The sequence below is a fragment of the Acartia tonsa genome, chromosome 7 (genome assembly GCF_053477335.1).
Source record: "Acartia tonsa isolate MP-2025a chromosome 7, ASM5347733v1, whole genome shotgun sequence".
Lineage (NCBI taxonomy): Eukaryota > Metazoa > Arthropoda > Copepoda > Calanoida > Acartiidae > Acartia > Acartia tonsa.
Genome location: NC_137266.1, coordinates 16,679,844 through 16,740,791, shown reverse-complemented (window position 1 = coordinate 16,740,791; position 60,948 = coordinate 16,679,844). Strand labels below are relative to the sequence as shown.

The window sequence follows — 60,948 nt, the reverse complement described above, 5'->3', positions numbered from 1 at the left end:
AGGAGCTTTGTTATATAAATAAAGGTAAGGGGCTATTAGGGGCGATGGAGAGGCTATGTAGGGGCTTTGTTATATAAATTAAGGTAAGGGGCTATTAAGGGGCGATTGAGAGGCTGTGTAGGGGCTATGTTATATAAATTAAGGTAAGGAGCTATTAAGGGGCGATGGAGAGGCTATGTAGGGGCTTTTTTATATAAATTAAGGTAAGGGGCCATTAAGGGGCGATGGGGCGATGGAGGAGCGATGGAGGAGAGATGTAGAGGCCATCAAAGTACAATGTAATATAAATTTGTGGAAGGAGCGATGAAGGGGCGATGTAGGAGCGATGGAGGAGCGATGTAGCAGCAATGTAGGGGCCATCAAGTTGCAATGTTATATAAATTTGGAGAAGGAGCGATGAAGGGGCAATGGAGGAGCGATGTAGGAGCGATGTAGGGGCCATCAAGTTGCAATGTAATATAAATTTGGAAAAGGAGCGATGAAGGGGCGATGGAGGAGCGATGTAGGAGCGATGTAGGAGCGATGTAGGGGCCATCAAGTTGCAATGTAATATAAATTTGGAGAAGGAGCGATGAAGGGGCGATGTAGGAGCGATGAAGGAGCGATGTAGGAGCGATGTAGGGGCCGTCACAGTACAATGTAATATAAATTTGGAGAAGGAGCGATGAAGGGGCGATGTAGGAGCGATGAAGGAGCGATGTAGGAGCGATGTAGGGGCCATCACAGTACAATGTAATATAAATTTGAAGAAGGAGCGATGAAGGGGCGATGTAGGAGCGATGGAGGGGCGATGTAGGAGCGATGGAGGGGCGATGTAGGGGCCATCAAAGTACAATGTAATATAAATTTGAAGAAGGAGCGATGAAGGGGCGATGTAGGAGCGATGGAGGGGCGATGTAGGAGCGATGGAGGGGCGATGTAGGGGCCATCAAAGTACAATGTAATATAAATTTGGAGAAGGAGCAATGGAGGAGCGATGAAGGGGCGATGTAGGAGTGATGTAGGGGCCATCAAGGGACTAAGATATATATAATAGTGAAGGGGCCATGAAGAGGTGATATTTAATTAAATAGCCCCTTGGGATAAGAGGACATATCATCTCCTCTTTAGAAGGGGCGATAAAGGAGCGATAAAGGATCATTTAATCGCCTCTTAGGGCAAGGGGCTATTAAATCGCTCCTTTCAAGGAGTCATAACATCGCCTCTTGTTATATGGGGCTATTAAATCGCCCCTTTCAAGGAGCCATTACATCGCCCCATGTCATAAGAGGCGATCAATTAAAATCATCGCTCCATATGGAGGGATGTCGTGAAAAGGAGTATACCCAAAACTTTTTCTCTTAAAACTAAACTGAAGAAGGGACAGTCCTTTAGGTGTCCCTAGAGGCCTTTAGTGGCGTTGCCGCTAGTCTAACATATCGCAGTTACTTCGCTACTTTTCGTACACCAACTTTTGTCCATTGAACAACGTGCACCCATTTTGCGAGGGTACGACGACGCGGCCTGTAGAAAATCAAGGACAATTATATTCATAAGTAGCGCAGCAATACCTAACTGAGTGATTTTCAAAACAGTAGGATGTTTATCAGGGACTACTAATGCGAATTATGACAATAAAAGACAAAAAAAATTAATATTTTCCTAGTAGTTGTCAGTAAATCACTGAATAGTCCATGACACACTTTTTGATAATGTTGAAGATGTCAATTTACAAACACAAGGACGTACAGACTAAATGGATAAAACCTTATTTTAAAGTAGCTGCGCTACAAAAAAATATATATATCTATATATGTATAATATGGTATATAGCAATATTCAACCACTAAACTCTGACCCCTTCATAACCTCTATACAGCCGTTCAGGGATCTTAAAGCACAACAAAATCCTCAATTTTCACCGATGTCAATAAATTATCAAAAATATGCTACAAATTTTTTATTTTTTGTAAAATTACTGAGGGTATATTTAGCCCTGAAAAACGGGGGTAAATTGGTGTATTTACTATGTAAAATGTTGTGTGGTTTGTATAAAGAGTTTACACGATCTGACCCCTAAAATTATGGCTCTATCTCTCTCAATGGATGCCCTACTCTACAACAAGGTTGTTTAGACAGGTGGGCAACGTGAAGAATTAATTAATGGTTAAAAAGTTTGGATACTTTTAGTTTGGTACTAACCAATCAAAATTTGATAAAAGTACCCAAAATGTTTGAGCCAACGTAATAGCAAAACTTTGGGAACCAGTTTAATTAACAGACCAAAGCCTCATTCCTCCCAGGTAAAATGTGATTTAATCAGAAAATGAACATATCAAATGTCTTTCTTTCATTTTGGCTGTTATTGGTATTTTAATGAGAAGCCTTTTCTCTAGATGTCATACTCTCTCAGGGAGAGATGAGACATTGGGCTTTTTATTAAACTAGTCCCCAAAGTTTTAAAATAACATTTTCTTGTTAGATAACAATTTTGGGGACTTTTATTGAATTTTGATTGGTTGCATCATAAAGTAGAGTGTCCAATCGTTTCAACCTATAATTGTAATCTATGAAAGGGATAATTTTGTGTATCATCATCGGGGGTGAAAATTAATGTTCGCCCATTGGCTTTTCCCTTTAGACCCCTGCCTTCTGAACAACATTAACTGTTTGCGCATAAAAATATTGTCGAGCCCCAACATATAGCCTTGAACCTGCCCTGCCTTGCTCTGTATACAGATTTACAGAAAAAAATGTGCTCGCTGTTTGCAAATAGAATTTAGGCTTCTATATAGTAGCAAAACCTTTGTTTTTTATATTTTTTTAAATATGTGAAGCTGCTCTATAAATCAGCATCAGTGGATAGATAGAAAAGTTGTCAAATTCTTTGTCTTTTTATTGGTCTTGAAAAGCTACTCTATAAGTCAGTAGCTGTGTTTAGTGCCCTTTTGGAAAATGGGGAGAGATGTCACAGCTTTTGGCCAGCCTATTCTATTGACGTCATAGTAGAGGGAGAGAAAGGGAAGGAGGAAATAAACCCCCTAAAAAGAGATGGGGTGTAGGTATAGGTATATCCAGACGTCAATAGAATAGGTAGGTCAAAAACAGTGACATCTATCTCCATTTTGATAGGGCACTATAGACAGCTACTTTAAGTCATACAATATGTCAAAAATTAGTCATCTAAATGGAAGCAATACTTACTGTTTTTTGTTTTTAACACCGTAAGATGCTGAATTAGAAAATAAAAGCATTATTATACATACAGTAAAACAAAAGGGCTTTTTTGGTCCTATTTGACGGTATTTTCCTTTTATTACATATGGACCACAGCGAACGTTATGGAAAAACGTAATTTGATGCTTATTTTAGTTTAAGGTAGATAAAGTTTAGGTTCAAAATGCCCCGCAGGGATTGTACCACGTATTGGATATTGTCCGCAGGGTTATAGCCCCCTGCAAGCGATATAGATACTTTTCGGGTATAGTCCCTTTAGTAACATCGCACCTTATGGGGCGATTCTTCGTATTTTTCAAAGTAACTTTTCTCCTATTTCTAGCCCCTGCTGGTTCAAGTACCTAACCTTGTGGAACAATCACCTAACCCAACATAACCTAACCTAACCTAACCTAAAATAACCTATAAAAAGCCATTTTAAAAATACGACGAATCGCCCCTTATGTTGTTATGATGTTACGAAAAGGACTATTCCCTACTTTTCTTTAATTTAATGAAAAAGAAAGTTTTTAAAATGTTATATTCGTTTTGGATATTAGCTTTCTTGTTTGCAGTTTAGCTACTTTTTGTGTTGTTCTATAATTTAAGGACTATATTTTGTTTATTTTTATTCTTTATTTTCCAATCAATCAAAAAGTGTTCAAGAGATAGGTTTCAAATTTTTTCTCTACTAATAACTCTATTCAATACAAATTTATGTAAAGTAATCACGAAACCTCTTATAGATAAGATTATTATTAAACTTTTACGTATTTTAGATTTCAGAATATTTATAATGAATACCTAAAAAGAGTATTGAGGCGATGAACTTAAAAAACAATGAATTTAAAATAAAATACTTGATCAATTATAATGAGATTAAAACAAATCTTTAAATAAAAGACAGGAATAGTTATTTATCGCATCGTATTATAGACAGCTTTTCATGATAATGCCAAAATGAAAAATTATAAGATTAAAACCAGTTTTGTAACTTTGTTAGACCCGATGGGACGAAGGCCCTGGCTAACAAAGCTGCTATTAATATTTTATTTTATTTTGATATTCTTGTAAAATTGTCTGTAATACGTTGCTACACATGTTTATTCAGTATGTCTGATAACCGGTTATAAACCAGCGGATATTAATCAGCTTCGAAGCCATACTGGAAAAGTTTTCCCAGAGTTTGAAAATTATGATGTAATAATATTTGAAAAAAAAAATTTTCGGCGGAAAATATGGAAAAAAAATTGTCCCAATACAACCTTGTGATTTAAATATTCAAAGAGCGTTCTGCTCGCTTTTGGTTAAATTTTGAGAATATATGCAAACCACGCAGTTTTCCGACTTGAGCAAAAATATGCAAATATTTCAGAAAAGCCAGTTGGATACGTACATAGATTTCTGTAAATAGGTGATCTAATAAACTTCAGATAGGGGTTTTTGTACATGATTCATCTGCGCTATTGCTGATATCATAAAGAAAAGAACTTTGGGTAGAGGGCCCCTAGTTTTAGTAGGAAAGCTATACTTTATCTTACTTTGTCTGCCCATCCGTTCTTTAGCTTTTATTGCTATAAGGGTAATGTAATAATCGATTGCTATTTAAGAAAGTAAGCTAATTTTTTTTTTGAAGATTCCCCATACTAATTAGCATACAACTAACTTTTATTTCTTAGTTTTAAAGATAGAAGAAAAATATTTTGGTAACAAACATGCATTTACTCTATAACTTTCTTGGCCCATTGGTCTGTATGTAATGCAGCTCTTTAGGAAATGAAGATCCTACTGATCAATAAACATCTACTCTAGAATTCTCTTTGTTCATCTGTCTGTCATTTGTATTGATATTTTAGTAGAAAGTTTGTCGATGTAAAACAAATTCAAAGAAAATGAAAAATTTGACAGCATATATCTTTATACTAAAGTAACAGGATGTCTGTTTGTGTGTCTGTACCGAAGGATCTCGCTAACCGCTGAACTGATTGGGTTCTCCTTAACAGGGTAGCTTCTCATAGGTTCCGAGAAGGTTTATAACTATTTTGGGGGAGGGTATCACCCCCTTTCCAAGAGAAATAAAAAAGTCGAAAAAAAAATTTAAATATTTGAGAGACTTGATCGAAACATATAAGGAGGTGTCGTAGAATTTGAAAGCAATAAAAAAAAACTAGAGGCCTCTATGGGCGTTGCCGCTAGTTACTAATATCGCAGCTATGTACTTTTATTAAATGTCATTTCTTGTCATTAGCTATCAACGTTTTTGGATTTGAAACACAGTAACTCCTTCGTGTACCTAACCGTAAGTTTAAAGAAAAATAGTCATATTCGTTTTACATGGAATATTTGAAATTATTGGCGGCGCACTCTCTCTCATTTAAAGTTTGAATATATGTCATATTCTAGCTCTGTTTTAAAATAAGATTTTTAATATTAAAGAAAAATACTTAAATCTTATTCTTTATACATCAGTATCCGGATCACCTGCATTTCATGGTAAATATTCCTGGTAACGAATATTTCCAAAAATCTATAAATTTTAAACGCTGCTAGCTGCCTAACGGCTGAACATACAGATCATACCCGCACACCGTTTTAAGCAGCATAAGAAGGCCTACAAATAATCTGGAATAGCTATAAATTAATAATGCCCAATTATCTCGCAGTGCACATAAATGCGCGAAAAAGTCATATTTTACGCATTTTTTCTTCAGTGAAGCTTTCCCTGTGCATCCTTGGATCTTGGCTATTCCAGATTATTTGTAGGCCTTCTTATGCCGCTTAAAATGGTGTGCGGGCATGATCTCTGTACGTTCTAACTACTTATTTTTGAATTTATTACTTTATAATTCCGAAAGTAAAGGACCCCCTTAAAACTTAAATCCCTTGCTTTACCCCCCCCCCCCCCCAATTAAAATCTTGGACGTCCCTAACAACGAGTAATTATCAAAATTATTTCTCTTAAAAGCATACTAGGGGAAATATAATACTAACAAGGATGACAACACACATAATAGTATTGCTTTATAAGTCTACCTTATATTATAATTGCTTAATTTTATGTTCTATTGCTTTGCTATATTTATCTTTAGAACATTTTATATCCAAAAATATACATAGTTTTATGGTAAAAATTTATTGCCAAAAAGGAAAAGAATATACATTTTTAAGCTTCAGTCTATGTAGTAGAGTTGCTGCGCTTTTATACCAAATAATCATTAAAATTTTCATTTCAGACTTGAAAGCGATCTGACGATTCTTTCAAGCGGACAAACGGAAATAGAAAGAGCTGTGCTTAAAACCTACAAGTGCATTGCTAATTTATATTTTTGGAAGCTGAAACATATATTTTGAAAACGAACCCTATCTATGTATAGATAGTTTCTGTAAGTCTATCTACCATCTGGGCATCCGTAATGATTATGAGAGAGGCATGCTGTTAATTTGATATCTAAAATGAGGATTCCTTGGACAACGAGGCACAATGTTATAAGCCCTGCATCTTTATAACTACGTTTAAAGGAAAGTACGCCCATTCTAAACATCTTTTTTCTACAGAATATACTAGTCATCCTTTTAATTTAAACATTTAAACTGGTGATTCCTGGGACAAAGATACATAATAAAGCAAAGAATCTAATTAATCATTTCAATGGAAAGTATGCCCATATTAAGCAGGGATAAGGGATAGGAAACCTGGCCATAAATTAGGTCTCGGCCTGGTTTTGAAAGGGATCATGCAACTTTTACCATTTGCCTAATTTAATGACCTTACTGGCGGACGGCTCATATTGGCTACCGCTCTAAACCAATAGTGTTCTGTGATTTGGGCTTGTTTTGTATCAACCAATCACTAATTGATACAAAACAAGCCCAAATCACAGATGGCGGAAATTTAAATAGCAGACAATTCTAGAAAAAATAATGATTTCGTCTGCTACGAAAAAATAAATATAAATGGTGTTAGATCACATTAGTTTAATTATTAAATCTGCTTAGAGTTAAACATTAAAAAAGGGCCATATAGAAAAACAAAAATAACGGGATTATTTTTTTGGAAAGAAGGTAGCTACGAATTTTCATTTGGTAGTTTATAAATTAGATGTTGTATTTTGAATTTTAAAAATTTAGTACGGAATTGTATCAACACCTTAACCCTAATTTTTGATAGCCTCCGAATTAGTTGCCGAATGTGTACGCAGTTTCCTGAGTGTTTCCTCATCCTAGCTCAATATTTACTACTAGCTAAAAAAGCTTCAAACTTAAAAAAAAATATCAAAATTTGAAAAATTCAAATTTATAATGTATAAATCGTTTATACATTCAAATTTAGATTTTTTGAGGGAAGTTTGAAGATTTTTAGCTAGTAGTAAATATTGAGCTAGGATGAGGAAACACTCAGGAAACTGCATACACATTCGGCAACTAATTCGGAGGTCATCTAATTTTTGTACAATACAACACAGTACAGATATATCATTACTTTATAGTATCCAAAGAACTTGATAGAATGTTACCCAAGTGCATATTTATTTATTTATTTTGAATTTTAATTAGCAATGAAATTTTCAAATAAAATTTTTACTCATTGATAAAAATGCAAATAATACAAACTAAAATCTGTCTGAGGGAAACCCAACGATAGCTTTCTGACAGTTCAAATTACCAAAGTAAAAGATAAAAAATTTTGGGAGAGAAAAAACTTCATTTTAACAAAAGCCATTAATATATAGGTTTATAAAAAGTTATGTTTTTTACTTTAAACTAGCTACCTGAATTTGATTCTATACTTTATCTACACACACACACACACAGACAGCTTTTTCATTAGCATTTTATACGAACCACTGCGCTATCCCAAAACTGGTTTATTAGGCTAGAAATAGGCCTAGGCTTGAAATAGGCCTGAAATAATATTTTCCTACGTTTCCCATCCCTTATCCCTGATATTAAGAATCATTTAGAATAGTCAAATTTAAAAGGTTTAGTTAGACTAGGGTAATTTTTTCATCTTTAACATTAGAGCTTTTTTATTTGTTTAAAAGTTGTCAACCTATGCTTTCAGAGGCTTTATTTTGCCTTTAAAATTGACGTCATACTGGCCTACCATTGGTCAATTAAAATGTATACTGGCCTACTATAGGTGAATTAAAATGTATACTGGCCTACCATTGCATGGTAATTTAGTCTGTGTATTGGCCTATCATTGCTCATTTGTATTGCATGTCGTCATTTTTTACAGGCACTATAAAGGACTGCATGCTTTCATGGATGTTGTTATCCTTGTTAAAACAAACGTTATCTTCCCTGAATATGCAAACTCGATCTAATTACAAAACTACCTAAAATTTGAATTTCAAACAACATGAAATATATTTTTACAAATGTAAATTTATTCAAAAGTAGCGCAGTAATAATTTCAATAGTTTTAATACATAAAAAAAACAAGTAATCCTATTACTTTTGGTTTGTTACCAACCACTGAACCGATTAAATTCTCCATTTGAGGACAGCTCAACATAGGTCCAAACATAATTTTGGGATAACATATTTACATTATAAATTTATGTCATTTAGTTGTTTTTAGTAATTTAACGGCATTTTCTTCCAAAATATTCTAGGGGCGCAGAAATCAAAGAAAATCATATTTAGTGAAAATAACATTGTAAGTAATAGCACATTTTGTATATAGTGATATGAAAATGAACGATAGATTAATCTTCTCTATAATATTATTGGGTAAAATTCTGTATTTTGTATTTTAGATAAAAAATAGGGGTGCTGATTTATTAATTAAGATTAATCCCCTACTCTAGAGTGAGAATAAGATAAGGACGTACGCATGAAGGTACTCTAGTTTTGAATTAGCTTCGCTTATATATGTATCATTTAGTTATCTATCTTCAAATATCTTTATATTTGAGCTTTAATTTTAATATATTCATATACAATACCTTTCCCAGAACAATAAGCCACAAGCTGCGACCAATCAGAGCGCAGCGTTGCAATACTCATCTCCTATTGGATGAGAGCACCGGAAACGGGGGGAGCCAGCCAGAGGACGTGGGTGAAGAAGATTTGGAGCTCTATGGAAATGTAAGTGCTCACTGGTGCGCTATGCCTGCCTTGTGTATGTAGAAATATGTGCGCTATGGACGCGGGGAATGACAGGAGAATAAATTATTGTCCTGTTCAAATTTTGAGAACTGTCATTGGCTAAACGGACTTCCTGGACAACGATAACAAAGCCCATTCAAAAACCAATGGAAATATTTTTTTTGGTTAAATCATTTTTAAGCCTATGCTTTGATATTTTCTTCAATTGTATAATACTGTAAAGTTTTCTTACAATTGAAAGTCTACACTAATATTAATAATTTTAGGTTTAAGTAACTTTAGTGAATTAAAGAAAAAACTTAAGGAGGTAGGGGATATTGAACTGTTTACTACACTAGTCCTCAAAGTTTTATATTAACATTTCTTATTCGTTGGCTTAAAAACCTTGAGGACTTTGATTGAATTTTAATTGGTTAGTAAATTTAGTTGAGTGTACAAACAATTCAACTACAAATTGTAATCAACAGAAGGGGTAATTTTGTGTATCATCATTAGGGATGTACATAACTTTTTTCGGCCATTTTCTAATCCATTCAGATCCTTGGAAAAAACTCCATATTTTAAAAGAAAAATATTACCTACCATAAATTGATTTCTTTTACGTTATAAACAAAAAAAAACTTTAAGAAATGTTCCAAATTTATACTATCAACACCAACAAAGAAATTGTAGAGTGGATTTCCATAATAACAAGGATGACAACATCCATAAAAGCGAAGCACTGAAACGGTAGGACAAACGGACATTAACACTTGTATAGTGTTAGAACTGAGTATAAATGTACAATCGGATGATTAGATCACATATAAATTAGTTGTTAAAAAAGTAAAAAATAAAATGGACGTCCGGACATTCTTGTAATGATTATAGAGTTGCTACGCTTTCTAAATCGTACCTATCTGCTAAAGGAATCCCCATGCAAAATTTGAAATCGATAGGACAATTCTAACTTGCCTAAATAAACGAAAAAAGCTATCCGTCACGGGCGTACGGACGGACCGACCCTAATTATAGAAAAGCTTCGCTTTTAAAAAGTAAAAAAAATAAAATTAATTGGTAAGATACTAAAATTTATTGGTATAGGTTAGTTTTTGATACAGTGAGATCACATTGAAAAATCACAAAGCTTCAATTTCTTACAGAAAAAAATTAAAAGCATTTAACAAAAATATACATAGAGTAAAGTTGTTTTATATCAAATATTTATTGTTTTATTTCTTTTGGCTTACTTTTAAAATAAAATAGTCACAAATCTTAACCTTCCTGTTTTGGAAGGTTTTTCTTTTTTGACTTATCGGTCATTTATTGCTTTGTATTATAGACAACTTTCCACGGATATTAAAATGAAAAACTGTAAGATTAAAACCAGTTTTGTTAGACCAGAGGGTCCAAAGGCCCGGGATAACAAAACTGATATTAATCTTATGATTTTTCATTTTGATATTAGTTGAAAATTGTCTGTAATATTATGCTAGGCATGATTTTTCAGTATGGCTGAAAACCGGTTTTAATCCAGCGGATATTGATCTCTTTCAAAGCCATACTGGAAAAAACTATTTAGCAGATGAAATAAAACAGATTTAAAAAACAACAACTTTAAATACAACATTAAAAACAATGAAAAATTTTAAAAATTTGTATATTTACATGATACTAAACTGATTATTAGCATGGATTTTCATATGATTTCTTAAATCTCCAGGGGTGGAAAAAGATTTGGGACAGCATTTACATTGGTGGGGTTTCTCCTGAAACAAAAGATAATAATATTAGTCGTTTAATATTATTTGTTAGATGTTTATGGCAGTTTTATCCTATTATATTTATGTAGTTGCAAGGTTTTTTTTTGTCTGTAGCTTAAGATTTTGATAACTTCTGAATTTTCGATTTTATGGAAACTTTTTATAGGTCCTAGATGGTTGTTTTAGGCTATTCAATTCTTTTATCTAATTTTGGTTTAAGGCTATTTTCCTTTCTTTCCTTAATCCTTTGAATACAGAGCTCCTAGATGCTGGGATCGCAGCTGCAAGTTTATTTAAAATTCTTACTTTAAAAATACGATACTGTTCTATTTTTGATCAAGTTACTATTTCACTTGGAAAAAATGACACTTTTTTATTATGTTTTAAGAAAACTTAAATAAAAATCAAAGTTAGGTACATTTATGATTTCAACTTTAATAAATATAAAAAGTAATCTTTTAAAATTATTTTGAATGAAATTACCTTCAAATGTGTCATTCTGTGGTAGTAAAGATTCGAGGATGCGGTAAAACACTTGCCACAGAGCTTACAAATATGCGGCTTCTCGCCCGTGTGAATGCGGCGGTGGGTATTCAAGCTGCTGGACGTGCTGAAGCCCTTCTGACAGAAATCACAGACGTACGGCCGTTCGCCGGTGTGTATTCTCACGTGCCGTTCCAACAAGCTCGGCCGGTCGAAAACTTTGCCGCATGTGTCGCACGGCAACATGCGCTTAGACTTTGTTCGCAGCAGGTTTTGGATGGTGTGTGAGTGATGGGCAGCTGCAGCTGAACCGTGTGGCGGGTTGGCGGTAACGGCAGAGTGTGTGGATAACGGGGTCGGCGAGCTCTTAAGACTGGAAAAGCTGGTGTTAAACGTTGACTCTTCATCGCTGTATCTGAAAAATAAATTTAAATTATTTTGAATCTCTTTACAGTATATTTGTTTGGACACAAAGTAATTAACTGTCAAATTTGAATAAAAAAATTAAAGAAAGGAAAAAAAACTTTAAATTTTGTTTTGTTCTTATCACAAGGTCTACAAAAACTTCTTTTAATTTTTCTTCATCTGATTTTTCTTTCTTTACTTGCAAAATAATATCATTAATGACATCAATAGCTTTTTTATTCTAACATAATAGGTTGTATGATTTAATATTCAGGAAATCCTTTAAATTTATTTTAAAAATCCTCTAATTTTTTACCTAAAACAATCAGGTGAAGAATCTCTATCATCTTCAGAAATTTTATCAAACCCATCACTCCTTGGGGACTCGCTCCCCAAACTTCCTCCCAACAGCATTTTTCCACCACCAGCCAAACCTTGGCTGTTGGTCAAATCAACGGGCAAATTTTCCACCGCCTTTTCCACATATTTGTTAAATAAAGCACAGCGCAAAATTAGCAGGGCGGGAAACATTAGGGCTTGGTGCAGTTCTTGATAAACGGCCAGGATTTTATCCCCCGCTAGGATAGGTTTAATAGCTGTAAAAATAGGCTCCCCTGTGGGGCCTGTGCTTACAAGAATATTAGTCTGAAAGCCTGCCGGGGTAGCCCCGGCGGTTAGCGGCGAGTGTGGCAGGAAAAGAACCCAGTTGCAGAGGTCAGCATTGTCCACAAGGCCGGAATACAGACGCGGATCTCCTTGCAGCACTGGGTCAGCTGGCAGTTCTGTGCAGGTCGTTAGAATTCCATCCCAGGGGAGGAATTGTGCCCCAACATTAATATCTTCTTTGGCATACAGCTCTCCTTTGACAACCTTCAGCTGTCGGGGTATTAATAATCTTTTAACCATTGTTTTATTTATTTTAATAATATTATATATAAGTCTGTTTAGATGGTTTAAAAAACCATAAATCTCACTGATAAGATAAATCACGGACAATTAAGGATATCTGATGATTACCACTTGAATGTTAAAGGCGTACTGACCATAGTTAGCTACTGATCATAGTATGGTTCCTTTAAACTTTTAGTAGTAGTTCTCTGCCATTCAAATATATCAAGAAGGAGGGTGAGGGAGACGCGAGAGAGAGAGAGAGAGAGAGAGATAGCGTGGGATATGTACACAACTACTTCTTCTTTAAGTAGCTCAGCTACTCTATCTTTCTCCCCCCCCCCCCCGCCTCTTACTCGCTCATACAATCATATAGCATCCATCCATAATGCCCACTCCCCTCCCCCTCATTTTTATCTCCTTCTTCAGGTGGCAAGATGCTGCCTGTGTGTGTGTGTGTGTGTGTGTGAGTGTGTGTGTGTGTGTGTGTGTGTGACTCGCACACCACTCTATGCCATAAACCATCTCATCATGCAATCCTACTCTCTCTCTCACACACACACACTCTCTCCAATACTCTGTAATGTTATATTTCTCTTTGGGTAGCTCTAAATGACGGCTTATTAACTTTCTTGGGGTTAAATTTTCCAAAACTCATTTTAAACAGGGAGGGAGAGGACAACTGTTATTAAATTTAATAGCAACTCGTTTTATTCTTCAATGCTGTACAACCAAATGAATTATTAATGCATGAAGATGAAATGAAAATTGATTAATTGTCCATTGTCTTATCCCTGTATCCCTTACCTTTAAATGTGTGCAAGAGTTATTGAGATGGATATTAGGATAGATAGATAATAGGATAAATAGATAGATGGATAGATTGATAATAGGATAGATAGATAGATGAATGATAGACTAGATATATGGATAATAGGATAGATAGATAATGGATAATAGGATAGATAGTTAGATGGATAATAGACTAGATATATGGATAATAGGATAGATAGATAATGGATAATAGGATAGATAGTTAGATGGATAATAGACTAGATATATGGATAATAGGATAGATAGTTAGATGGATAATAGACTAGATATATGGATAATAGGATAGATAGATAATGGATAATAGGATAGATAGTTAGATGGATAATAGACTAGATATATGGATAATAGGATAGATAGTTAGATGGATAATAGACTAGATATATGGATAATAGGATAGATACATAATGAATAATATGATAAGTAGATAATAGGATAGATAGATAATGGATAATAGGATATATAGATGGATAATAGGATAGATAATGAATAATAGGATAGATAGATATAAAAATAGGATAGATAGATAATGTATAATGCGATAGATAGATGGATGGATAATGGGATAGATAGATAAATGGATAATAGGATAGATAGATAGATGGATAATAGGATAGGTAGATAAGAGGATAGAGAGATAATGGATAATGGGATAGATAGATAATGGATCATAAGATAGATAGATGGATAATAAGATGGATTATAGGATAGATGGATGAATTATAGATAGATAATATTAGATTGATGTATAATAGGATAGATAGATAGTGGATAAATTGGTGGATATTGAAATAGAATGATAATGAATAGACTTTATTATGAATTATAGTATAGATAGATAGATAATTGATTGATCGTTGGATAAATGGATAAATAGATAATGGATAGATTAATGGATAGTTGGATAGATAGATAATGGATAGATTAATTGATAATAGGATAGATAGATAATGGATAGATTGATGGATAGTAGAATACATAGATAATGGATAGATTGATAATGGATAAATTAATGGATAATAGGATAGATTTATAAATGGATAGATGAAAGGTTAGACAAAAAATAGAATAAATAGAAAATTGATAGAGATTGATGTATAATAGGGGAGAAAGATGATAAATATATAGATTGATGTAGATAGATAGATAGATGTAGATAGATAGATAGAGACAGAAGCTAGTAAAAATGCCAGAAATAGATAGAAGAATAGAAGTGGGAAATTACATAATTCTAATGAAGAATTATATGCTAAAGAGTACTTCAATAAAAAATCTTTGCAAATCCTGAAATTCATCTGTAAGTAATCTTTGATCTCTGACCAATTTTTATACTGACCAATTATTGACAAAGTTTTAAGTAGAAAAATTATATTGACAAGTAGTGGATAAATAACAAGCTTTAAAAAACATTAACAAGATTTTGACATCTATGAAAAGAATGCAATTTATGTATAGCAATCTGAAAATGTTGCAATAAACTAAATTTTTATAAGTTCTTATTATATTTTGACACTATTGAAAGTGGAACGGCGGCCGTATATTAAAAGAAAATTTTGAGTAAGAAAAAGTTGAGTAAGTTCCAGTAGAGCTTAGAACCCCCCCCCCTCCCCCCATTAGGGAGACTGCACAAAGTTCTGACCGACAATAGCCGCCATGCACAGCTGCAACTTGAGCACCTAAAGATAGGCGGCTGACAACCTCTGTTAAGTATATAGACAAATAAATCAAAGGTAGAATCGTGCTGAAATGCTCCCTATAATTTAAACAAATTACAAATAATCTAAAATTTCGCCATATGGAGTTTAAATGGTTGTGTCATCAATTCCGTTGCCATCACAATTTACATATGCCCATTAAAGCGCTAAAAATACACATTGTAAAGGTTAATTGTAACTATTGTAATTTGTAATAGAACTGTCATCTAAAGATACTGAAAAGTTTAAAACAGCTTTCTTAATCAAATGTATTTTAAACGTTTATATAAAAGTTATTTGTATTATTATTATAAATATATAAATAAAGGTTTCTATAATAAATACATTAGAGTAAAACACTAGAGGGAGATCAGGTTAAATAACTGTATCTGTTTAATAACTGTATCTCCCCATCACAATGTCACTGATCCGACTCTCAATTGGGTTATTGAAAATCAACCAATGGTGTCGGGGATATTAACAAAGCCAAGTAGCAGGAAACAATCTGCTATTAGACGAAAAAGGTAATTAGAAAAGGGAGGTAGTTATAAGTACGGCTACACCCTAAGGTGCACTTATAGGTAGGGGGGAAGTGGATAATTTTGAATTTTAGAAGAGTTTTTTATTCTTACAGGCATGCTTTTTACGTACGTGATTGGACTTGGGGGGAAGTCATAAATATGAAATAAGTGCTTATCAAGTAAAACATCACTTCCGCACCAAATATTTTTTCTTCGTATTGTCAAAAAGTTACATGTTCCGAAGTTTGGTAGTGGTAATATATTTATTTCAAATCTATTATCTAATTACTAACTTACAAATATTTAAATAAAAGTTTATTTTTGCATTACAAATGGTTTCATGTAATTGTACAGATACTAGAACCCCAAAATGCTTATAATTAACTTCTATTATATAAAGTAGTAAGGTTTTTTTTCGGTTGCTAAAGATTTCAATTATTACTGTCCGATTGAGTTATTCATTTCAGAAAAGCTTCATATTGGTCATTTATTATCAAATTTTAGTCTTGGGATTGGTTTTAGGGTTATCTTTTGCTTTCCTTACCCCATTATGCAGAGTTGCTGTGCGTAGTCGCTAGTCACTAGTATTAATAAAACCACTCTTGTTTCACGTGTATATTTTGAATTTTAGATAATAATTTAAAATCATGATATTATGGAAGTCAATGCACACCGCTTATCAACATTTCACGATTTTAAAAATGATTTTCTTTAATCAACAACATAAAAACATAGACACCAAAATTATTCCATATTTTTTAATTAATGATTAAGCTATAAACGAGAATTATCCATTCAGAAACCAACATTTACGTTCAAAATCAAACATTTATGAAAAAGTCTTGGACAATTATACTTTTATTTTATTTTATACCCATCCCCCTTTCTTCCCCTCTTGATGCTAGGGGCATAGCTGCTATTCCTAGTATGATAAGTAATAAAGTCTATTGTTCTACTTTTAATCTACTTATGCTTTCGCCCCAAGACGAGAATTAGGGTAACCACCCTCCCCTTCCCCATCCTTATTTGTTCTAAAAAGATTTTATTGCAATTGTAGGACGATCAAAATTAAATAAGATGACAAAGAAATCATTTAGTGTTTTTTTACAAAAAAGACCTATTAAAATTTAGTTTTTAGAAAGGAAAAGTTATAATATGTTAAAAATATTTTGGACTCAAAAAACTTCTTATAACAAGTACACTCATAAACTACCCATACATAAACAATTAACAAGGATAACAATCGTTATCAGTAGCGAAGTTACTAATTTATAAGAACATAATATTTGTGTCTGACTACTTTTCCGCGGGTAAAATTTTTAATGATTTTATCTTACTTTCACAATGTAATATTAGTGATTATTTTACAAGAATCTTTTATTCATCTTATTTTATTTTTTTTTGGCTTCACATTAGTTATGCTGTTATGGGGAACAATCTTTAGAATATAGTTTTACAAATATTCCTTGATTCAAATAAATTCAAATAGTTAAATATTCATGTTATTTTTTTTTTATTTCCAGGAAGGAAGTACGGACATGCAAATTATAGCGTAGCTGCGCTACTAACAACCTGGTAGAAAATAACCGTCAGTTTTTCTGGGCTGATGTGTTGATGAATGGAGGTATCAATTATCTTAGGAGCTATATAGCGCATGGCAGACAAAATGGAATGGGAAAAAGTGGTCATGGTTAATGTATTATCGACATTCCTTTATAAGATCGACATTATGACTTAAACAAGATTTCGTTTACCATTTGAGATTAGGAAAGCTTTATTGAGGTCCTGGGATGGTTTTAGGCTATTTTTCTGCCACTTACTTCTCCTTTAGACACTGGATGTGGGGAGGGGGGGCAACAGCTTGTAACGGGTTACTATCCCAGCAAGGCTTTTCCAGCGTTTGCTTAACCTAACCTAAAATAACCATTACAAAATAGGTTTTATCCTCAAAAGTTGGTTTATGGTATAAACGCAATATAAGGAAAACCATCGACTGTTTACGAGCCTTTTACCTATCTGTTTATTAATGAAGCGCGGCCTCTAGTCTTTCATACGCGCGTTGTAGTAAACATTGCGTGCATTATTCCCAGGACTCTGTGTGCACAGGAATAGTGACAGATATTATTATGAACGATAACGAGAGAGAGTGAGAGAGAGAGAGAGAGAGAGAGAGAGAGAGAGAGAGAGAGAGAGAGAGAGAGAGAGAGAGAGAGAGAGAGAGAGAGAGAGAGAGAGAGAGAGAAAGAGAGAGAGCGAGAGAGAGAGAGAGAGAGAGAGAGAGAGATTATTGAAAATATTTGAATATATATCCTTATCCTTGTGTTGTATCCAAAATATAAAGAACTGTACACAATATTATTGAATATATATCCTTATCCTTGTGTTGTATACCAAATAAAAAGAACTGTACACAATATTATTGAATATATATCCTTATCCTTGTGTTGTATACCAAATAAAAAGAACTGTACACAATATTATTGAATATATATCCTTATCCTTGTGTTGTATACCAAATAAAAAAAACTGTACACAATATTATTGAATATATATCCTTATCCTTGTGTTGTATACCAAATAAAAAGAACTGAACACAAATTTATTGAATATCTATCCTTATCCTTGTGTTTATACCAAATAAAAAGAACTGTACACAATATTATTGAATATATATCCTTATCCTTGTGTTGTATACCAAATAAAAAGAACTGTACACAATATTATTGAATATATATCCTTATCCTTGTGTTGTATAACAAATAAAAAGAACTGTACACAATATTATTGAATATTCATCCTTATCCTTGTGTTGTATAACAAATAAAAAGAACTGTACACAAAATTATTGAATATATATCCTTATCCTTGTGTTGTATACCAAATAAAAAGGACTGTACACAATATTATTGAATATCCATCCTTATCCTTGTGTTGTATAACAAATAAAAAGAACTGTACACAATATTATTGAATATATATCCTTATCCTTGTGTTGTATACCAAATAAAAAGGACTGTATACAATATTATTGAATATATATCCTTATCCTTGTGTTGTATAACAAATAAAAAGAACTGTACACAATATTATTGAATATATATCCTTATCCTTGTGTTGTATACCAAATAAAAAGAACTGTACACAATATTATTGAATATATATCCTTATCCTTGTGTTGTATACCAAATAAAAAGAACTGTACACAATATTATTGAATATATATCCTTATCCTTGTGTTGTATACCAAATAAAAAGAACTGTACACAATATTATTGAATATATATCCTTATCCTTGTGTTGTATAACAAATAAAAAGAACTGTACACAATATTATTGAATATATATCCTTATCCTTGTGTTGTATACCAAATAAAAAGGACTGTATACAATATTATTGAATATATATCCTTATCCTTGTGTTGTATAACAAATAAAAAGAACTGTACACAATATTATTGAATATATATCCTTATCCTTGTGTTGTATACCAAATAAAAAGAACTGTGCACAAAATTGGGCCAATTCAACCAAGCACAGATTTGCCCATTTTAATAGTAAAGTTACTATATAACAAAGATCCGTTAGTAAGTCCAACATTTTAACATGTTGCCAATTGGATGATGGGTTCGAATCTTGTAAGTAACTAAATTTTTTTTAAATAATTCATATTATATGCAAGTTAGAATTGGTAAAATGTTTTTTTTTACACTAATCATCATGCATAGTTAGGACTTCCAGTAAAAATTTATGCAATTAAAGGGCTATACCAAATAAAAAGTAGATTTCTCGTATTCATTCGGATCCGGTTTATAGGAACCGGTTCTCATCCATACGAAAAAACTATGTCTAGCATCGTATTATATCCAGTTTTCTACGAATATAAAAATGTACAATCATAAGAATAAAACCAGTTTTGTTAGCCCGTGCCTTCGGCACCTCGGGGCTAAAAAAACTAGTTTTAATCTTATACTTGTACATTCTATATCCGCGGAAAGCTGTTAATAATACGATGCGAGAAATAAATATTATAGCTTTTTTTGTGAAAACTTATTGTAAAACCATCTACGCAAAAGTTACCTCTTTATCATCAAGAAGTTATTTTTTTCCACTTATGATCACAAATATTCTTGTTGATGATGTATACCAGCTCCTATATAATTTGCGGGTTTATCCATCTTTTCATGAATAACTTTGTAAACAGAGAAAATTAACAAATTTCGTATCTCATATACATTCAACTATGTGTTTATGATCAATGTAGTCTTAGGCAGGTTTAAGTCTATTTCGAAGGGGTATAGAAATACCAATCCCCCCCTCCATTATTTTTGTTAAAACTAAAACATTGATGTGAATTAGGTGAATGATATAATATGATTCAAATGAACGGACGGACAGATATCTTTTTACTTTGTAGTTATTAGAGTATTAATTATTAATAAATTGAAAATAAGGGAGGGGGGATGATGTATTATTTTGTTTAGGTAAGGTTAGGTTAGCCTACATTAGATATTAGGCAGTATTACAGGGTTATGGCACCATCGTTATAAGCCTCGCTGGGTTGTTATTACCCGCAGGAGCGACACTACTCAATATTAATTTCATTTGATTTCGGTGCTCGATTAGCACTTGAAGGGAAAGCACCATTTAAAAAACAAATGTATTTCTAAAAATAATGCACCAATTAAAACATTTTATCTTTTACATTAAGAGATATGTATAGAAAATGTAGCAGTATCGTTTATCTTAATCAATCTATTTAGATAACATATAATTAAAGCAAGGATGATTATGCGTTTAGTAATAGCGGATCTTTATAATTTAAACAAAGAAATCTATATAAGTAAGAATAAAAATAACACATTTAAATGTCATTTTTAGTAACGCAGCTACTCTATAGTATTAGTCAAGTCATGTGCGTGTGCCCAATATAGTATTTATTTTACAAAATAAAGACCTTTCTAGTTTTTATATGAATTTATACAACTAAAATCTTAAATTGATTAAATTGTATTATCTATTATTAGCATTTTTGACAAAAATTTATAAAATACTTAACTGTGATTTATTCATTTAAATTTAGTTTTTTTTTGTTAAATTGTTATTGATGCACTATTAATAGACAAAAATGGCTTTTCTTTTGTTTGAGTTTTTGTATGTTAGGCTTAAAAGGACATCCTATGCTACAGACCGACCGACTTCTAGAGTAGTTTCTCTCTTGACAAACTACTTAAGTAGCATTTAACAAAGGTTCTCTAAAAGGTCAGAGTGATTTACGCTATCAACAAATGTTTATGGAAAGTCGGGCAATTGAAATGTTTAGCAGGAAGGTGTTCTTAATTACTTGCCTTTTAATGCAATTAATTTAGGTGAGCTAATCGATATATAATTACTTGAATGTTGCATCAGATTTTCATGTACTCTAATAAAGTGATACACCAAGCTGGCTAACATAACGATAGCCCAATCTAACCCCTTCATCCCATAAATCCCCTTCTACTGGAAGAACGAACTGACGAATAAATGAGGTCCATATTAACGCCCTAAATTGACAACAAGTTTTCCCCTCTATTAGCCTACCAGCTTTTGATTTCCTAGCATCTAGGGGCTCTGTATTTAAAGAGGAAGAATGAGGGCAGATAAATAACCCCAAACATATTAAGACTTTAATTTTAAAATTAGCCTAAATCCATCACGGGAAATTTGTGTAAAGCTTTTTCTTAAAAGGGAGAACCTAATCTGTTATCATTTAGTGAGATCTTAACGGACAAACAAAACTACTTTTATTTCATAGGATAAATTGCTTTCTATCTGTAAAAGATAAGAATAACGTATGAGATAAAACAGTTAAAATAAAAATGCTCATTTATAATTCATATATGTTGTACACACAAGGAGGAAGGGGATATTGAATAGTAAATTTTACAGGTACTCAAAGTTTATCTTTTCCTTTAGTCAAAACTTTGGGCACTTTTATTAATTTGTTCGGTGACAAACTTTCCATCAATAATATTAAACTTCTCAAGAACTCATCTTGTTTATCGTAATTTATCATCCATTGTCTTATCCCTAAATACCTTTGAGGTAGATGAAATGTATTTATCCTCGTATCCCTGATAAAGATGAAAAACATATGTGCTGGCTAAAACATTAACACATAGTATATAAATAACAAGGATGATTACATCCATGGATTTTGCTTTAGCTTTTTTTGCTAGTCAATAACACAATAGTTACTTTATTAATTTAAACTGCGTCCTTGCCTTTAAGTTTCTTTTTGGAATATAATTTTCATACTCTTTCCATGACCTCTTTTAAGCTTTTCAAAAAATGAAGAACTTAGAACAATTTATCTTTTTCGACTAGAAAACCAAAACTACCTTGATTTAATTAGTTTTTAAGGTATATACAAAGTAAATTAAGGAGTAGCTTTGGTATCTAAATAATAATAATATGATGGCTACTTATTTCTTCCCCACCCTTACCTATCTTACTATGGACATGGCTATGTCTTTTAAATATTATTTTGTCATCTTATAATACGGAATAAAATGAACAAATAGGTCAAGACTTTCCTCTATTAAAATCGAAGATTGGCACAGAAATTGTTAGTATTCTTTAATTCTTTATCATAACATTCTAACTCCATTTAATTAATCAGCAATACTAGTCTATTACCAGTTCGTACGTAAAGTTAAGTTAAGGAAATTGACTTGCGAAACTTTATTGATAAAAAAAAACATTTAAATTTATTCTTAAATCTTATGATATTACTGCATAAATTATTATATAGATTAACTATTCTTATACATACATTATAATTTAATTTATTTGAAGCTAGTGCTTTGCTATTGGACATAATTGCCTCTTTATAATGCTAGCTTTATTTTTCATAATACAAATCCTCAGCCATACTGCAACCTATCAAGTATAGTTGAGGTAAAACCCAATCATTTTCATGTATTACTGATTTTTATCTAGGATTCTTTATAACACACCAATCAATTCGTTTCGTACACCCTAGTTAAAAAGATAGAGAACTTATTTTTTGTTCTTTCCATTATGGTTGTTTGAAAAAATTTCAAGTAAAATTATCCTCAAACCACCAATGAACAAAATTTTACTGAAAATATATAGAAATTAAGGGAGTAAAGGGGTAGATTTTCGTGTGATTTTGAGCAAGGTTAGGCTAGGTTATGTTGCGTAAAGAATAAAAATATTCAATTTATTTTAAAAATTAGTAAGAGGAGGGGGTCATTGATCAACAGACACAATGAGGGAAAGCACAATTATATGCAGTAGATTTTAAAAATTTGTTATACAATAGATTCAAGTTTTTAAGTAGTTCTTGTGCTTTAAAAAAAAATACACATCTGTGTTTGGTAACCTATGCTTCATTTTTGAACCTGGGTCCAAAAACGTATCAAAATTAAAATCACAGCTTTTTTCTAGCTATAAAAAGCTTCTGATAAGTTGTCATTTATTTTTAACAGGTATTCTTAGGAATTTCGTTTACAAGACTTAAATTTAGTTTGACCCTCTTGATCTTAAGGGGAAAAAGTCAAATTTTTGCTCATAGAATAGATTAAGATATCCATTTAATTTTACTTATTTCTTCATGTTTTTAGTCTTTTGGTCTGTAATATCTTAATAAGATACCCTTTTCGATATTCTAGATATAATTTATTTTTATTTTTTAGAAGCATAGTGTCTATATTTTCTTCTGTAATTCACTTTAATACAACTATTTAATTTCCAGTATGGCTTTAAAACTAATTAATGTCCTCTGAATTAGAAGCGGTTCTAAGCCATAATAAAAAATCATGTACCGTATCGTAATATATCCAGTTTTCTACGAATATTAAAATGTACAATATTAAAATCAGTTTTATTAGCCCGTGCCTCCGGCATCTCGGGGCTAACAAAATTATTTTTATTCTTTAAATTGTTCATTTTAATATCCGCGGAAAGTTGTTTATAATACTAGGCGATAAACACATATTCTTTCATTTTGTACCTGAATTCTACTATTCCAAACAAAATAAATATTTGGGTATTTACAACTCTAGACTACATAAGTTGTACTTTTATCTATAATAGGGGAACTTCATCAATTTATCGTCCATTGTCTTACCCTTCAGATATTCCTGCAACTACTCTATGTTCGGCATAGAGCATCATGCAATGCTATTATTATAGGCTACTTTCTTTATAATTTTACTAGAGGCTTCGCCCCTAACCTCTAGGGGCTTTGCCCTAAGCGGTAATTTATAAAAAGTTTTTAAAAAATTAAGTTTTTCTGGTGCTGCTACTTTTTTGGAAATAACTGGCGCCTAAAAAGAAAAAAATGGTGGGGGGATTTTTTAATTTTTAGGGGGGTTGTGGGTGTCCCATTCCCCAAGAAAATAGCTTAAAACCACCACAGGACCAATAGTTATATACCCTAAAGACATCATTGTACTTTGTAGTATAGATGTATAATACTTACAGCTTAGCCCCTAGCCTTTTGAACATTTTGCTTTTTTGAAGAACTGCTTTTTACATAACATACAGGCAGCATTTGAAAATACTCTTTCTTTAAACTAACACACTTAATTTACAGTGCAATGTCATCTCACTCCTTGGGATAATATCCTTGTTTCTAATTTATGTAGTTTACCAAGTTTGGATTGACGTCAGCATATATTGCTTAATGCTTTGCGCTGTTTATCTATTTAACTGTGCAAATATAACTTTTAGTTGCAATTCTTCCCTGTAATTATACTTGTTTACTAGCGGGTACGCCCCTATAGGCCTCTAGGGGCACTTGAGGAGAGTCGAATTTTATAACCCAATTTTATTATTTTAGATTTTAAAAGAAAAATTAAAAAAAATTTAGGGGGGGGGATTTTTTTTTGTGTGTGGGGGGGGGGACACCCCCCCCCGCCATTTTTGATTTTAGTTATAAAAAAAAAATTTTATTTTTTTTTTTTTGAGGGGGGAAAATTTTTTCTAGGGGCGATTTCTCTTGGGAGGTTGGTGGTACCCTCCCCCAAAATAGTTATAAACCTTCCCGGGACCTATGAGAAGCTACCGTGTTAAGGAGAACCCGATCGGTTCAGTGGTTAGCGAGATCCTTCGGTACAAACACACAGACATCCTGTTACTTTAGTATAAGGATATGTCTATATATCCACAAGTGATTTTATTGGCTGCTATAAATTAAGATGTCAGCCATTTCTTGTATCATTTCATCTGACAAATTGTTACATCAAATGTAAAGTATGCTTTTATATCTACTTGTTGAATTGACAAACAGACAGAAAGACAGACAAACAGACAAAAGAAGGAATATATATTAAACAGACAATGAACAGACAGACATACAGACAGACGGACAGAAGAACAGACAGATGGACTGACAATTAAACAGATAGATTGTCTGACAGACAGAACGATGGACAGACTGGAAGACTGACAGAGACAATTTGAAAGACATTATTCTAATTTGTAGATATTTTACTTTTTAGGCATTTGAAGTTGAATTTATGGATGTTACTATCCTTGTTATTATAGAAAAAAAATATTACACTTTAGATTCCATTTAAAATCATAAAAAAAAGACTTGTAAGAGGCAATATATAATTAATATAAAAACTAATATTACAAAAAAATATTAAAAATTTTTAAAACATCCATTGGAAATTTGAAGAAAATGTTTGTTTTATAATGATTTACCTAGAAAAGATAAGGCAAATTAAATATTATCTTTAAATTTTCCGGATGATGCCAGAAATATTTTCCTAAAATATAGATTTATATAATATAGAGGTTTATTTATGTAATTTAAAGAAATTTGGTCAACATCATCTTTGCAATTTATCTCTTAGCAGAGTGTAGGCCTTGAATTACATATGGTAGTTCGTTCCTCCAGGTTGTTTTTGAACTTTTTACTAAGGATGTGTTACTTTTCATATACTGTAGAAACTGTTGTTTAAGTTAGGAAAAATATAACTGTTACATTATTAACGAAATCCTTGTTTAGTGTGTTTGACCAGGGACAAGGGACCAGAATTCTGAAGAAAAAAAACAATTCTAAGTGATAATTTCTCCACAACCCACTTCCTTCTGCTCCTCTCTTCTTACTCACTTCCTTTTAGTTAAAACATTTACACCAAGTCGTGTACAAGTTTCAGCAATTTCAAATGCAATTGATTTGCTGCGTTGGACAAAATGACACACTTCTATATATTTTGATTCTTATTAATATAGTAATAGGATGTCTATGAGTGTTTCTTTGTGTACTAAATGATCTTGCTTAAACTGATATGTTACCTTCTCGTAGGTCCTGGGAATGTTTATAAGAGAAATCGCCCCCTGGAAGAAAATGACCCCATCCAAAATTTCTTTTTCTGGGGGAATCAACTTCAACTGTAACCCCCCCCCCCTGCAACCTCAAGTGTCAATTATAAAACATATTCCTTCTAAGTTTCAGCTTGATTCTAATCTTGTTTAAAGTTTAAAAGATATTTTTTTGTTATAGGTTATGTATTTTGACATAATATTGACACAACTGAAGAAAACATTTTAGAGATAATGAAACTGTAAATTATCAAAATGATATTTAGTATAAATATAACATACTTTTTGATTATTTTAATTAGTTATCATTGAAATGACAGGAAGTAACAGGTAATATTTTACAAAACAATAATCCTTGTATAAAAGTAAAAGGATCTGTAAATGTGTAACTATTGTCTGTCTGTCCCTAAGGATCTCGCTTACCGCTGGGATCTCCTTTATAGTATAGCTTCTCATTTTGACTAGAAAGGTTTATATCTATTTTACGAGAGGTTGCCCCCACCCTACAAAAAGAAATAGTCCCTAGAAAATTTTTTTTTCTCAAACTTTTCCTTGTTAAAAGTAAAATGCAATGGCGGGGAGGAGGGTGAGTTAGCAGATCCTTTTACTTTTATTTAAGGCCATAAAGAACACTAAAATATTATTTACTCTGGTGTATGAAAATTATCATATTTGAGTGCTTGAAAAATTTAGGCCCTTTTATTAAATTTTGGTTGGTTCCAAACTAGTAGTGTTCAAACTATTCAACCTATGATTTAATGATCTGCAGGACCAATAACTTTATATTACATCATTGGGTACATGTGTGAATTTGTTGTTCATTATCTTGAGATAGCTGGATATATTTTTTAAAGAAAAGGGAAACCACACAAAAAAATTTCCTTCTAGCTCAAAGAAGATAAAGTATAGAATAGAATCCAGGTAGAAGATTCTGCCTGGCTAGCCTAAAATGAAATCGGAACTTCTGAAAGGCCCAAATTCTACTGGTTTTACTAAAATCGCATGATTTCAGAAATTATTCAGATATATCATTAAAATAATTGCCTTTTTAATAATTTACTAAAAGTCAGAAGGACTGGCATTTCGCCATTCACAATGTATTAAATCTTTGTCTTATGTGCAAAACCATGTACAAAATTGAATTTAAACGTGAATTTAGTAAGAAATTACAAAGAAATATTTAGACAAACATGACATTGACATTTTTGATATCTTTTCTTTTAAAAAATATTTTTCTATTCAAGTTGGTAATAAGTTTTTTTATTGCGCAAGCGCGAATTTCTTTAATTTTCCAAAAAATATTTGAGGTTTTCAATTCTATACTTTATCTTCTTTGATCTAGCTAGAAGCTCACCTAACTATTTATTAATAAAAATTTGCTAGTAGGAATATAATAGGATTATTCTTATTTTCAAATAAACAAACTTAAATGCAAGTAAGATTTTTGCTTTTCAGGCTTATGATGAAGACTATTCTGCTGCTTGGAGCTATCATCATAGGTTAGTTATTGTTTTATACTTTCATGTACATTACTATTCTCAACAATATTGCAATTCAAAGACTTTTCAAATTAGTTCAAATAATTTTTTACATGATCTTTATATAAAAGTAACAGGGTATCTGTGTGTATCTATCTGTATGTATTAAAGATCTTGCTAACCCCTGAACCAATATGTATCCTTTATGCCAAGGAAGATTTATAGCTATTTTGAGGAAGAGTTCCACCACCCTCCCAAGAGAAATCGTCCCTAAAAAAAGCCCACAAAAAATATTTCCTTTTCTTTCTGAAAAAATCATAATAGAGAGGTCAACCCCATACCCCCCTCCTCTGCTTCCCTTGAGGCCTCTAGCAGCACAGCTGTCAGTCTAAATAAAAAATAGAATTATAATACCTCCTTCAAATGATGTAATGTTAAGGTGTTGATTGTGGTTCATTGTTCAAAGATGGGACTGTTCAGTCTCGACTTGATCTTCCTTGCTGCCAGGATCAAAATTTCCTCACTTGTCATCAAGTTGACTTGGACATCAGTAGTCTTGGTGATGAAGATCTTGAATTAGGTCCACTTAACACTACAGTTCAGTACCGAGGTCTTGTTGAAGGAAGTAAGAATTCCCATTACTACGAAAATAAGTATGTTGATGCAGTGCTTTCAGTTAATAGAGGACATGTGTATGGTCACATGCAATTGAACGATGGGGATTCCTTTGTAGTTGAGTACTGTGGGAACGGGATACATGTGCTGAAACAATTAGATGGGGAGAAACTTGAAGACAGACACAGAGAAGAGGATGAAGATTTATCTTCTGATAGAGACTTTCAACCTGAAAATATTGAAGATACTACAACAATTGTTACATACTCTATCAAAGTGTATTACACACCATCCTTTGCAGCTGTCACTGCAGATATTGAAGGTTTTCTGGAGCAGGTTATTCAAGAAACTAACCAAGGTTACATAAACTCTAATGTTCCTCTTAGAGCATCTGCTCTCTGTATTGAGGAAGCTACCATTGATGATAAGCCCAATGCTGGTGAAATGTTGAATGCATTTACAAATATGAAAGGTACATTAGAAAATCTTAGAGACTCTGCAGATGTGGCTGTTCTGTTAGTGGAAGATTTATCAGATTATGCTGGTATTGGATATACTAATACTATTAGTACAGGAAAAACTGTCAGTGTGGTTACCAAAGGAAGTGCTTTGGGCTACTACACTTTTGCACATGAAATTGGACACAACATTGGATTATATCACAACAGAGAGGTCGTCACTAATCCATGGTACCCTGATGGTTATGGGTATCTTATTCCAAAAGGAACTGCTTCTACAGGACTTAGAACTATCCTTGCATACGGAGCTCCAGGTCATATGACTCGTGTAAACTATTATTCCAACCCAGACATAATACATCCAAATACAGGAACAGCTACCGGTGTAGTAGAGAAAGCAAATAATGCTAGAATCCTGACTCTGAACAGATTTTCTTTAGCTGCACTTGGAGATGAAAGCCAATGTGGATCCGACAACATAGAGAAGGAATGTTTCATTGAGAATGTAAGTTTCTCGGAATACTATTTGACTGAAGCAAATGAGCTTGGATACAGCAAGCAACTATGCCAAGAAGCATGTCTAGATAAGTCTACCTGTTATGAATGGTTGTACATTGTTTATAATGAAATACCTGTATGTAACCTACACTACATGGATATCCGGAACCCAGGTGAAGAATTACCCGACTGGACTTACATGAAAGATGTAACCACACTGAATGTCAACAATCCCAAGTGTACAATCATCAAGAATTGTTCCACCCCAGGAAGATCCGTACCCTACACTCTTTCAAGCCAGATTACGCCAGATGCTAAGGTATGTCATCATCAGTGTTTAGCAAATAGCAAGTGTAATCATTGGGTCTGGGAACAGAAGAATCATGAATGTTATCTAAAAGGGGAGTATATATCAGGAACAGATGAGGGCTGGACTATCAATTTTAGAACATGTGGAGTCTAAATGTGTTTTTTTTTGTAATCTATTGTCAATGACTTATTAATTGTTAAATTAAAAGGATTTAAAAAATATTATTCTGCAAAGTTATCCTACATGTCTTAACTGTAGGTTGGTTGTATAAACTGTAATGTATAGACTTTATGTTTTTACCTTCATTAGAGATTGTGAATGTGATTTAGTAAAAATCATTATTTTTTGAAGAATTTATACACTCTATGCTAAAATTTAAAAAAAAACTTTCATTTGAACTTTATGAATCGCATGTAACCTGTGGAGTAGAAATGTTTAGTTGGCCACTGACCACCTAACATAAAATTATTGCAAGGTTTTATTCTTAAAACTTAGAAACAAAAAGCACACATAATTTTTGTTGTTTTACTTAGTTCTACTTGAGAGACTCTTTACATCGTTGGATTGCTGTATTTCTTTCTTTCTTTTAACTGACAACTTATAAGTAGAATGATGTCTGTCTGTAAATTTTTCTGAGTGTGACTTAAGATCTTGCTAACTGCTGTACCAATTTAATTCTACTAAATGTTTTTTTTCTATTTTCTTGGGCTAAAAAAGAAAAAAAACTAACACTAATATACTTTTTAAGCTGTGAACTTTGAGAATGTTTTTTTTTGTAACAAATTATATTAAGTTTGGGGATTTACCACATATCCTTTTTTATTATTCTAGCCCTTCTTCATTATTACAAATTTCAGTAAACACTTTATGTTAGCTTGTAGTAATTTTAATTAACATATAATAAAGCATTATAAACAAACTTATAGGTTTTGGACTTGTATGTAAGAAATCCTTAAAACAATTTTACCTAAAAACCCTGGAAAAAGTTTTGTATTAACATTTACACTTATACGTTAGTTCTAAAAAAAATTTATATTTATATTTACAGTAAAATTTTGATGAAGTAAAACATTTATATTTGATGTAACTATTTCTTGATTCTTTGGTCTTAGAAACCGCGTTAACTTTTAGTTATAGAGCCGTTTTTTGCACCATTCATGAAATATATGAGTGAGCGTATTATGTAGTATGAATCAGGGAGGGAAGGGACATTGGACTATAAAAAAACACTGGTACCCAAAGTTTTATAAAATGATATACCATTTGCTGATTCAAAAACTTTGGGTACTTTTATTAAACTTGGTTTAAACTAAATGTTCCTAAACATTTCAACCATTAATTCCAATCAATAAGTAGATGGACTAATTTTGTTTTTCAACATTAGGAATTTATTGCCCGTTGTATTATCCCTTAAGATTTCTGAGTATGAATGTAATACGCGAACAGGCGTGCACAGCAGTTTTAATGGAGGGAATATTTTCAAATCTAAAAGATTTTTGTTGATTTCTATAGTACTAGCGGCTACGCCCCTAGAGGCCTCTAGTGGCACTTTGAATGTTTTTTTTTATTTAAAATATCTAATTACAGAAATAATTGCATGGTTTATGTTTCGTTCAAGTCTCTTTTTCGGGAGGGGTAATTTTTTTCTAGGGGCGATTTCTCCTGAGAGGGTGGTAGTACCCTCCCCCAAAATAGTTATAAACCTTCCCGGGACTTATGAGAAGTTACCCTGTTAAGGAGAACCCGATCGGTTCAGCGGTAAGCGAGATCCTTCGGTACAAACACACAGACATCCTGTTAAGTATAAGGATAAGAATGGATGTAGAATATAAGTAGATATTATGACAAGGGAAATTTTGTCGCTAAATTAGGTTGCTTATATGAAACTCATTTGTTGGTCAGTTCGTTTATTAAGTAGGATGGGAGGGTATGAGATAAAGAGGGTGGATAGGGGGATAGATATTTTAGCCCGCTACAAGTTTCACTATATTAGAGTACTCAGTGCATGATAATTTGGTGTAAGATCCAAGTAAGGATAATTCTATTATTATATGTTTACTCTTTGTTATTTACTAAAAAAGTGACCATGACTGACAAATTATCTATCTACATGAGTTATAACAACTAGTTTATAACAATCAAATTTCTGCAAACAGGAATTATCTTCCTTCTTTCCTTTTTAGGCTTTTTTCTTTGTATTGTTTAACCCTTTGCAGTCGGGCCCCTTGCCGCACCTTAATCGGTCGGGGGGGGGGGGGGGGAGGGGCGTTCAACGCCCCCCCTAATTATCTCAGTTCCTATTAGAGCTAGAAGGCTAATTTTTTTTTGTGCAGGTCCCCTGTTTGATAATGAATTTCCGACCTTTTATAAGTCTAAGTCAATTTTCGCTTCCTTCACCCTTTTATTAAACAACCTTTGTTTTTAGGTCTTTTTTATCTAAAATTTTCAAACGGCTGTAATTTTCTTATTTTTGAAGCTAGAAGAAAAATTTTTTCCCAGAAAATGTTTATTTTTATGTAAATTTTACATTAGAAATATCAAAATATAAATTTCAGCGGCCGTAGCTGTACTTGGCAGCTGCCAGCCGCCGCAGTCGGCGGTCGGCGGGAAAACGGCGGCGGATCTTCATGAAATTTTAATACGTTATGTAGACATGTAAGAAAAGCTAAAGTTTAAAATTTGAAGTCTCTAAGTCAAAAATTGCGGCCACAGGAGCCTTTTAAAGATTTCTGGAGACCTGGAGGATCAGGACCTGCAGGATCATACCTGGAACCTGAAAGTGACTTGAACACCTGTATTTCATATAAGGATGTACTACTAGAGGATTTTTTAGTATTTTGGTATGATAAAATGCTTTGTTTTAGTCAAAAAAATATTTTTGCTCTTTACCTGGATGACCCTGCCAGGTTTGCTGGCATCCTGTGCCCGCCAGGATGGAGATATTCAAAAAATTCCAACTCTCAGTTATGTGTCATACCCATACTTAAAAAGTCAAGCAGTTTGGGCTCTTTATCTTTCACACACAGAAAATGAGATAGAAAAAACCGTATGGGGGGGCGTTCAACGCCCCCCCCCCCCGACCGTTAAGGGTTAAGATTTCAATAACCACTGAACCGATTAAGTTTTTCAATTAAGAGATACTTTTCATAGGATCTGTAATGGATTTAGGCTTTTTATTTTGATTTAATTCTTGTGATGGTTTTATTCTATTCCTAGATGCCTTATATACTAGTAGCCTTATATTGTTTAAAAAAACCATCAAAAATTAACTTTTGACCAGCCCCCCTCTAAGTACTCCAATATTAAACGCACAATATTTTGTAATACAAGATGTGCTATAAGAAATTTCAAATTTCTTTTTGAGTGGGAAAATTTTGATAAATTTCAAACCCTTTTAAAGTTTCAGGGAACTTTTAAACTCTCGTTTTAGGTTTATTCATTTTAAAGCAAAGATTTGGTTTCTTTTATTACAAGAGCGGCCGCGCTCGTTGCATCTATGTGCACTAATTTTGAGGGGGAGGGGAGGATGGTTATTTCCATTCCTGGACCCATGTAAAGCTTTCCCCAAAAAAGTAATCTTAATCTGGTTAGTATTCAGAGAAATATTAAAAGACGAAAAACTCTACTAATTTATATAATAGGATGGAAAAAAACAATACATATTCAACACAATTTTCAACCTGCATGAAATCTTGTGACTCATGTAAATCTTTCAAAAAATAAATATCCCAATCGGTTCAGTGGCAAGGAAAATCTAAAAGAACAGACAAAAAATGCTTCAAATAATAGAACTTCAACCAGTAATTTTATTTCCAGTATGGCTTCGAAACCGATTAATATCCAATGGGTAGGAACCGGTTTAGAACCATAACGAAAAATCATGTATCGTACTGTAGACAATTTTCTACAAATAATAAAATAACAAAACTGGAATTAATGTTATAATTTTGCATTTCAATATCCGCGACAAGCAGTTTACATATTATGATACGATGCGATTAAAAACTAATATCAATTAAGTTTTGGAAAATAAATTTCCCAGAGAAAATGTTAAAAAATGAATTATTATCCTTGATTTAATAAAGCACCGCTCTATGAACTCATCAGGGAAGAAGGGGATATTGGATTGTAAATTACACTGGTACCCAAAGTTTTAAAACCTTATCATACTTTTTGTTGGGTTAAAAACTATGGATATTTTGTTAAATTTTCAGTTGTTGGTTTCAAAGTAATAGTATTCAAACTTTTCCACCAATAGTTTTAATCTAGAAAAGGGTTATCCCTTATTATGCCCAAAATTAATACATCTACTTTATAAAATACTAGCGGCTACGCCCCTAGAGGCCTCTAGGGGCACTTGAGGAGGGGAGAGTCGAATTTGATAACCCAATTTATTATTTTAGATTTTAAAAGAAACAGTAAAAAATTTTTTTTTTTGGGGTGGGTTACTTTTTTCTAGGGGCGATTTCTTTTGGGAGGGTGGTGGTACCCTTCCCCCAAATAGTTATAAACCTTCCCGAGACCTATAGGAAGGTACCCTGTTAAGGAGAACCCAATCGGTTGTAGTGGTTAGCGAGATCCTTTGGTACAAACACACAGATACAAAAACACACAGACACACAAGCACACAGACATCAGGTTACTTAAATATCAGGGATAAAAGGATATAACAATAAAGAAAATTTAATATACCCCATTTCTTAAGGGTAAAAATCCGTATTTTGTTATTTTCATTGACCTCTCCCTCTCTGGGATAGAATTAATCTCAAACTGTGTTATACAAATTCATGTTTTTCACACATTTTATTTTATATTGGGATATGTAAATTTAAGATTTATAGATTTTAAAAGAATTATATATATAGAGAGACTGGGATAGAGAAAGAGGTAGGAAGAGAGAGAGAGAGAGGGGGGGAAGGGACAGGGAAAAAATAGTAAATAGAGATAATTAGAATTTAAAGATGAAAGAGATAAATAAATAAAGCATAATTTAAAGCGTAAAATATAAATAATACACACATTAAAGGTACTTGGCTGTGAATATATATCTCGGCTGTGTCTATATATTAGCTGATTTCAAAGGCCCAATTCAAAATCGAGATAGTTCATACCTCTCTATTTTTTTTACTTTAATCTTTAATCCCTCAAAAAATGAATAATTTTTTTTCTCGTATTCATTCGAATCCGGTGGATAGGAACCGATTCTCATCCATACGAAAAAACTATGTCTAGCATCGAATTATATCCAGCTTTCTACGAATATAGAAATGTACAATCATAAGATTAAAACCAGTTTTTTTAGCCGGTGCCTTAGGCACCTCGGGGCTAAAAAAACTGGTTTTAATCTTATAATTGAACATTCTATATCCGCGGAAAGCTGTTTATAATACGATACGATAAATAACTATTATTACACATTGTCCTATCAAGCATCCCTAAGAACAACCTAATATTATTTGTATTGCCTGAAGGTAGTGAGCTAAACGAGATTTGTACTATATTTCTTTTCTAGGGGGTAATTGCGGCTTTTACATTATATATCATTCAGAGATCAATCTTTATATTTATATGTTTTTTATATTTTACAATTTCAATATTTAAAAGAAATAAAGACAAATATTTTAAAACTTTTTTTTCTTCAAAAAGCATTATTAATACTTAATATTTAAAAATTGCCATTCAAATCTATGCCTCTATAATCTAGGGACACTAGAGTAAGTTATAGGGTAGAAAAATAGCCTTAAACCATCCTCAGAATTAAATTTCAAATTCCTAAGTAAAGTTTCCCTATAATGAAGAACTCAGTGCAGTTCAGTGGTTAGCAAGATCTTAACATACAATCAAAAAACTAAATTAATAAGTTTGCTTTTTAACATAAAATCATCTTATAGTATAAAAAGTTTAAAAACTGATCAAGTTTTGAAGTCATCACAATTTTTCCATGCTGAGCTTTTTGTTGTGAAACCCTATAGCAGTAAGATTTGATTTTCTTTTTACATCTAATCTAATTCATTCATTTCTTTGTTTCACTCTAGGGGAGCCATTTTCCCTAAAATTTAATGATTTATTGTTAATAACTGTGAAAAATTCTTAATTTACTATAATTGTCAAATATTTAGATTTGTTTACAAAAAAAAACTGCCAAGATTTTTCACTACAGATGCAATAATAGTTATTCATCGCATCGTATTATAGACAGCTTTTTATGTGGATATTAAAATGAAAAATGATATGATTAAAACCAGTTATTCTAGCCCCGAGGTGCCGAAAGCTCGGGCTAACAAAACTGGTATTAATTTTATTATTTTTCTTTTAGTATTTGTGGAAAATTGTCTGTAATTTGATACCTTCCTACAGAAATTAACCAAAGAAATTTTTGTATTAAAAAGTTGTAAATGCTTGCTAGCTATTATCATTGAAAATACATAAAAAAAGTAATAAAATAGGCAATCTTTTACAAAATTAACTTTTACAATAATCATTAAAATTTGTTTTAAACTAATGTATTTGAAGTCTATAATATAAGAAGAACCCTATTAACATTGTAGAGTAAAAACATTCAACCTCATATAGCAATAATTTTTTTTGTTGAAACTTGCGGTTGCGTCCTTAGCATTTTGCAGTTCTGTTTTTGAAGGGAAATGAAGAAATAGCCCAAAACCATCCCTAGACTTAAATGAAATATCCTTAAACCATCCTAGGAGAATTTTGAAGCTTCCATAAAACGAAGAACTTAAATTGATGCAGTAGTTTTCAAAATCTTAAGCTACAGACAAAAACACACTATAAATAATAGGACAAGCGGCTACGAATATTAACCTTAAATTTTAGATTTAAAATTAAAATAAAGCTACAGACAGATAGACATCCTGTTATTTTTATCTATTGGTACCTCTAAAAGAACACAGTAATAGTGTCTGACTGATTATGACGTAACAAAAAAAATTAGCCAATGAGAGGCCGTTATTTACCAATGGTAAAATTTATAGTGGCCTCTCATTGGCTAATCGTTTTTGTTACGTCATAATTAGTCAGACACTATTACTGTGTTCCCTCTAAAATTACCCAACTAGGTTATCCTACTTCCAAAATTAATTGACAGGGTAAGTGGTAGCTGGGATGTGCAAACAAAATCAATCTTAGTTTCTATTCCACTTTTATATTTTATTGATTAGGTCATGCAAGCTTCTTTTAAACTACTTTACCCAGGGAAGGAGGGAACGCTGGAGTTTTTGTTATATTGGTACCCAAAGTTTTAAAAACATGCCCTCTTATCTGTTGGCTCAAAACTTTGGGTTTTATAACAAATCTTGATTGCTAAGTTTAAACTTTTTAAATAATAATCTTAATCTAGTGAAGTGGAATTTTGTTATTATCATTGGGGAAGTATGTTAATTTAATGTCTGTTGTCTTATCCCTTAAGATCTCTGACTGTACCACATAGCCAAAGTAATTATAAATAAGTTAATACAAATGACAAATAAGTCCAATTGTTTTGAAGATATTTTCCTTGTTCATAAGGAACATTCTAAACTGTAACGCAAGTTTAATAATTATCAGATGATTTTTTAAGTCTTATGTATGACTTTATATCTATCTTTGTAAGACTTAGGAAATCCTAACCTGCAATTATATAAGTTTACATTATATTGTTCTTTAAATCTTTTTAAAACATTTATTTTTTTCGCCAAAAAATCTGCCTCTTCTAAATTTTCTCTAAATACGTCTTTTTAAAAGGTTCTATTTAACCTTATAACCTTTGACTTTGCTTATATTGCATGATTGTGTGTGTTTGTGTGTGAGTTTGTATGAAAAGATAGAGGACAGAAAATTTCCCTGGAATCTGAAAGATTAAGTTTCTACAATAAAATCATATTTTCTTCAGTATAAAGAACAAAAAACCTAAGGAGTTATTGGGGGTGATATCCTCCCCCTTCATTTTGAAATCTGGCAACCCTTTTTTACCACATTATGGTTCATATGTCTTTGGCAAAATCCTGTACATCCCACTGCCAATCGTCCAAGGAATCGGTTTTCCAAAAAGTCATGTTTATATGGATAATGGTAATCAGCTAAAAAAAATAATTATGGCTAAAATTGATTTTAGAGGTATTAAGCTGTTACAATGATCATAATGTTAATTTCAAATTGCTAGGACAAGCTAACATGCCTTAACTAACAACAAGCACTATCCGCCAATAACAAATACCTAATTGAAGAAAAGCTTTGATTAAAAAACTGTTGAATGATGAATATTTTCTTCCATGTTTTTTGTTGTTGTCTGGATATCTGTTTAATCCCTGTAGAACTAATGATTGTAGAACTACTTTGCCCATTAAATCTCCAAGTTCTCAAAGTTTCCAGCTAATTTTGATCAATTACCCAGAGAAATCGAACTTGCACCACTATAGTTTGTAGTCTAAACTTACGTAGAAACATACGAGGGTAAATTGTATAGAGTCGAAACAACATTGTGTCTTTTTAGAAACGTTTAAGTATATATGTTACTGTTACTTATCATTTTTAATCGCTCCCTCATTTTTAAAAAATAAATTGAAAATGAAGAGGGGTAGTTTTTTTTTGTATGCCCATTCAGGGAGGGGGGGGGGGGGGCTGGGGGGTTCTTATCCTGCGTGGTTACCAAGAACCAAGTAACCTTAATATAAAAAAAGCAACCCCTTCCTTATTTTTCTTTCAATTTATTTCAACAATATGGAAGGAAGGGGGGTTTTTAAAGTCTCAATAAGGTGCTTTGTGTGAGAGCGCCAAAATTAGACTTAAGTCTAAAGCAGCACCAATACTAAAATAGAGCAGTACATCCATAATTATTGTAGACTTGAAGTAGCAGTAGTTTTTTTTAGAAACACATCTACTGTACAAGTATTACTAGTCATAGTACATACATGATAATAGTAGACTAGAAGTAGCAGTAGCTATTTTTAGTAGCACAACTACTGTACAAGTATTACTAGTCATAGTACATACATGATAATAGTAGACTAGAAGTAGTAGTAGCTATTTTTAGTAGCACAACTACTTTACAAGTATTACTAGTCATAGTACATACATAATAATAGTAGACTAGAAGTAGTAATAGCTATTTTTAGTAGCACAACTACTCTATAAGTATTACTAGTCATAGTACATACATAATAATAGTAGACTAGAAGTAGTAGTAGCTATTTTTAGTAGCACAACTACTGTAGAAGTATTACTAGTTATAGTACATATATAATAATGGTAGACTTGAAGTAGCAGTAGTTGTTTTAGAAGCACATCTACTTCACAAGTATTACTAGTCATAGTGAATACATAATAATAGTAGACTAGAAGTAGTAATAGCTATTTTTAGTAGCACAACTACTGTACAAGTATTACTAGTCATAGTGAATACATAATAATAGTAGACTAGAAGTAGTAGTAGCTATTTTTAGTAGCACAACTACTCTACAAGTATTACTAGTCATAGCATATATATAATAATGGTAGACTAGGAGTAGCAGTAGCTATGTTTAGTAGCACAACTACTCTACATGTATTACTAGTCATAGTATATATATAATAATGGTAGACTAGAAGTAGTAGTAGCTATTTTTAGTAGCACAACTGCTCTACAATATTACTAGTCATAGTACATACACAATAATAGCAGACTAGAAGTAGCAGTAGCTATTTTTAGTAGCACAACTACTCTACAAGTATTACTAGTCATAGCATATATATAATAATGGTAGACTAGAAGTAGTAGTAGCTATTTTTAGTAGCACAACTACTCTACAAGTATTACTAGTCATAGTACATACATAATAATAGTAGACTAGAAGTAGGAGTAGCTATTTTTAGTAGCACAACTACTCTACAAGTATTACTAGTCATAGTATATACATAATAATAGTAGACTAGAAGTAGGAGTAGCTATTTTTAGTAGCACAACTACTCTACAAGTATTACTAGTCACAGTACATATATAATAATAGCAGACTAGAAGTAGGAGTAGCTATTCTTGTAAGCACATTTACTTTACAATATTTGCCTGTCAGTCTGTATTATTCCTTTTCCATCCTCTTTACTGCTTTCTTTAACCAATTTGATTGTTAGCTTCGCAATTATGGAACAAATTTGCTTTTTTTAACTTCCCCATTAGCAATTCTCCTATTTTTCACCTTTTTATATGTCTTTGAATTAGGAAAATAAAAATTCAATCTACGTCTCTATATTTTGACTTTTTTGTTTGTATATCTATAATAGGGAAAAGGGTGTTAGGTTTTTTATCTTCCATATTTTTATCCCTTTATCCTTGTCAGTAAATATACCATAAAATACATTCATTAAAACATCAAATTTAGCCATCTTTCTCCCTCATTCTCTTTCTACTTCTTTCTTTAGCTTTCTTTTTTTTCGTTTTCTATCTCTCTCTAGTTTAATTTACTTTCCATCTAGTGTCTTCATCTCTACTTTTTTCCCCTTTTTTATTTTATCTTACATTACTTCTCTGTCAAATTAGGATCACAAGGAAATTTAAAATATTTATGTAGACAGGCGGATAAAGAGAATCTTTACAAAAAATCTTTACAGCCTTTTAAAAATATGTTTATGTTGGTTTTCTTGAGGGATAAGACAATGGACATTACATCCATGATAATGCTTTAAAAGGTCTTGATCGCAAAATCGACTCTATTAGTATTTTTAACAGCTAACTTTTTATGCAATTAGGGTATGTCCTTCCGTGGTATATCGCTCTCATCGTCAATTTATCCCGATTTTAAACTTGGCCTTGTGAATCCTGAAACAGCTAGGTATAATGTTAGGAGTGTAGGAACGTTGTTCAAGTTAATACATGTTGATATTTAGATATTTAATATCAATTGGTATGGTATATAAGACCTTTAACAGTGATTTTTAACATTGGAATCCAATGACGACTATGCACAATGTACAACGAGCGAAGCATCTCTATAAACCCAAAAGTAAGAATATCCCTATAAAAACTTTTATCTATGTAATTTTAGGAAAGATTTATTCAGACTTTTTTTCAGTTTCTAATAAACGTTGTATCTCTATTGAGGTTTGCTTATATGGATGTTGTCATCCTTGTTGCAACATCCAAGTATTTAATTTAGAACAGGTGTGAACCTAAAAAGTAGTCAATAATCCTCTCAATATATTTCAATCCTCTTGAACGTTTCCGAGAACTTTTTATATTGTAAAGTTACATCAGATTTCTTGGTTACTTTAGTTATAAATTCAGTTGTGATTCTTCTATATAATTTACGTAGGAAACAGTCTCTTGTCTTAGAATGCAATCAGTATTCATTACAAAAACATAGATTAATTAACAAAGAACAAAAAATTGTTGATTTTTTTCTGTACAAATTTCAAGAAAAATTTGTCAAATTTGTTTGATGGCATAGAATGTAGAATAAATTTTACAGTATGACTTTAAAACCAATTAATATCCACTAAATTAGGCTATACTGAAAAATCATGTATCGCATCATTTTATAGAAATTTCCTTAAAATTTTTAAGTTAACATCATAATATTAATACGTATCAGTTTAGTTATGGTCCTTCGGGACTTCCAAAACTGGAATTAATCTTATAGTTTTTAGTTTTACTATCTACGGAAACCTGTCTATAATACGATGCGATTTATAACTAATTTCATTGAGTGTTTTGATTTTTGAAAAAGGCTAACAAACTTTCCTTGCAAAACATCTCATATTAAGCCGTTTACGAGATCCTAATGGACCTACAGATAAACACAGCCTTTTATACTTTACTGGCAATCTATACCAACTTTTTGTGCATTCTCGAAGGATCCATTAAAATTTAGTTGGTGACACATGATTTCTTTTATAATCTAATTTTAATGAATACAAAACTAGAATTTCAACATTCTGTTGTTGTTGCACAGGGAGGGAGAGGTCAGTGCAATTAAAATTAATCTACCATTTAATAATTTTATGGTATCTTAAAAAATGTTGTAACATAAAAAAGGAGGAAGGATGATTTATTTTCCATTGTCCTACCAGTGTATCCTTGTTTGTGTTTTTGCTTCCATTTCATTTTCAATCCAGAAAAAAAGACTTCAGTTGTTTAAATCGTTATTTAATTCTTGTGATATCAAATCGGATTATACATATGTTATTCAAAACTTAACTTTCTGTATTTTAACTCCTATGCTGGGATAGTCAGGTACAGTCAAAATCACAATCATTCTTAGATACAATTTATCAAATCTTAATTTAGCCACCCTTATCCTCAGCCAATCACACAATCGCAGCTGCAACTTTGCATTGAGTTATAGACATCCACAGTCGCAGCTTTAACCTTGAAGTCAAAGAACATCTCACTTCTGTTACAATTTACCTTCTAAATGGTATTATATCAAATGTAGTTATTGTTAAACATTGAAGATGTAGGAATTTTATCTAGTTTTTCCCAGGAAGAAAGCAAACTCATGTACATTTAAAAACACAGTATATCGGAATACAATACGACATCAAATAAGTTTGTCTGATTTTTAGACGTGTTAGAATTGTCCTGTCAATTTCAAACTTAATGAATCCTGTAATAGTTATGTAAGAAAAAGAAAGCGTAGCAATTCTTCAATCATTAACAGAATGTCTGTAGGTTTATCTGATTTTTTAAAATAATGATTTCATGTACAACATGGAATAATGTTACAAGCAAGGCATCTCTAGAATCAAGCCCTAAAATGTAAGTATGTCCTTAAACAGTATCTTGTATTTAAGTAATTAATTTTTTTTGTCTGTCCGTCAGTCCTGAATATAATGTGTAGGGGTTGAGAAAGGCAATTAATTGGCTTTATTCCACATACACGCCCTTACTAGTAGAATAAATATACAACAAATAGAGGGATATAATTGTCTCAGGTAATTATAACTTCAAGACTTTTACATATTCCCTCTTATATACATGTATGTATGTCATATTAAGTTAAAACTTATCTCTATGAATCATTTGTAAAAAATATAGAATGGACAGAAAAATAGCATAAAACAATCCAAAGGCTTAAATCTAAAAAAATTGTCTAAAACCATTGTAGACCCGTGACTTTGGCATCCCGGGGCTAAAAAACTGGATTTAATCTTATAATTGTACATTTTAAATCCGCTGAAAGCTGTTTACAATACAATGCGAGAAATAACTATTATAAACCTCTATTTCTAATAAAAAAGGTAATGAAACACAGGGCAACGCTTTTAATTCAAGCGAGTAGCCTGCTAGTACTAAAACAATTATTTTAAGAATAGAGTATTTTTGATAACATATGTATAAATTAACACTTTAAGTCAAATGTTCCGATTTTAAATTTTGTTATGTATATAAGCACTATTAGAAAAGTTTAAATAACGAACAGTTGTAATAGAATATAGTCTTTGTGTGTATGTGTGAATGTAGGTACTGGTCTTAATAGAGTTTGAATGCATGCGGGACAAAGTGGAAATGTATAGAGAGTGATGTACTTTGTAAGCAGGAAAAATATAGACGTTTTACTTAAGTTTTACAAACGTTTTATTCATAATTGGAACATTTAAATAGTCTTACTTAAATACTTAAATAGTCTATTTTACCACTATCAGATAGCAAATACTTCTTTCAGACATATTTAATGAGAGTTTTTTTTTTGATTCCATTAATTTTTCCAATGAATCATTGGGAAACTATCTATCTAACTATCTATCTATCTATCTATCTATCTATCTATCTTATCTTATCTATCTATCTATCTATCTATCTATCTATCTATCTATCTATCTATCTATCTATCTATCTATCTATCTATCTATCTATCTATCTGTCTATCTATCTATCTATCTATCTATCTATCTATCTATCTATCTATCTATCTATCTATCTATCTATCTATCTATCTATCTATCTATCTATCTATCTATCTATCTATCTATCTATCTATCTATCTATCTATCTATCTATCTATCTATCTATCTATCTATCTATCTATCTATCTATCTATCTATCTATCTATCTATCTATCTATCTATCTATCTATCTATCTATCTATCTATCTATCTATCTATCTATCTATCTATCTATCTATCTATCTATCTATCTATCTATCTATCTATCTATCTATCTATCTATCTATCTATCTATCTATCTATCTATCTATCTATCTATCTATCTATCTATCTATATATCTATCTATCTATCTATCTATCTATCTATCTATCTATCTATCTATCTATCTATCTATCTATCTATCTATATATCTATCTATCTATCTATCTATCTATCTATCTATCTATCTATCTATCTATCTATATATCTATCTATCTATCTATCTATCTATCTATCTATCTATCTATCTATCTATCTATCTATCTATCTATCTATCTATCTATCTATCTATCTATCTATCTATCTATCTATCTATCTATCTATCTATCTATCTATCTATCTATCTATCTATCTATCTATCTATCTATCTATCTATCTATCTATCTATCTATCTATCTATCTATCTATCTATCTATCTATCTATCTATCTATCTATCTATCTATCTATCTATCTATCTATATATCTATCTATCTATCTATCTATCTATCTATCTATCTATCTATCTATCTATCTGTCTATCTATCTATCTATCTATCTATCTATCTATCTATCTATCTATCTATCTATCTATCTATCTATCTATCTATCTATCTATCTATCTATCTATCTATCTATCTATCTATCTATCTATCTATCTATCTATCTATCTATCTATATATCTATCTATCTATCTATCTATCTATCTATCTATCTATCTATCTATCTATCTATCTATCTATCCATCTATCTATCTATATATCTATCTATCTATCTATCTATCTATCTATCTATCTATCTATCTATCTATCTATCTATCTATCTATCTATCTATCTATCTATCTATCTATCTATCTATTTCTCATGGTATAAAATTTGGTAAGGTGCATATTTGTAAGATATATGGACCAAATAATCCAGTAATTGGTATAGCAAGAGCACTCATAAAATTTGAGCGTATATGATCAAGTTGGGTTGTTATACTGGTACTCTAGTAGTTTATACTATATTTCATGTTTTAACATTGTAGTTTTATGTGCATTATTTATTAGTAAAATGTAAGTGTATCTATCTTATGAAGCTGAATAGGTCCATACTGTACAATTTAGATAGTGTAAATTCAGGAAAAGAATATTAGTTCTCCAGTAGATATAGAGTACAACATATATGTGTATTAGGTTTTAGTGAAATGTAAGTGTATCCATCTTAAGAAGCTGAATATGTCCATACTGTACAATTTAGATATTGTAAGGTTAAGAAAAGGTTACTGGTCCACCAATACATCTAATTTATAGGTTTCATGTGTGTTATTTGTTAGTAAAATGTATGTATATCCATCTTAAGAAGCTGAATAGGTCCATACTGTACAATTTAGATATTGTAAGGTCAAGAAAAGGTTATGGCTACTCTCCATCTATCCATTCTCATATTTTTCATGGAAAAATAATCAAGTAAATGGGTTTAATCATATAATTTTGGATGTATTTTTTTCATGTTTCCAAACAAATCATATTGTTTTTAATTTTATCATATAAAATAATAAGGTATAATTGTTTGATACGATCTTGCTTACCACAAAATTCTCCAGCTTACCTGAGTTAGTCCTATAAAAACTATTAAAAGATTAATGTTTGGTATTATTTTTTTCCCTACAATAAAGGACAAAGTTGCTGAAGTTTAAAAAAACTTTGAATACGTTTTCCAATATGTATTTGAAACCACTGCATTAGAACTTAACCGGTTCTTAGCCATACTGAAAAATAATGTAATGCATTGTATTACTGATAATTTTTCACGAATAATCAAATCATAAAATTAACACCTGTTTGTTAATCGGGCCAAACAAACTTTTTTTATTCTTATAATTTTTCATTTTAATATTTTCGAAAAGCTGTCTATAATACGATGCGATAAATAACTATTACTTTATCCCTGGATATAAATTGGACCTACAGACTAGCCCTTACCCCATTCTTTCTCTTCTTTCATATTTTGAAAAATGGAAATACATTTACAAATGATCGTTTTCCTATTAGTTTTATTAGTAAAGAAAAAATAATTTTTATCATTTTTTTTCTCGTATTCATTCGAATCCGGTGGATAGGAACCGGTTCTCATTCATACGAAAAAACTATGTCTAGCATCGTATTATATCCAGTTTTCTACGAATATAGAAATGTACAATCATAAGATTAAATTAAATTAAAATTACATTCTATATCCGCGGAAAGCCGTTTATAATACGATGCGAGAAATAACTATTATATCTTTCTTTTAATAAATAGTTTTGATAAAATCAAATCTATGGTATTCATAAATATATTAAAACAAAAATTATGACAATCCTTTTAGTATAGCAACAGAATGTCTTTCTGTCTGTGTTTAGCAAAAGTTCTTGCTATCCGCTGAACCGATATAGTTCTCCTTTACAGTTAGGAAACTCTCTCTACTAACGGAGGTTTGACCGCTGCTTTGTTATAGCAAGCTGCAATTGCAGCTGCAGGCAAAATTTTGGACTATTAAAAGGCTAAGGCGCAGTCACATGTTATTCGATAATCACCAGCCGCAACATAGCTATTAATCAGCCAAAGTCACCAAAAAACGACTACTCGTTTTTAGGGTAATGTATAATTCCTTCTTCCCAATAAAATCAGAAAATGCAACCCCTCCTACACTTGACCTAATATCTTATATGCCTTTTCCAAGATCAAATTTTGAACTTTGGATGAGTGTAAAATTTTTGCATGCTAGAATTATATACATTATTGGCCAAGATATATATATGTAATAATTTTAAGCTAAGGATAAGTGACGGCTAACGACTATTTTCATTATGGCTCCGAAACCGATTAATATGCACTGGATTAGAACCAGTTCTCATCCACAATGAAAAGCCATGTGTAACATCGTATTTCAGACATTTTTCTACGAATAATAAAATGAAAAAATCATAATATTAAAATCAGTTTTGTTAAATTTTAAAGTTTATTTTTTAAAGTAAATTATTTACATTAATATTGTTTTATTTCCCATCCCTTGTCCCTGAATTCATAATTTTAGGGGCTAAGGTTACCCCTGGAAAATTATTAACCTTTCATATGGAACTATGTAGACAGACAAACAAACAAACAGACAAACATGAGTCTACGAATAGACAGACATACAAAACAAGGAATTATTCCAATTCTGAAACAAATATGATTATGTTTTTTTTTCCAATTAGGCTTCGAAACCGAGTAATATCCGCTAAATTAGAACCGGTTTATGTATAACATCGTATGACAGACATTTTTGCACGAATATTATAATAAATATCATAAAATTGATTCCATTTTTTCAGTCCGTACCAAAAAATTGTACAATATGAAAATACTAGCGGTAGCGCTTTTAGCATCGAGAGAAGATAGGACAGTTAATTAACCTAAAACCATCCCAAGGACTAAATCTAAAAGGTCAATATTTTAATTCTGTCCCATGACATGTAAAGCTTTCCTAACATGGAGTTCATTGGTTAGCGAGATCAGATTAGACAGAATAATGAAATCTAATACTTTATATAAAAAGTAAAATAATTTTAAGCCATAATGATTTTTGTTTCGATTATTTTAATTGGTGTTGTATGTAAAAATGCAATTAACATAAAAAATGAAATACAAAAAAATCTTCTTTTTTATCTCACACTCGCACATATACACTAAAAAGATTTCATGCTAAAAGATTAATACAATAAGAGATGGTTTAGAATAGAGAACTTTTAATTCACTCTATATATTGATTTATAATGTCTCATTTCTTTCGTTTAATATAAAGTAGCCTTTTTTTGTCTTAAGCTAATTGGTTGTACTTTCCACGAAAGCTTTAATAATGTCTAGGGTTGGTTATAGTCTATTTTTTAAATCTATTGTTATCAAAGTATCAAGGCTTTTTGTATTGGTTCAAGGTATGTTTTGGGCTATTTTCGACGATATTATAGGCTTCTTTTCTTTCTCCTATCTTTTTTTTCTAAATATTTTTTCTAAACTTTAATTAAAAATGATTCATTATTGAAGGACAATTAAGTAATTTCACAGTTATTGTAATGAATAGTTATCTTATACGTCCATAGCTTGATTAAGAAGCGTTATTGGGACATTACACTTTTTACCCGACCTAATCTTATATAATAGTTATCTATTGTATACGTCTATAAGATTAATTAAGCTTGGAGCTTCATTAAGTCGTAATATAGAACACTAAGTCATATGGTTATAGGACAATGTAACAAAATTTATTCAATGTCATAAAAGAAAAAGTGCTATACGCCCTACATTTAATTGCACGACCTTTGTTTTTAGTCCTAAATTGAACAAGATAATAAGTTATTGTCACACGCTTGACGTGGTAGGATTACTAATGTTTTCTAGTCTGTATTGAGCTTTGAGATTTAAAATCTAATTAAACCCAATATCTTAACACTTATTGCTTTGGTTTTATTTTAATATAATAATTTTCAAGTATGGCTTTCTAAACTTATATCAAATGCTGTTTTGTATAGTGGCCAAGTCATGACACCACTAGACCATTTTCTGTCTCTATGTAAGGGATACAGATATGAGACAATGGACGATAAATCAATGTACCTCACTCTCTTAATTATGACAAGCAATCTATGTCCTATAGGAAAACGATTAATAATTTACTCTTCCTTTGTCCCAAATGTCATGTATCTTAATTTGTATATTATCCTATTTTATTTAGTGGAGTAGATTTTTTAGTCAGTTGTATTATCCCCTTTCTCCCTGTTCTATGTATAATAGAAAATTACACTTAATTCGACCATTTTAAGTTCTAGGGGTTAAATCTTGAATAAATGGGCTCAAAAGGTCTTTTCCACAGGCTATATTTATACTTTCAAGATGTAAGATTTAAAAAGATACCTAAAAAACTATCTTATTATGTAAAAGAACTAAGGTTTTATTGTTTTACTGTTGAGATTTCGCTAACCACTGAACTGATTGAGTTATCTATTATTACAGCTAGGAGGGTTTTAGACTATTTTAATCAAAGATTGAATTCTTTAGATAGTTTTAGGCTATTTTTTATGATTCCAGTACGGAGCCCTTAAATAAATGTGGTACAGCAGCTAGTTTGTTTAATGGTTTTAGGCTATTTGATTTTAATATCTAAGTTTTAGGATGGTTTTAAACTATTTTCTTCCCCCCTGCCTTTCGTATTCAAATAAATTCCATAGATACGCGGCCGCTGTTTTGTTTAAAAGATCTAAAAAACGTGGATAACCTATTTTGTTAGAGATTTATTCTTAAAAAGAGAGATAAATTTACCTATAAACATGTTAAATAGTTATAAGCCCATACTTTTACAGGATTCAAGCAAAATTTATTCTTTAAGAATAAAAAAGGTGAAAGCTATTAAAATAATATTAACAAAATATGCTACATAATATAAAAAATCTTATTTTAAAAAGCATAACAAATATGTTTTGATGAAAATTTGACCAAAATGAAGTGCGTATGTATGTGTTTTAGGGTGAGAGTCAGGGTGAAAGGAAAAGTTTTATTTGCTGGAAAAAAGCTTAATTTTAATGAAAGATTTAATGGATTTTTGAACAAAGAATCCTATGTATTAAAGAAATAGAATGACTGTCTGTGTGTATGTTATTATGTCCGTTTAGATTTAGTAAGCGGTTATACTGATCGTTTTACATTGGTCCAGGGAAAGTTTTAGGCTATTGGGAAGGGTATCGGGTACGTCATCCTTTCAATGTTGACTAAAGATACCATTATAAACTTTATTAAATCAAAAAAAATATCTTAATGGTAAGGTTATTAGAATAGTATTAAATTCCAAAAAAACGGAATTAAATTTTATTTACATCCTTAAAGTAATTATTAGAATCGTGTCATTACACCCTTGAATACAGGAACACTGCTATCCAAGATAGTTTGTAATCATATTTAAATTTCTGGTCCATAGACTTATCCCTGAATCCATGTTTACTGGGGGCACAGGTCTATATGTGTTTAATACCCTGACTTCCTGTAATTATAATTCCAATCTCTATAGCCCTCCTCATCTTTATACCTCTCATTTTCTATCTTTCTTGCTATTTCTCTCTCTCTCTCTCTCTCTTTCTCTGTCGTCTCTCTATCTCTTTCTTTCTCTCTCTCTCTCTCTCTCTCTCTCTCTCTCTCTCTCTCTCTCTCTCTCTCTCTCTCTCTCTCTCTCTCTTTCTCTTTCTCTCTCTCTCTCTCTTTCTCTCTCTCTCCACATGTCTTGCTGTCCTTATTGTGTTTTTTTTCTAAATTGCTCTAATATAATGGGTGGCTTTTTCCTTTTTTAAATCTTTTTTTTTATAATTTTTAAGGTCTTATAAAATATAAGACAGACGGACAAACTTAAATGATTGATGCCTATTTGTCAGAAGAATATTACGATATATAATAATTTGAATATTGCCCCAGTTTTTTTCTTACTCTAATAAAATGGTATTTCCAGCTGACTAATGTAACGATACCCTCCATCCATCTCTTTTCCCCCTATCTTCTTACATAAACTGACGACAAAGTTGGCCCTGTGACAATATCGCCGTATGCAAAGACATCTAGGCATCAGACAGACAGACAGACATACATTCATAAAATCAAGAAAAAACACTCACTTGAAAAAGAATTTGAAGTGTAGAAAAACCAGGTAAAGCTTACCTAAAAAGTCTAAACCTTAAGCTTAAACATTTATAAAAATAAATCTCAGAAAACCGCCCATCCATTTATAAAAAAAATCCTCCCCCTAGTTTATATATGACCATTACATATCAACAAATTAAACTTTTTAGAAATATCTTACAAAATTGTTATCATCGCTTGGGACATAGATTCTGATAAACAAAGCCAATATGAATTTAACTTATTTTAAGAGATAAGACAATGGATCATAAATTGATAGATATTCCCAATGAGGATAATAGTTATTTCTCGCATCGTATTATAAACGGCTTTCCGCGGATATAGAATGTACAATTATAAGATTAAAACTAGTTTTTTATCCCCGAGGTGCCGAAGGCACCGGCTAAAAAACTGGTCTTAATCTTATGATTGTACATTTTTATATTCGTAGAAAGCTGGATATAATACGATGCTAGACATAGATTTTTCGAATGGATAAGAACCGGTTCCTATCCACCGGATTCGAATGAATACGATAAATAAGATAACTTTTTCTGTAGATTAAAATTATTAGTTGAAATGAACCAATCAAAATTCAGTCCCCAAAGTTGTTAAGCCAACGATTAAGAAAGTGTTATTATAAAATTTGGGGGCTGGTGTAATTAAAAAACCATGTTCAGTTCATCCTTTCTTACCCAGTTTAGGCTTTTAAATCTATTTCTCTACAACATTATTACTGTCCCTAATTTTAAGATTGTTATTGTCTCATTACGTTAAATTCCTTCGCGAAGACATACCATACCATACTAGACCATGCCAGCCATACCACAACTTTTTATTGTCATACATCTAAACTAGACTGGTCCAAAATATCGAATAGGCTATTTAATAGCTTTTATTGTAATACATAGAAATAAGCCTGACTTAAAATATCCAAAGTGATTTATGTTAGCTTTTTAATATAATACATTTAGCCAGGCTTAAAATATATAAGCTTTTTAATGTCATAAATTTAGACTGATTCAAAATATTATAGTGTTACATGTTAGCTTTTTAATGTCATACATCTAAACTAGACTGGATCAAAATATCAGATATGTTAGCTTTTTATTATTTTACATATAAATCAGCCTGACCCAAAAATAAATATTTATTATGACCCAAGCATGACCCAAGATACTAAACTATGTAATAACATAACTTTTTATTTTCATTCATCCGAACAAGCCTGTTTGTCAGTATTTTTTTTTTTAATTTCGAAATCATTGTTATAATTAAATTGACCTAAAAAAAGCATTTATTTTGAGCCACTCTAACATAAAAAGGCTAAAATTATACTTGGTTTTAAACCTTAAACCACAGAGTTTAAGTTTTTAGGGGAGCTATTATATCATTATTATACAATAATTTAGGTTTACAGATGGAATTAAAAGTAATACATTTATTCTTTTAGTAAATTAGGACATGACGGTATGTTTTCCACTAATACACTTGCAGCAGAAATACATATTGAAATATTCTATTTTATATTTATGTCTTAACTATAATTCCTAGTTGTTATATATTGATTTATGATGATACACAAAAATACACCTTCTTTAGATTGCTATTAGTGGTTCAAACGTTTGAACACTCAACTTAATGAACCAACCAACCAATCAAAATTCAACAAAAGTTCCTAAATTTGTTAAGCCAACGAATTATAAATGTTGCCATAAAACTTTGTGGACTAGTGTAATAAAATACCCAATGTCCCCTCCCTTCCTTATAAAATAGTGTTAGCTTTCATCATGCTACGCTGCTTAAGAATAAGCTTATCTTTGTTATTTGACAAAGAGAGGGGTAGGTTTCTGGTAGAATCCGTAAAGGTTGTGTGTTTCAAGTTAAAAACAGTAGTAGAACGATAAAAATTTATGATAACTTTAAAAAAAAAATTGTCTATAGTTCTTTTTAATAAGAAATACACATATTTAGTGAATATTATCGTTCTACTACTTTTTTTAAGCCTTAAAACAGATACTTTTACGGATTTTAACCGCAACCTTCCTTTCCCTTTATTTGGACAATAAACAGATAAATTCCAATATGTGTAACTGTTGTATTTTATATTTCTCCGGGATCTTAAGGGATAAGACACTGGACATTAAATTAATGTACTAATACACATACGATAAACAAAACTAACCCTTTAAAATTTAAAATAATTGGTGAAAGAGTTGAGACATTGGAGGTTTGTACAGACAAAGACCCAACTACATAACTTTTGTGTCAATTCTTATTCCTGTGACGTCATGAAATGGGGAAGATGAGAGGAGAAGTGGGAAAGAAAACCCCTAAAAAAGAAATTGACGTCAAAAGTGGTGCAAAAGTTATGCAGTTTGGTCTTCGTCTTTGTACAACCTAATTTAGATTTAATAAACGTGCCACCAATACCATCGAATGAGAGAATATGTTTATGGGACCAGTATAATTTACCCTCCTATGTCCCTACCCTCCCTGACAAAATGTGAATGTGATGTTTAGTATGTCTAAACATATCCCACCCATATGCCTATATCATTTTGGTGTGCCATAGTTTCCGCACAAGTGTCATAATTGCGAGCTCTTTATATATTCAACAAAAGATGGTGTTTTCCCTCAAAGTGACTACAGATCTCAAAACCCTCCCCATCATTTCTTTGAATGATAGGGAGAGGAAGTATTTTTCATATTCCTAACCCTTGAAGGGGGGAGGGCAAACCCTGCGCACCCTAAGTAACGTAGTCTTACTTTACTTAAAGTAATAAAATAAACGAAAACTACCTATCCCCCTTATTTACAATTTTTTTTGGGGAGGGGGGTTCAAAGCCCGATATAGCTAATTAAGACGAAGTAGCAGTTTGTGCTTTAGTAATAATCTTAAAAACGAATAACATCAGAAAATATGAAGAATCAAACTTTAAGCAGAAATGATCTCATCCTAATATTTACATTTCATATTTATAATAATCAGAAATAAATGTATAGATAAAAATTTCCCATAGATTTAATAAGCATCTACTTTAAGTGACCATTTGATAGAACAACTCTTGTACGTAAGTCCTTTTTATTAAGATACTAGCGGTTGCACCCCTAGCATCCAGGGGCCCTGCATTGAAAGAGTGAAGGAAAGGGACAGAAAATAGCCAAAAACCATAAAATAAATTAGCCCAAAACTATCCATGTACTTATATGAAGCTTCTCCAAAAAGAAGAACTCATTCAGTTCAATAGTGATCGAAACCTTAAGCTTCAGACAAAATTTATATTTTAGGATATATTTGACATTAAAGGATCTTTTGATTCTCAAGTTATGACGAGGTATGCATTGATGCAATATTAGTTAATTTCATCGTATTATAGACAGCTTTCCGCGAATATAAAATGTACAGTTATGATATTAAAACCAGTTTTATATTCGTAGAAAACTGAATATAATGCGATACTAGATATCATAGGCGTCCAAGGGGGGGGGGGTAATGGGGCAATTACCCCCCCCATTAAAAATATACCCCTGCCCTGGGGGTGCCGTAGGCACCCCCAACCATTAAGAAGGGGGGTATTTACCCCCCCCAAAATAGAAAATCTCTAACAAAAAAAATTTTTGCGCGCGCATTTTTAATACTAAATTTTTGATAAAATTTAAATTACCCCCGCCAAAAATTTTACCCTGGGGGTAAATTTTGGGGGGGGTAAACAAATTTTACCCCTGCCAACAGATTTCAGGGGGGGTAATTACCCCCCCCCCCCCAAGCAAATTTTACCCCCGGGGTAAAAATTTTTGGGGGGGGTAAAAAAATTTTGCCGCGCGCCATTTTACCCCCCCCAAAATAAAAAGCTTGGACGCTCTTGCTAGATATAGTTTTTTTCGTACGGATGAGATCCTTATATTAATCGGTTTTGAATAAATACGAGAAAAAACTTTCCTTTACTAATCCCTACATTCGTGACAGTGTGACTACCATTTATGTGGGCGTATGCCTAATGTCCAGTCACTCAAGGTTTATGAGATCAGTTTTTAAACAAATTTTGGAAGCTTGATAAAATTCTTTTTTATTATATTCATGTATAGTTAATTAAACTTTCAACATATATCCTATTTAATTAAAATGGACAATAAAAACATGGATATTGTGAGAGATTCGTGCATACCATGATAAAATGTTTCTCCGAGCTGGCTAATTAAACGATAGCCCCATCCCCTCCCCTGGCCATGGAGAAACCTATTGATCAATATCTGAGGACTATAAAAGCAACCTAAAAAGGCGAAAAAAATCCTTGTCACAATATCCTCGTATTCAATATATCCTATTATATAAAGAAATAGGTTGTGTGTTTGCGTCGATCTTAAATTCTATTACGAGAAAAAAATGTTTAAAATCCGAGCCTAATACTATGTTATATGTGATGGGTAAATAATCAATAAATATTGATATTAAAGTAATTATGTCTGACTTTATGGTGATCAGGTCATCATATAACATGTGCAGTTAAAATGAATATATCATTACTTGGATGTTGGACCATATTTTTATGTAATAAAGTGATACTAGCAGTTGGCTAAAATAACGATAACACCCAACCAACCCCTTTATCCCATCACCTCATCTCCTACTGGATGAACGAACAGACCATTAAATGAAGACCATTGTAGCAACCTAAATTGATAATAAATTTACTTCTGGCAACATATCATCCACGTATTCTAAATCCATTACAGTTACATATTACATATAGCAAAGACAAGCAATTTTAGATTTTAAGCCATTAGCCAAAGTGTTCAAAGAAACCTATAGTCATAATAAGCAAAGATAAACTGAATATTGAGATTTGTGATGTTTGGGTCATAATATAACATGTTAACTTACATTATTACATACTAGCGACTGCGTTCTAGCATAAAAAAGCTCTATATTCAGATTGTTAAAAATTTTGCTTAAAAATAGCATAAAACTTCCTGTGACTAATAAGACGTTTTCCATTAAAGGAAAATTCAATCAGTTCAGTAGTAATTAAAATTCTAAGCTTCAGACAAAAAACCTTACTACTTTATATAATGGGATAATAAAGATAGTCAAATTAAGAAAACAAAGACCGCTTCTTACAACGATGCGATGTAACAAACATTGACATAAATATGCAGTTAAACATAGAACAGAAAAGCATACTTGATTTTAAACTAGTATTAATCGATGAAAATTCTGTAAAATATATATGTACGTACATGCAAAAAAACATAAAGAAATTAAACAAAATGTAACAAACAAACGTTTCAGAGTATTAGTAAATAGTTTAAAAATAAAGCAGACAGTCCTTTGATGCGTTGAATTTACTAATCGCCCTGTGATCCTTAATCAACCTATGATTTACACAATTTTAAATCAAGGTATACAACTTAAATTCGTTTAAAGGTGATTTCCCTCAAAGTTCTTAGTGAGCACTCAATCCCCTTTACTGTTATTTTTAAAATAAATTGAAATGAGGATGAAAGGTTCTTTTTATTCCTAACATCTGCAGGGAGCCCTAACCTTTCAAGGTCTATGCCTGCGGTACACTAACCCTGCGAGGCTACCAAGTACTCAATATAACCTAACCTTACATGACCTAAAGTTATATATAAAGCTACCCCACTTTCTAATTTTCAATTTTAAAAAAGGGGGGGAAGGGTGTTCTATGCTTAACTATGCACTTTGGGAAACTACCTGTTTATATTAACATAACTTCTCTATAGCTAACTATATAACTTCTCTATAATTCGACTGAAAACTTCGGTTAAATTTTGAAATTCCTAAACCTATGCTTTCATATTTACGTGTATGGCCTATAGTCAATTATATAAAAAAATTCTAGCTTTTTTTAGTAATGATATGTGACATTTTTAAATATTTGATGTATGTATGTATTTTTCCTTATTTATCAACCCCTATACAAAGCCTTGGTTATTTATGATGAAAAATGATGTTTTGTTGATTTGTATAGACTATAGAGCACCCCTATGCGCCCCTGCACAGGAGTACACCTATGATCACCCGTGGGTATCAACAATAAAACTACTTAATTACTGCCCCTCTAAGCACAGTAGGATGGACTTAGGAGGAGTTTATGCATTACAGTTCAGGAATAAGGTATAACCAACTAGCAAATTAAATCTAAAATAATATTTGGGGGGTCAAAGGGAGAGGTCGTCAATTTTACGATATGTTGCCCCCCAACGACAGCTGAAAAACACGTATAGGTTTAGTGATTTTTTCCCCGAATTAATTTCGTTATTGGTATAAGCTGATTATAGCTAAAGAATTTAGTAACTATTTTGCCTTTTTTCATCATTAGTCAAAAATAATTTAATTTGAATATTTTCTACAATATTTATCGTAAAAATAAATATAATATTCTTTTTTATTTGATGATAGCAAATTTGTTAGTTTGATACAACATGTTAAATGAAATAAAAAAATCAGTGTTGAAAAGGACATTGCACTAAAAATTACAATGTTACTCAAAGTTTTATAACTACGATGGCTTAAAATCTTTGGGGACATTTATTAAATCTTGATTGCTTGTTCAATTGGGGATGTACATGAACTCATAGTCCATTGTCTTATCCCTTAAGATCACTGGTAAAAGTGCAAGATTTATATGAATAGAAGAAGAGTGAGATTTTGCTAAATGCTATTTAAAACAGGTTTGGTGAGTGAAAATATGTTTATGCTTTATTAATGAGCATTAAAGTTACACATATTATTCCTTCCCCTCTCTCCCTGTCGATCAAATATCTTAGGGGTGTTAATATCCCCCCCTCACCATGACAAAAATTCTTCTAAAATATTCATAGAAGCAGTGCAATGGTTTCTTGAAAAATAGGAATTATAAGTTTAAAAGATCAATACAGATTGAAATTATTCAACTCCTTTGTTCCGTCTCTAAGTTTTGAAATAGCCCTAAACCAGACCAAAACAAACTTCAATGAATGCCTTCTATCCATTTTTAAAATCTAACAGGACAAACCTTTTTAGTATTCAAAAATCAGAATTTTTTCGTTCAAGAGACCTTAACGTAAGATGGAAAAGTATCGTATTAATTATAAACCATACCTTTTTTGATCTTATTAACAATCGTTTCAATGTAACACATAAGTTTTAGTATCGAAGCTACTCTGTAATTCACTTTGTCTGTCAGTTAGTCCGTAGTTATAGGGGAAACATAATTTTCTCAACTGTTATTCAAGATAGACGGCTGATTTTGCCTGATGATTACCTTTATTAAAGAATATCCAGTATCTAACTTACTTTGTCCGTAGGTCAGTCATACTACAAAATATAAAAAATACGTAAACATTTTCTCCAATATATTTCTATTCTTGATTTTAACATCCATCATTTTTAAAATGTAAGATATTTCTAGAGATTTGCTTTTATGTAAGTTATCATCCTTGTTAAAAAAGAGTAAAAGAGAATATTTCGGTTCTTATTGAAAATAACCATTTGTAAAAGTCGGTAGTTTATATGACTACAAGATAAGTCAGGGAGGGAGGGAGGGGAAGGGAGATTGGGTTTTTTATTTCACTAGTCCCCTAAGTTTTATAATAACGTATATTTTTACAACTTTGGGAACTTTAATTGGGTTTATAACTTTAAATTGGTTGGTTTATTAAGTTTATTAAGGGGGGAAATTTGTGGGGATTTGCATCAATTGTTCGGCCATTGTCTTATCCCTTTACATATCTGAAGATAAGTGGACAAAATTTTTATAGTAATCAACCACAGTATGTAACTTTGGATGTTGGTTTCAGTGGAGAATTGTAGATCATTATCACAGCATACTTTCGATCTATAAAACTCTTCATTGTTCTGTGATTTTAATGATTTTATTTATGTTTGAAACCACGTTTTGTAGATGATGCTATACTATCTTGTTTACATCTCTTTACTATCTCTCTCTCTCTCTCTTGCTCTCTCTCTGTTTCTATCTTCTCTCTATTTATCTCACTCTCTACCTCTTTCTCTCTCTCTCTCTCTCTCTCTCTTTCTCTCTCTCTCTCTCTCTCTCTCTCTCTCTCTCTCTCTCTCTCTCTCTCTCTCTTTCTTTCTCTCTCTCTCTCTCTCTCTCTCTATCTCTATCTCTCTCTTTATCTCTTTCTCTCTCTTTCTCCCACTCTCTCTCTATCTTTCTCTCTCTCTCTCTCTTTTTTTTTCTCTCACTCTCTCTCTATCTTTCTCTCTCTCTTTCTTTCTTCCACTTTCTCAATTTAAAAATGTGTCTCTTTCTTCTAATTATCAGGGACAAAGGGAGTACGTAGACGTCTCTACTATTGCAGACAATCAACTATTTTGATTGTACGACCTTTGTCTGGAAGTCTTAACTGGAAATGGCACTGAGTTGCACTTGTTTTGTGCCAAGACATACTCCTAAAGCACCAATACGTACAATTTTTAACGTCTTAAGGTATGACGCGCTTTTGACCGAGATGCGAACTAAAGACCTTCAAATCAATAAGTGGATGTTGGTTTATCTTATCTTTAGTCCCTGTCTTAATCTATACCTATATCCCTGACAGAAATGGAGCACCCATGTTGGTTTATCTTATCTTTAGTCCCCGTCTTAATCATCTGAAGCCATCATCACCAAGTTCGTTAAGCTACTATATACATCTTGTCCAGTTAATGGGACACTCCAGGTTTAAAAAAAAAAAAATTATCCATAACATTTATATTGACTTTAGGTAGATATTTTATTCTTCATAAACGCCCCTATGTTCATGTATAAAGCTGCACTGTAAAGGGGAACCATATCGGTACGGCGGTTAGCGAGATTCTACAGTACGGTAAAATGCATCGATACACAAAAAAAAAAGACATACGAAAAGACAGACACACACAAAAGACAGACACACAATAAGACAGACACACAAAAAGACAGTCACACAAAAAAGACAGATAAAAATATGTTTTGATATTTTCTTTTATCTTTATTATTATTCTTTAACAAGTAGACTTTTATATTTTTCAAGATATGTATCCCCGCTATTTGTGTTATTGAACTGAATAATAATTGGGTCCCCTCTCTGTCCAATGTCTATGTATACCCTGTGAAACATTTGTGCTGTTATTATATCAACATTAAGTTATGGTCGTTATAAGAGATATCAGCATTTAAATTGCCTTGTTGAATATATGTTATGTTAGGTTTTATTGGGTACAGGATAGACGTATGCATAGGCCCTGCAGGGTTAGGATCCCAGCATGGGCTAAGCATAGAAAATAAACTACCCTTTATTTTTATTATATATTTAAAAAATATGGGAGAAGAGTTTCAATGCTTGATAGGCAATTTGCAGGAAAGTAAGGAGCTATCACATCAATATGAAATATGCAATGCATACCTAAATGCTTTGGGTGATTCCTTTCAATATTGTTATCAAAATAGCGTTAGTTGATATGTAAATAATATTTTTACCGACATCCTATCATATGAAAGTTTTTTGTTTGTTCGATTGGATCTTCTTACCGCCGAACTGATTGAGTTCCCCATTTTAGGAACGCTTTATAGGTCCCAGGATAGTTTTAAGTTAATTTTGTATTTAAGTCTTGTGATAATTTTAGGCTATTTTACTGTCCTCCGATATCATCGATGAATATATGATAATCTGTCAACAAAATGTTACCTAGTTTTACAGGGTGTGTATCAAACTATCTGCCCCACCCTCCCTTAAAACCTACTAAAAGTTTGATTTATCCAGGGAGGGAGAGGAAAATGGATGTAAATTACACTAGCACCCAAAGTTTAATATCAACGTTGGCTCAGAACTTTTGCCTTTTTATTGAATTTGATATGTTACTTTCAAAAAGTTATTCTCATCTACAGAAGGGGTAATTTTGTTTCTCATCATTGGAAATTTATCTAAATTTATCGTCCATTGTCTTATCCCTTTATATCCCTGAGTATATCAAGATGAAAGAAATCAGTTAGTCAAAATTGATGATGCATACCTTCAAATCAACTATGTTCCCTAACTTTAGATTTTGGAGGATTTTTGGTTTTTGTTAGACTGTTTTCCGCAGATAAAAAAAGAACAAAAAAATAATCTTAATCTAAGTTTTGTTGGCCCCAAAGGGCAAAAGAACCGGTCTTACAAAACTGGTATTAATATTAACATTTTAGTTTTATTATTGATAGAAAATTGTCAATAATTAGATACGATGTTTCTAATCCAGTTTTCAATCGGTTTGTAAAACCATACTGGAATAAATATTATTGGTCTGGATTTCATTATAAACTGTTCTTTATGCTTTACACGTTACTACTATTTTATCCCTTTAAAAATACTTGCTTCTATCTAAACTGTATTTATGCACTGGTTATTTTTTCTTCAAAATCTTCAATAATTGTGAATGTTTTTGAAATTCTTAACCAATAAGATTGTTTTTGTATAAAAAACATTTATTTTTAAATTAATAAAAAGGTAAAAAAATAGTAATATTTTCTGATTTGTGAATCCTCTTATTTCAGGAAAGTGTATGTCAAACTCCCAGTCCAACATATCACCTATAATTGACAACGCCAATTTCTAAAATAAAAAGATGAAATATCAAAAACCCTTAAAAAAAGTATCAAAAGA

General features: G+C 31.7%; 2 protein-coding genes across 2 annotated transcripts; one reads left to right on the top strand and one right to left on the bottom strand.

The window, feature by feature from the left end:
* Positions 1–10,366: 10,366 nt before the first annotated feature.
* Positions 10,367–13,124, bottom strand: LOC145324957 (uncharacterized). The gene is made up of 3 exons (XM_080167723.1): positions 12,256–13,124; positions 11,535–11,949; positions 10,367–11,057 (listed from the first exon to the last, which is right to left on the bottom strand). The coding sequence occupies exons 1-3, from the start codon at positions 12,843–12,845 to the stop codon at positions 10,953–10,955; spliced, it is 1,110 nt and encodes a 369-aa protein (XP_080023849.1). The 5' UTR covers positions 12,846–13,124; the 3' UTR covers positions 10,367–10,952.
* A 13,382-nt stretch (positions 13,125–26,506) lies between these two features.
* On the top strand, positions 26,507–30,483 carry LOC145324956 (uncharacterized). The gene is made up of 3 exons (XM_080167721.1): positions 26,507–26,541; positions 27,667–27,710; positions 28,129–30,483. The coding sequence occupies exons 1-3, from the start codon at positions 26,525–26,527 to the stop codon at positions 29,721–29,723; spliced, it is 1,656 nt and encodes a 551-aa protein (XP_080023847.1). The 5' UTR covers positions 26,507–26,524; the 3' UTR covers positions 29,724–30,483.
* The last annotated feature ends 30,465 nt before the right edge of the window (positions 30,484–60,948 follow it).

Excerpts from the sequence above, each read along its gene's own strand:
- LOC145324957 (XM_080167723.1), bottom strand. The coding sequence starts at position 12,845 with ATGGTTAAAAGATTATTAATACCCCGACAGCTGAAGGTTGTCAAAGGA. Across the intron at positions 11,950-12,255 it reads TCTTCACCTGATTGTTTTAG|ATACAGCGATGAAGAGTCAA; the intron begins GTAAAAAATTAG and ends TTTATTTTTCAG. Across the intron at positions 11,058-11,534 it reads ACAGAATGACACATTTGAAG|GAGAAACCCCACCAATGTAA; the intron begins GTAATTTCATTC and ends CTTTTGTTTCAG.
- LOC145324956 (XM_080167721.1), top strand. Across the intron at positions 27,711-28,128 it reads GCTTGGAGCTATCATCATAG|GTGTTGATTGTGGTTCATTG; the intron begins GTTAGTTATTGT and ends TGTAATGTTAAG.